Source organism: Triticum urartu, chromosome 6A (genome assembly GCF_056163025.1).
Source record: "Triticum urartu cultivar PI428250 chromosome 6A, HENAU_Tu73, whole genome shotgun sequence".
NCBI classification, from domain to species: domain Eukaryota; kingdom Viridiplantae; phylum Streptophyta; class Magnoliopsida; order Poales; family Poaceae; genus Triticum; species Triticum urartu.
The window spans coordinates 479,453,555-479,525,643 of NC_141878.1; the positions used below are offsets into that span (position 1 = coordinate 479,453,555).

General features: G+C 43.8%; 1 protein-coding gene across 2 annotated transcripts; it reads left to right on the plus strand.

Moving 5' to 3' along the window:
• The first annotated feature begins 33,182 nt into the window (after window positions 1–33,182).
• Window positions 33,183–40,210, plus strand: LOC125514251 (lysine-specific demethylase JMJ706). Of its 2 annotated transcripts, XM_087528393.1 has the most exons (12): window positions 33,183–33,507; window positions 34,787–35,144; window positions 36,052–36,208; window positions 36,285–36,504; window positions 36,806–36,859; window positions 36,933–37,012; window positions 37,114–37,391; window positions 37,500–37,904; window positions 37,984–38,327; window positions 38,411–38,659; window positions 39,009–39,095; window positions 39,345–40,210. In XM_087528393.1, the coding sequence occupies exons 2-12, from the start codon at window positions 34,889–34,891 to the stop codon at window positions 39,717–39,719; spliced, it is 2,505 nt and encodes an 834-aa protein (XP_087384519.1). In that variant the 5' UTR covers window positions 33,183–33,507; window positions 34,787–34,888; the 3' UTR covers window positions 39,720–40,210. The 2 variants fall into 2 exon arrangements, with proteins under 2 accessions (XP_087384519.1, XP_048535503.1); XM_048679546.2 differs by lacking the exon at window positions 39,009–39,095 and having other exon boundaries at window positions 33,186–33,507.
• Window positions 40,211–72,089: the final 31,879 nt, after the last annotated feature.

The window sequence follows — 72,089 nt, forward strand, 5'->3', positions numbered from 1 at the left end:
ATTAGCCGCAAGGTCAGGTGCGCTGACCGCACTAATCCGGGCTAAGGCGTGGATTCCAGATCTTGAACCGGCAGATATTGGCCAAGGCTACCCCAGCGTGAAGGAAGATGGCACAAATTTCAACAATGATGATCTCCGAAGGCTGACAAAGGAAATGCGGCCTATAGCGAGTAAATTGGCGGATGACACAGATCTATCTCATTATCAACCGGTTTATGATGTTGAGGGGAAAAGGCATCCCGCTCCGATTCATGATGTAGAAGATCTTGTTCCGTCGATTCGTAAGCATACTTATGCCCCTGGCATTGACCCTTCCGACCTTATTCATGAAGAAGCCGTTTTTCAAGCCTTAACTGGAATCGATTGGTCAACGATTGATTTCCAGTGACTAGGTAGGGATGAGGAGAATGCGATCGCTCAAGATGACCCTCAATCTTCAAGCCGTCCGGATGAAGAATCTTAATCCGGAAGCCGGTTTAATCATTTGCCAAACTTGTTGAAACAATTATCCTGTGTGGGACTAAAGTGCCTTGTAATAGGCTAGTTCAAATACTTATTTGCTTATGCCATCGAGCATATTTGTTTTGCTTGACATTGATAACTCGCCAATGCCTTTGGGATCTATTATATGCATAATCCATAGAGGCTTTGTTTTGCTTATTCCTGCAAAAAAATTGAAAGTGTCCTAGTGGTTTACCGCTGGACGGGTCATGGTGCCCGAACATATATATAACCTGGATGCCGAACCAAGGCTGTAATATGTAGATATAAAATAGATGATACCTGTGGTATATCTTGTTTGGCTTACCAACTGTTGTTATAACAAAAAGGTGATAACACCAATCTGGAGTGTTGATGACTCCTTGCATCCTTGTCGGTTCATACCGAAATCTTTCCGGGTGATGGTAAACACCGGTTTATGCATATAATTGTGGTGACCTGTAGTCAAACCAGACCGAAGCAATATTATTGCCGGATTAAAACTGACCATGTACTGACAACTTAGCGTTGAAAGCCATGTTGGGTTGTAATAAACACCGGTTGATCAGAAAATATTCATAAATCCCTTACCAAAAGATGTTTAAAACAGCAAATACAAAAGAAATGTGCAAGGCGTTTCATGGGCTGCCAGGCCCTAAATCGAGGCTTTTCATGGGTTGCCAGGCCGCTGAGTTAAACCATTTGTCAAAGCCTTTTAAGATGGACCTCAATCTTTAACCAATCATCGTTTTAACGTTGACAAGTTCAGGGTCTATGAGATTGACTTGGCAAACATTCGATGGGTCATACCAGGTTTACCTGGACGGAGTGGCTTACTTAAAAAGGCAGGATAACCCGGGGTTTTAGGTGAATACACCTGGCTTCCAAGCCTGGCTTGATAGCTTATTACAAGGGTGCAAGCTCGTTGTTCTTTGAGAAGCAAGGAGCCCCCAAGTAATATTTGAGCTATGCTCAGTGGTTACCTATGTTTGAGTTGTGCTTTATGCAACAGACTCTCTTTGGTTCCACATAATTTCCTTTTGGCTTTAAGCCTATCAAGAGGTGTAGCTATGGTGTAAATACAACCAAGCCCCCTAGTGATTTCCCTTTTTGGTCTTAAGCCGGCCAAGAGGTGTAGCTATGGTTCGAATACGACCAAGCCCCCTAGTGATTTCCTTTATATCTGTGTGGCCTTATAGGTCGGGTTAATAGAACTCCGCTTTGTAAGTAGAAGCCCCATTGGAACCACACATGATGTAAAAAAGAACAGAGACCCCGCTTTCTGAGGCTCTGGTTTATTATATAATATATACATTGTCATAAGTATGTACATAAGAAGAGCATGTGGCTCAAGTATAGTAAGGCCGAAGAAGGGCTATATTCCATGGCCGCTGGGTCTCCTCCTCCGATTTGCGTGAGTCTTTATGCTCTTGAACATCGATAAGGTAGTATGACCCGTTATGCAGGTTTTTGCTGACCACAAAAGGTCCTTCCCAAGGTGGGGATAACTTATGCATATCAGTCTGATCCTGGATGAGCCGAAGCACCATATCGCCCTCTTGAAAAGTTCTGGTCTTAACCCGGCGGCTGTGATAACATCGGAGATCTTGTTGATAAATCACTGAACGCGCCGGTGCTAGATCACGCTCCTCATCTAACAGGTCCAGTGAGTCCTGTCGTGCCTTCTCATTCTCAGCTTCAACGTAAGCCGTCACTCGTGGCGAGTCATGACGGATGTCACTAGGGAGAACCGCCTCTGCTCCGTAAACCATGAAGAAAGGCATGTAACCCGTCGATCTGTTTGATGTGGTGTTGATACTCCATAACACAGAAGGTAACTCCTCCACCCAACAACCCGGCGTCCGCTTTAAAGGAACCATAAGCCGGGGTTTGATTCCTCTCTAGATCTCTTGATTTGCCCTTTCTGCTTGACCATTAGATTGAGGGTGAGACACTGATGACACATCAAGCCGGATGTGCTCTCATTGACAAAATTCCTCCATAGCGCCCTTGGATAGATTAGTACCATTATCAGTTATAATGCTGTGTGGAAAGCCAAACCAGAATATCACCTTTTTGATGAATTGGACCACTGTGGCTGCATCACACTTACTGACTGGCTCTGCCTCTACCCATTTGGTAAACTTATCAACCACCACCAACAGGTGGGTCTTTTTGTCGTTGGACCTCTTAAAGGGTCCAACCATATCTAGCCCCCAGGTTGCAAATGGCCAAGTGATTGGAATCATTCTCGACTCTTGAGCCAGAACATGAGCGCGGCGTGCAAATTTCTGACAACCATCACACCTTTTTACTAAATCCTCAGCATCAGCATGAGCCGTCAACCAATAGAAGCCGTGACGAAAAGCCTTAGCCACCAAGGATTTTGAACCGGCGTGGTGACCACAATCTCCTTCGTGGATTTCTTACAAAATCTCACAACCCTCTTGAGGAGACACACAACACTGAATTGCTCCTGTGACGCTGTAATGATGTAGCTCCCCGTTGATAACGGTCATTGACTTGGATCGCCGGATTATCTGCTAGGCCAAGGTTTCATCATCTGGTAACTCGCCCCGGTTCATGTAAGTCAGGTACGGGACTGTCCAATCCGGTATAACATGCAAAGCCACCACCAACTAGGCCGCCGAGTCAGGAATAGCCAACTCCTCCTCTGTGGGTATCTTGACCGACGGATTATGAAGTAGGTCGAGGAAAACATTAGGTGGCACCGGTTTACATTGAGAGCCTAGACGACTTAAAGCGTCCGTCGCTTCATTCTTTCGCCAGTCTATATGGTCAACTTGACAACCCTTGAAATGACCAGCCACTATGTCCACCTCTCGTCGATATGCAGCCATGAGTGGATCCTTAGAATCCCAAGTGCCAGATACCTGCTAAGCCACTAGGTCTGAGTCACCGAAGCACTTAACCCAGCTTAAGTTCATCTCCTTAGCCATCCGCAGACCATGGAGTAAGGCCTCATACTCAGCTGCATTGTTAGTGCAAGGGAACATTAAGCGGAGAACATAACAAAACTTGTCACCTCGTGGAGAAGTTAATATGACTCCAGCCCCCGAGCCCCCCAACTGTCTCGACCCATCAAAGTGAACGGTCCAATATGTGTTATCTGGCTTTTCCTCCGGTGCTTGCAACTCTGTCCAATCATTGATGAAGTCCACCAGTGCTTGGGATTTGATTGTTGTGTGAGGCGTATATTTTATCCCATGAGGTCCAAGCTCAATAGCCCACTTGGCAATCTGGCCAGTTGCTTCTCTGTTTTGAATGATATCTCCCAGAGGGGCTGAACTAACCACTCTGATGGGATGACCCTGAAAATAATGCTTGACCTTTCGGCTTGCCATAAAAACCCCATACACCAGCTTCTGCCAACGCGGATACCTCTGCTTTGATTCGATAAGTACCTCACTGATATAATAAACCGGCCGTTGAACCGTATACTCCTTTCCAGCCTCCTTGCGCTCCACAACAATAGACACACTAACAGCCCGGGCATTAGCAGCCACATATAGCAATAAAGGCTCTTTATCGACCGGAGCTGCAAGGACAGGCGGCTCAGCTAACTGTCTCTTCAACTCCTCAAACGCTTTATCAGTCGCGTCGCTCCACACAAAGTCATCCGTTTTCTTTAGCATCTGGTATAAAGGGATAGCGTTCTCCCCAAGACTACTGATAAACCGGCTCAAAGCTGCAATCCGGCCCGCCAGACGCCGAACGTCATTGACACATCCCGGTTTAGCCAGAGAGGTGATAGCTGTGATCTTCTCCGGATTAGCCTCAATGCCCCTGTTAGACACCAGAAAACCCAAGAGCTTGCCTGCCGGAACACCAAAGACACATTTCTCTGAATTAAGCATCATCTTATAAACCCGGAGATTATTAAAGGTTTCCTTCAGGTCCTCTATCAATGTTTCATCCTTCCTAGATTTCACCACAATATCATCCACATAAGCATGAACATTGCGCCCAATCTGTTTATGAAGACAATTCTAAACACAGTGCTGATAAGTCGCCTGGGCACTCTTGAGCCCGAAAGGCATAGACACATAGCAGAAGGCTCCAAAGGGAGTTATGAAGGATGTCTTCTCCTGGTCCTTAACTGCCATTTTAATCTGATGATAACCAGAATAAGCATCCAGAAAACACAAACGGTCACAACCCGCCGTAGCATCAATAATCTGATCAATACGCGGGAGAGCAAAGGGATCAGCTGGACAGGCTTTGTTCAAATCTGTGTAATCCACACACATATGCCAAGTGCTATTTTTCTTAAGCACCAGCACCGGATTAGCTAACCACTTAGGGTGAAAGACCTCCACAATAAACCCCGCTGCCAAGAGCCGGGCTACCTCCTCACCAATAGCCTTACGCCTCTCTTCGTTGAAGCGGCGAAGAAACTGCCTGACTGGTTTAAACTTGGGATCTATATTAAGGGTGTGCTCAGCGAGTTCCCTCGGTACACCTGGCATGTCAGAAGGCTTCCATGCAAAGATGTCCCGGTTCTCACGGATGAACTCGATGAGCGCGCCTTCCTATTTCGGATCTAAGTTAGCGCTGATGTTGAACTGCTTGGATGAATCACCAGGAACAAAATCAACCAATTTAGTCTCCTTTGTTGATTTAAACTTCAGTGCCGGATCATGCTCTGTAGTTGGTTTTTTCAAAGAAGTCATGTCTGCTGGATCAACATTGTCCTTATAAAACTTCAGCTCCTCTGTGGCACAAACCGACTCAGCATAAGCCGCATCACCCTCTTCACATTCCAAAGAAATCTTCCTACTCCCATGTACTGTGATGGTCCCCTTATGACCCGACATCTTAAGCTGTAGATGAACATAACACGGCCTCGCTATGAACTTGGCATAAGCCGGTCGTCCGAACAGGGCATGATACGGACTCTTGATTTTCACCACCTCAAAAGTCAACGTTTCTGACCTTGAATCATGATCATCTCCAAAAGCCACCTCTAGGGCTATCTTGCCCACTGGATACGCCGATTTACCAGGCACCACACCATGAAAGACGGTGTTCGACGGTTTAAGATTCTTATCTGTCAATCCCATACGGTGGAAGGTATCATAGTAAAGGATATTGATACTGCTTCCCCCATCCATAAGCACTTTGGTGAACTTATACCCCCCAACTTGAGGTGCCACCACTAAGGCCAGATGACCCGGATTATCAATCCGGGGTGGGTGATCCTCTCGACTCCATAAAATTGGTCATTCAGACCAGCGCAAATACTGAGGCACTGCCGGTTCAACAGAGTTCACGTCCCTTTTGTGAAGCTTATGATCACGCTTACACAAGCTAGTAGTGAAGACATGATACTGCCCACTATTCAACTGCTTTGGATTGCTCTGATAACCCGACTGTTGCTGCTGCTGATTCCCCTGATGGTTATAACCTCCCTGATTGCCCTGATTACCTTGATTGCCATGTCCGATCTGATGGACTTGGAATCCTGAACCGGAGCTGCCGCCTCCATAACCCGGCCCATGAAAACCGCCTCCTGAACCACCGGGCGGGCCATTGTCGTATTGGAACATATTGGAATTTTTGAACTCTCGCATGGTGAAGCAATCCTTCCAAAGATGCGAGGCTGGCTTCTCCTTCGATCCATGCTTTAGACAAGGTTGATTTAACAGGCGCTCTAGATTGGGGCCTGATCCTCCGCCCCTCTAGGGCGGTTTGCCCTTACGACGCTAACCGTTATCCTGAGCATTGGTGTTAGCCACAAAGTCCAAACTATTGTCTGCCTTGCGCTTACCATTGTTCCCATGACCTGCCGGATTGTGCTGCTGCCCCTTGGCATTGACATTCTTTTTCCCCTTCCCCGTTTTGTCATCCTCAGACTCAGGGTCTTTGGTACTATCTGAATCGGCATATTTCACCAAAGCAGCCATAAGGGTTGACATGTCATTGGAGTGACGTTTGAGCCTTCCCAACTTCAGTTTTAATGGCATAAACCGGCAATTGCCTTCCAACGTCAAAACTGCTGTATCCGCATTGATGCGGTCTGACGAATGCAGAATAGCTGAGACTCATTTCACCCAATGAGTTGTAGACTCCCCATCCTCTTGAACACAAGCGGCCAGGTCGACAATCGACATAGGCTGCTTACAAGTATCCTTAAAATTCTGGATAAACCGTTTTTTTTAACTCGGCCCATGACCCGACGGAGTTAGCCGGTAAGCTCTTTAACCAAGTACGAGATGTCCCCTCCAACATCATGGTGAAGTACTTAGCACACACCGCTTCATCCACATCCAGCATCTCCATCGCCATCTCATAACTCTCAACCCATGACTCAGGGGGTAAATCGGCAATGTAATTGGGCACCTTACGAGGGCCTTTAAAATCCTTGGGCAGTCGTACATTACGCAAAGCGGGGGTGAGACACGACACCCCTAAAGAACTGAAGACCACACCTGGCTCCACTAAAGCGGTAGAATGAACCGGAGTAAGCTGACGAGCCGCATGATGTGCTGCTAACTCAGCTTCTCGATGTGCACGACCATGATCCACCACATCCTGCACATTAGCACCACCACCTGCCAGGTTATGCCCTCGCGGTGAGTTACGGTTACATGCACTGCTTGACACAGCCGGTTCATCCTCAATGTGCCTACTGTAGCTCCGACTCAGACGGGGGGTGGAATGAATCCTCTCACGACTATGCGAATAAGTCTGCTGCTGGGTTAAAGCTGTTTGAAGGAGCTCTCTGGCCCGCCGTGTCTCAATCGCCACTGGTGACTCGCCGTCAATCGGGAGGGCTGCCAATCGTGAAGCGGCGGCCACAATGTTATCCAACGGGTTGGAGTAATGCCCCGGGGGCATAAGAACGTACTGTGGCACAATGTTGTTCTAACAAGGTGGGTCCATCATGCGCGGCTGAACCAGCGCTCCTGTTACCGGTGCCTCCGTCCGGTTTATCACTGGCTGGTTACTGGTCCTCGCTCCTGGCGTGTTGAAGAGGTTTCTTGGCTCATAACCCGGCGGGAGGTGCGACCGGTATCTCCTCCTCATGACATCATCTGAGGCGCTCTGATCCAGCCTAAGCCGGTAGGCCTGAGCTTCTAACTCGGCCCGTTCTGTAGCCATCCTGGCGTTCTCTGCTGCCAGGTCCGCTTTAGCCTGAGTTATCTGATCTTTCACCTTTGCAATCTCCGCGTTGTGCTGATCTCGGTTTGTTGTATCCACTTCTTCTGCCAGCAACGTTGCTAAAGCATCGAACAAATCAGACAAAACCTAAGCCGAAGGCGGTGTAGAGCCCCCTGCCCCTGCTGGCGTTGCTGTTGCTGAACCGAAGATCATTGTTGTAGTGGTAGAAGAGGGTTGTGTCGGCTGTGTACCGGCCATGAAGACCGCGACCCGGTTTGGCAGATCAAGGAGTCCGGAATACTGTTGCCATCGGAACCTCCACTAATCCTGCCATCCTGTAACTGGTATAGCGACTCGGTCTCTCTGGATGAAGACTCTTCATCGGAGCAGACAACGGTTTCGCCACCAGATGCCGATCTATCCTCATATCCCGCTCCGTGGATGACACCTACGAAGACATGCCTTACGGCAGGCTGAACCGGGGCAGAGCTTGTACGCTGAGCCGTCTCAATGGAAAGGGCATGGGTTTATGAACCCATGGTTCTCTTTCTTTACCATGTTTCCTAGCAACAAAGTCTCTCTTATCATAACGTTGATTCTTTGATTGTGGGTTATCAAGATCAACAGCAGGTTCAATCTCCACATCATTTTCATTACTAGGTTGAGCATCAACATGAACATCATTATTAACATTATCACTAGGTTTATGTTCATTACCAGATTGTGTCTCGGCATCAGAAATAGAAATATTATTGGGATTCTCAGGTGTGTCTATAGTAGGTTCACTAGCATGCAAAGTCCTATTAGTTTTCTTTTTCTTTTTTATTAGAAGGTCTAGGTGCATCAGTATTAGTTCTCTGAGAATCTTGCTCAACTCCCTTAGGAAGACCCTTAGGATACAAAGGTTCCTGGGTCATTTTACCACCTCTAGTCATAAACCTAACAACATTATCATTGTTCTTACTATTCAACTCATTAAGAAAATCATCCTGAGCTTTAAGTACTTGTTCTACTTGAGTTGTAACCATGGAAGCATGTTTACCAACAAGCTTAAGATCATTAGCAATTCTACTCATATAATCACCCAAGTGGTCAAGCATGTAAGCATTACATTTCAATTGTCTACTAACATAAGCATTGAAGTTTTCTTGTTTAAAAATAAAATTATCAAACTCATCCAAGCATTGAATAGCAGACTTATTATGAGAAATATCACCTTCATCAAATCTAAAGAGAGAGTTTACCTTTACTACCTGTGTCAGGTTATCAATACCATGTATTTCTTCAATAGGCGGTAAAATTTTAACATCTTCAGCTTTAATACCTTTTTCTTTCATAGATTTCTTTGCCTCTTGCATATCTTCAGGACTGAGAAATAGAATACCCTTTTTCTTCAGAGTTGGCTTAGGATTTGGTTCAGGAAGTTTCCAATCATTATCATTACTCAATATATTATTCAATAGCAATTCAGCTTGCTCAACAGTTAGTCCATTATAAAAGATATCAAGTATTTCATTTTTCTTGAGAGGATGATTAGGCAAAGTATTAAGTAATTGGAGAAGCCTCCCCCAAACTTGTGGGAGACTCTCTTCTTAAATTTGCACAAATTTAAATATTTCCTTTAAAGCAGCCTATTTCTTATGAGCGGGGAAATATTTTTTAGAGAAGTAGTAAATCATATCTCGGGGACTACGCACACAACCAGGAGCAAGAGAATTAAACCATAACTTAGCACCACCCTTTAATGAGAAAGGAAACAATTTGAGAATATAGTAATAGTGAATTTTTTCCTCATGAGCAAATAGGGTGGCTATATCATTCAATTTAGTAAGATGTGCCACAACAGTTTCAGATTCATAACCATAGAAAGGATCAAATTCAACCAAAGTAATTAACTCAGGAAAACAAAGAATTCATTATCCTTATCATTAACAAAGATAGGTGAAGTAGCAAAAGTGGGATCATATTTCATTCTAGCATTCAAGGATTTTTCTTTTAGCTTAGCAAACAATTTTTTAAGATCCTCTCTATCATTGCAAGCAAAGAAGTCTCTAGCAGTTTCTTCATCCATAATGTAACCCTCAGGTACAACGGGCAATTCATATCTAGGGGGAGAATCATAATCTTCAGTTTCAATAATATCTCCAGTTTCAGTAATTTCATTCTCTCTAACCCTAGCAAGTTGTTCATCAAGAAATTCACCTAGTGGCACAGTATTATCTAGCTGAGAAGTAGTTTCATCATAAGCATCATGCATAGTAGAAGTGGCATCATCAATAACATGTGACATATCGGAATCAATAGCAGGTGTAGGTGTCGCAAGTTTACTCAAAACAGAAGGAGAATCAAGTGCAGAGCTAGATGGCAGTTCCTTACCACCCCTCATAGTTGAGGGAAAAATCTTGGTTATTTGATCTTTTAAATTCCTCATAGTGATCAATAGATATAAATCCTAGGTGACTCGGAGAATAGAGCTATGTTCCCCGGCAACGGTGCCAGAAAAAGGTCTTGATAACCCACAAAGTATAGGGGATTGCAACAGTTTTTTAGGGTAGAGTATTCAACCCAAATTTACTGATTCGACACAAGGGGAGCCAAAGAATATTCTCGAGTATTAGTAGCTGAGTTGTCAATTCAACCACACCTGAAAGACTTAATATCTGCAGCAAAGTATTTAGTAGCAAAGTAGTATGGAAGTAACGGTAACGGTGGCAAAAGTAACAATAGTAGTTTCGTAGCAATTGTAACAGTAGCAATGGAAAAGTAACGAAGCAAAGATCAATATGTGAAAAGCTCTTAGGAAATGGATCGGTGATGGATAATTATGTCGGATAGCATTCATCATGCAACAGTTATAAAATAGGGTGACACAGAACTAGCTCCAATTCATCAATATAATGTAGGCATGTATTCCGAATATAGTCATACCTGCTTATGGGAAAGAACTTGCATGACATCTTTTGTCCTACCCTCCCATGGCAGCAAGGTCCTATTGGAAACTAAGGGATATTAAGGCATCCTTTTAGTAGAGTACCAAACCAAAGCATTGGCACTTAGTGAATACATGAACTCCTCAAACTACGGTCATCACCGGGAGTGGTCCCGACTATTGTCACTCCGGGGTTGCCGGATCATAACACGTAGTAGGTGACTATAACTTGCAAGATAGGATCAAGAACACAAATATATTCATGAAAACATACTAGGTTCAGATCTGAAATCATGGCACTCGGACCCTAGTGACAAGAATTAAGCATAGCAAAGTCATAGCAACATCAATCTTGGAACATAGTGGATACTAGGGATCAAACCCTAACAAAACTAACTCGATTACATGGTAAATCTCATCCAACCCATCACGGTCCAGTAAGCCTACGATGGGATTTCTCACGCATGGTGGTGAGCATCATGAAATTGGTGATGGAGGATGGTTGATGATGACAATGGAGACAGATTCCCCTCTCCGGAGCCTCGAACGAACTCCGGATCTGCCCTCCCAAGGAAGAACAGGGCTTGGCGGCGGCTCCGTATCGTAAAACGCGATGAATCCTTCTCTCTGATTTTTCCCCTGAACGTCAATATATGGAGTTGGAGTTGAGGTCAGTGGAGGTCCACGGGGCCCACAAGGACAGGTGGCGCGCCCCAGGGGGGTGGGCCCCCCACCCTTGTGGCTAGGGTGTGGGCCCCTTCACTTGATTCTTTTGCCAATATTTTTATTAATTCCAAAACTGATCTTCGTGAATTTTCAGATCATTCCGAGAACTTTTATTTCTGCACAAAAATAACACCATGGCAATTCTGCTGAAAACAGCATCAGTCCGGGTTAGTTCCATTCAAATCATGCAAGTTAGAGTCCAAAACAAGGGCAAAAGAGTTTGGAAAAGTAGATACGATAGAGACGTATCAACTCCCCCAAGCTTAACACATTGCTTGTCCTCAAGCAATTTAGTTGACAAACTGAAACTGATAAAGAAAAACTTATACAAACTCTGTTTGATCTTGTTGTTGCAAATATGTAAAGCCAGCATTCAAGTTTTTAGCATAGATTATGAACTAACCATATTCGCAATAACATTTAGGTCTCACATTTACTCATATCAATGGCATAATCAACTAGAAAGCAATAATAATAAATCTCGGATGACAACAATTTTTCAAAACAATCATGATTTGATATAACAAGATGGTATCTCGCTAGCCCTTTCTGAGACCGCAAAACATAAATGCAGAGCACCCCTGATGATCAAGGACTGACTAGAGATTGTAATTCATGGTAAAAGAGATCTAGTCACAGTCATACTCAATATAAATTAATAACAATGCATACAAATGACAGTGGTGCTCTCTAACCGGTGCTTTTTATAAGAGGATGATTACTCAGCAATAAAAGTAAATAGACGGCCCTTCGCAGAGGGAAGCAAGAATTTGCGGAGATGCCAGAGCTCGAGTTTTAAAATAGAGATAAATAATATTTTGAGCGGCATGCTTTCATTGTCAACATAACAACCAAGAGATCTCGGTATGTTCCATGCTACATACATTATAGGCGATTCCCAAATAGAATGGTAAAGTTTATACCGCCCCACCACCAACAAGCACATTCAACGGCTGGTCCGAAACAACGGGTACCGTCCAACTAGCAACAGTCCTGGGGGAAGTTTTGTTTGCAATTATATTTTGATTTGATTTTAGCATGGGGCTGGGCATTCCGGTTACCAACCATTTTCTCACGAATGATGAGCGGAGTCCACTCATCGTGAGAATAACCCACCTAGCATGGAAGATATTGACAGTCATAGTTGGTATATGAGCGATTCGAGCATACAAAACAGATTATCATTTGAAGGTTTAGAGTTTGGCACATGCAAATTTACTTGGAAAGGCAGGTAAATACCGCATATAGGAAGTTATGGTGGACTCATATGGAACAACTTTGGGTTTATGGAAGTGGATGCACAAGCAGTATTCCCGCTTTGTACAAGTGAAGGCTAGAAAAAGACTGGGAAGCGACCAACTAGAGAGCGACAACAGTCATAAACATGCATTGAGATTAACCAACATTGAGTGCAAGCATAAGTAGGATATAAATCACCATGAACATAAATATCGTGGAGGCTATGTTGATTTTGTTTCAACTACATGCGTGAACATGTTCCAAGTCAAGCCACTCAAATCATTCAAAGGGAGGATACCATCCTATCATACTACATCACAATCATTTTAATTTTCATGTTGGCACGCAAGGTAAACCATTATAAACTCCTAGCTAATTAAGCATGGCATGAGTAACTATAATGTCTAATTGTCATTGCAAACATGTTTCATTCATAATAGGCTGAATCGGGAATGATGAAGTAATCATATTTACAAAAACAAGATAGGTCGAGTTCATACCGGCTTTTCCTCATCTCAATCATTTCATCATATATTGTCATTATGCCTTTCACTTGCACGACCGAACGGCGTGGATAATAATAAGAGTGCTCGTGCATTGGACTAAGCTGGAATCTGCAAACATTTATTTAAAGGAGAAGCCAAGGTAATATGGGCTCTTTTGTTAGATCAACAATAATGCATTTGAGAGCCACTCAACATTTTCATCGTGGTCTTCTCCTCTCGACCCCCAAAGAAAAGAAAAGAATTCAAAGAAACACACTGAAATATTTTTGGAGTTTTTGTTTTTCTGAAGGAAGTAAAACAAGAACAAGAAAAACTATTTACACGGGAAAGCTCCCAACAAGCAAAAGAAGAACAGGAAATCTTTTTGGGTTTTCTTTTAATACTACGACTAAGCATGCAAAGGGAGGAAATAAACTGCAACTATTTTTTGGTTTTTCTTAAGGTTTTTCAAACACACGAGAAGAAAGCAGAAAAAAGAAATAAACTAACATGGATAATACAATGAAAGAGTATGAACACCGACAATTGAAATGAGAGTGTGAACATGAATGTAATGTCAGTGAGAAATACGTACTCCCCCAAGCTTAGGCTTTTGGCCTAAGTTGGTCTACGCCCATGGATCAAAGTAGCCCTCTCCAATGTACTAAGGAGGATCCTGGGGGTTCCACTGGTTAGCGAGCTCTTGTGAATCCCATAGATAAATAGACTCCTGGTATGGATCAGGTGATGGCTTTGGCTCAGGAGGTGGGGATCGTGTCCCCTCCCAGTATGCATAAATGTCTGTGGGCAAAACGAAGTACTTGCCTGAATGAATATCGAACAAAATAGGTGTAGGCAAGGTAATAATCTGGCAAGGGTCTTCGCTAAATATCAAGTTGTAAATGAGTCTCTTTTCCTCATCATGGCAAATAAACTTATGTGCTACCATGATGTCATAATCTAAATATAAAGTGGGTTGCATTTTCTCTTCTTTCTCATAGTGCCTAATGGGTATCTCAAAGTGTTTAGCTAGGCGGGATGCGAAGGTTAATAAATGGATTATTAATAATAGCCTGCTAATGGCCAATTAGCCTGCTAATGGCCAATTAGCCTGCTAATTGGGTTTTTCTATTGCAAACAGTTAGTGAGAAAACACCGTGGGCGATGACCTCACGCAACGCACACAGTTTCTAGGAATAAACCGTGTTGGATCAATGAACAATCACACACGACATTCTCTTGAAAACTATTTGCGTTAGGCCACCTTGTGCAAACGTTTACCACACAAAACTGTATGTGATTGACAACCTTTGCCACACAGTTTCTTCTAGACACCGTGTGTGATGCATTCAATAACACAAACGATAAAATTGTTAATATTGTGTGCAATGGCAACACTATCACAAACGATTTAATGGGGAAAATTGTGTGTGATGTACCTGTGAACGGAAACGTTTCCCTTGGAGCGACTGTGTGGGATGTATATACGAATGAAAACGTTTAGCGGGGACTGACTATGTGGGATGTACTTACAACTGGAAATGAGTTCGCCTATATAATTGTATTTTATTAGCACTACTGATGTATAACTGTATTTGATCGCTTGCCGGTCGCACATGACCTCATTTTGCCAAGCATGTGTGCCAAGAGGGCATATCCCCGACGATTTCTAGGTCATGTGGGAAGGACCCCCCCTATCGCAGTCACTCACCAGGGGTTAAAACCGTTTGTATAGCACCTCGCTGTACTAGTGATAGGTATCACGGCCAAGATTATTAGACTAACTCCTGCCTGCATCTACTACTATTACTCCACACATCGACCGCTATTCAACATGCATCTAGCGTATTGAGTTCATGGAAAAATGGACTAATGCAATAAGAACGATGGCATGATGTAGACAAGATCTTTTCATGTAGGAATAGACCCCATATTTTTATCCTTAATGGCAATGATACGTTGATAGGTCTCCAACGTATCAATAATTTATGAAGTATTCATGCTATTATATTATCATTCTTGGATGTTTTACAATCATTTTATAGCAAATTTATATCATTTTTTGGGACTAACCTATTGACATAGTTGTTGGGGAACGTAGTAATTTCAAAAAAAATCCTACGCACACGCAAGATCATGGTGATGCATAGCAATGAGAGGGGAGAGTTTCGAACACGTACCCTCGTAGACCGTAAGCGGAAGAGTCATGCGGACGTGGTTGATGTAGTTGTACATCTTCACGATCTGACCGATCCAAGTACCGAACGTACGGCACCTCCGAGTTCAGCACACGTTCAGCTCGGTGACGTCCCACAAACTCGATCCAACAGAGCTTCGAGGGAGAGTTCCGTCAGCACGACGGCGTGATGACAGTGATGATGATGCTACCGACGCAGGGCTTCGCCTAAGCACCGCTATGATATGACCGAGGTGGATTATGGTGGAGGGGGGCACCGCACACGGCTAAAAGATCAACTGATCAACTGGTGTGTTCATGGGGTGCCCCCAGCCCCCGTATATAAAGGAGGGAGGAGGAGGAGGCCGGCTCTAGAGGGGTCGCGCCAAGTGTGGGGAGTCCTACTAGGACTCCCAAGTCCTAGTAGGATTCCCCTTTTCCTTTCCGGAGTAGGAGAGAAGAAAGAAGGAAAGAGAGAGGGAGTAGGAAAGGGCAAGGGGGGCGCCGCCCCCTTTCCCCTAGTACAATTCGGGCCCAAGGGGGGTGCCTCTTTCCCTTTGTCCCGCCTCCTCTATTCCCGTATGGCCCAATAAGGCACAATACTTCTCCCGGCGAATTCCCGTAACTCTAGGTACCCCGAAAAATACCCGAATCACTCGGAACCTTTCCGATGTCCGAATATAGCCTTCTAATATATCGATCTTTACGTCTCGACCATTTCGAGACTCCTCGTCATGTCCGCGATCTCATCCGGGACTCCGAACCAATAGTGTAACCTAGATGTTCATATTGGCTCCTACATATTCTACAAAGATCTTTATCGGTTAAACTGCATAACGACATACGTTGTTCCCTTTGTCATCGGTATGTTACTTGCCCGAGATTCGATCGTCGGTATCTCAATACCTAGTTCAATCTCGTTACCGGCAAGTCTCTTTACTCGTTCCATAATGCACTATCCCGCAACTAACTCATTAGTTGCCTTGCTTGCAAGGTTTATAGTGATGTGCATTACCGAGAGGGCCCAGAGATACATTTCCGACAGTCGGAGTGACAAATCCTAATCTCGATCTATGCCAACTCAACAAGTACCATCGGAGACACCTGTAGAGCACCTTTATAATCACCCAGTTACGTTGTGACATTTGGTAGCACACAACGTGTTCCTCCGGTATTCAGGAGTTGCATAATGTCATAGTCATAGGAACATGTATAAGTCATGAAGAAAGCAATAGCAATATACTAAACGATCGAATGCTAAGCTAACGGAATGGGTCAAGGCAATCGCATCATTCTCTAATGATGTGATCCCATTAATCAAATGACAACTCATGTCTATGGCTAGGAAACTTAACCATCTTTGATTCAACGAGCTAGTCAAGTAGAGGCATACTAGTGACACTCTGTTTGTCTATGTATTCACACATGTACTAAGTTTCCGGTTAATACAATTCTAGCATGAATAATAAACATTTATCATGTTATAAGGAAATATATAATAACTTTATTATTGCCTCTAGGGCATATTTCCTTCAATAGTGCCCAGTGTCAGTTGATGTTTTTGGTTGTTTTTTACATCACAGAAAATCAATACCAAACGGAGTCCAAACGCAGCGAAACTTTTTGGAGAATTTTTATGGACTAGAAGACATAACATGAGCCAAAGAAGTACCAGAGGTGTGCCCCGAGGGAGGCATAACCCACCTAGGCATGCCTGGGGCCCAGGCTCGCCCTGGTGGGTTGTGCCCACCTTAGTGGCCTCCCGCACCACCTCTTTGCCATATAAATTTCCAAATATTCCAAAAACCCTAGGGGACTCGGTAGATCAGAAGTTCTGCCACCGCAAGCCTCTGTAGCCATGAAATACCAATCTAGACCATGTTCCGGCATCCTGCCGGAGATGGAAATCATCACCGGTGGCCATCTTCATCATCCTGGCGGCCACCATGATGAGGAGGGAGTAGTCCACCCTGGGGGTTGAGGGTTTGTACCAGTAGCTATGTGTTTAATCTCCCTCTCTCTCTTGTGTTCTTGAGATGGCACGATCTTGATGTATCACGGGCTTTGTTAATATAGTTGGATCATATGGTGTTTTACCTTCTCTATCTTGTGATGAATTGAGTTTTCCCTTTGAGATTTCATTTTATCGAATTAAATAACTTTATGGATTTGAGAGCACTTGATGTATGTCTTGCTATGAATACCCGTGGTGACAATGGGGTATCATATTGATTCACTTGATATGTGTTTTGGCACTCAACTTGCGGATTCCTGAGGTGACATTGGGGTAATCTATGCATAGGGGTTGATGCACATTCTCGTGTTTGTTTCTCCGGTAGAAATCTTGGGGCACTCTTTGAGGTTCTTTGTGTTGGATTGAGTATTATGAATCTAAAACTATTTGATGCATATCGTATAATCAACTCATGGATACTCGCGGTGACGTTGGAGTATCTAGGTGACATTAGAGTTGGTTGACGTGTATCATATGGTGTTATTTTAGTACGAACTCTTTGTTAGATCGATCGGAAAGAATAGCTTGGTGTTATTTTAGTACGAACTCTAGGATAGATTGATCGGAAATAATAGCTTTGAGGTGGTTTCGTACCCTACAAACAATTTCTTCTTATGTTCTCCGCTAGATAGGAACTTTGGAGTGATTCTTCATCGCATGTTGAGGGATGGTTATACACTACGGCAGGATGCTGCTAACGCGACACTACGATCAGAGACCTTCCGAGAAACTGTGTGCGATGCCATAATCATAAATGGTGCTGTATGAAAACCGTCAGAAATGTGTAAAACGTTTGCAATGATGGATGCATCAAACACAGTTCAGGTTTTAGTTGCATGTGCGATGAAGGGCATACGGTTTAGTTCAATCAACTGTTTGCGATGAGGAGGAACAAAAGAAACGGGTAACCAGATGAAGGCATGTGCGATACACAACATACGATTCACTCGGATGAACTGTTTGCGATTAGGCAACACAAAATAAACGGTCAGCCAGATCAAGGTGTATGTGATTGAGGGCATACGCTTCAGAAGGATTAACTGTTTGCGATTAGGCAACAGAACAGAAACGGGTCAGACAGATCAAAGTGTCTGGGATTGATGGCATACACTTCACATGGATGAACTATTTGCAATTAGCCACAACAAACTGAAACAGTTAGATAGATCAACGTGTGTGCGCTAGACAGGCACAGACATTCTAATTAAAAGAACCATGTGTGATGGTGCTGACATTTCCTATTGCGGTGCACCCTATGGTGCAATGCCACGTACGCGGCCGAGAAGGCGTACGTGCCCACGTTACACCTTCCGGGAATAGTGCCGCACTTATAACCGTCAGTAAATTTTAAGCATGCATCCTGTCACAATTTTTTTAGAAGAACAGGGAGGCCGCGTCCCGTCACATTCCAAATTGCAAACCTATTCCCACCGATCAAAACCTAAATAGTTTCCCACTTAGGAGTGTATTACTACGTGGTTATAAATACTACTACTCCAAGATGACCGCACATTCCTCCTCAACTCCTCATCCACAAAAATTCAAAAACAAACAAGTCATTCATCATCCTTCCCTTGCGTCTGCCATGGCTAGCGTGAGTTCTGGATCGACGGATTGCCACCAGGGAGAGGCGAGCCTGGAAGAGGGAGCACGAGAGATATCCCGCCTCGCCGCGAAAGCAGCCAACATGTCCCGCCGCACGGCCGTAGCAGTAGAGAGGTCACGTCGCGCCGCTGAAGCAGCACGGAGGACCCGCCGCGCCATCGAAGCAGCAGACTGGTTCGGCCGCACCGTGGAAGCAGAAGAGATGTCCTGCCGCGCCGCGAATGCGGCAGAGATGTCCTCCCGCGCTGCGGCGGCCTGGGAAAATGCCTCACGGGTAGGCAAGGACTCTTACAAGCGCATGCGTGCCCTCATCCTTTGGAAGATGGATCAGATCTCCAGGTGGGCGAGGTTGCAGGATGACTTGCAAGCCTCGTTTGAACAGTCTACCGACGTCATCCGGCAACTAAATGAGAGCAATGCGAAGCTCCGGGCCGAGCGCGACCTGCTGAGGGCGAAGATCGTTGGAAGTGCAGAGCAGCAGGAGCAGACCACTGCCTTGTTGAAGAAGAATGACGTCATCGTCGAGAAACTTATGGACGAGAATGTCATGATGCGCATCGAGCACAGAAGGCTGGTGGAGGAATCTGTGGATGCTCTCAACCAGCATCTTGAGGACAAGAAAGAGCTCGTCGCCGCCCGCCGCGGAGACTAGTTGTCTTCCTTATTCTTTTTCCCTTGTGTATGTCGGGCGTTGCCGCATGTGGCTTTTTTTAATTATGTTTATAAATATGTAAGACAATTCTTATCCAATGTCATCGTCTTTATATTCATCATGCTTGCTATAAGTCCCAGTCGATGCTATATAGGTCCGTCGGATCTTACATCAAGACCCGTGCAAAACCTTCTTTTCAGATTTTCATTTTTCTCTATTAAATCTCAGTCCAGTGAGACATATAGCCACGCCGTAGAACAGGTGCTCGGGCGCCATTAATGGAGACGTTGGGAGGGAGGTGCGCGGCGGGTAGCGGTCAAAAGGGATCTCCTCCCGATGGGCACGCGCAGGGGTCTGATCGCACGCCTCCCGTAATCAAATAGCTACCCCGCATGGCACCTCCTAGCCAATAAAAAAGGGACGCGTGGCCGCACGTAATTGGTAAGTCAAACGCCCACGGTTTCAATAATACTTGTTTTTCCGATTTGTAACGTGACAGACTTGTTCCTAAATGACTTTTTTGATTGTTGATGTGTGCGCCTTCGTAAATCGGACAGAAAAATTACCACAGCATGTTGGTGCCATGTCATGAGACCATGCCAAGTTTCATGATTTTCAGGCGTGTTTTGGAATTACTGGAATTAAAAAAACAAATTTCTCAATATTTCCGGCCGAGCCACGACGCCCAGATGTTTGAATTTCACTCCCATCTCTTGCATGGGACCTAGAAATTCACCCAAGGACACACATGTGATTTTTCAAACAATTTTGGTGCACTGGAGCATGTGCTTATAGTTCAAATTTGAATTATGCACATTAAATGCCTAGAAACTCAATTAATGTATAAAAAAGTCCAAACAAACCCAGAATAATTCCAAAATTTAGCACGGTACTTTTATTTGGCCTAATCTGGCTGTGTAAAAAAATTAAGGCGGGAGAAGGCAGTGTACGTATGTCGTTTCGCACACGGAGGTGACACGTTCCCTCTCAGAACCACAAGCCTTCTTGAGGGAAGCTCCGGTTTGCAAAAAGCTTACACCAAAACTTGTCCCAATTCGGCCAAAAGAATTACCGCAGCATGTTGGTGCCATGTCATGACACCATGCCAAGTTTCATGATTTTCACGCGTGTTTTGGAATTACAGGAATTAAAAAAGCAAATTTCTCAATCTTTCCGGCCGAGCCACGACGCCCAGATGTTTGAATTTCACTCCAATTTCTTGCATGGGACCTAGAAATTCACCCAAGGACACACATGTGATTTTTTGAACAACTTTGGTGCACTGGAGCCTGTGCTTGTAATTCAAATTTGAATTATACACATTAAATGCCTAGAAACTCAATTAATGTATAAAAAGGCGAAATGAGCCCGGAATAATTCCAAAAATTAGCATGGTACTTCTATTTGGTCTAATCTGGCTGTGTAAAAAAATTAAGGCGGGAGAAGGCAGTGTACGTATGTCGTTTCGCAGACGGAGGTGACACGTTCCCACTCGGAACCATGAGCCTTCTTGAGGGAAGCTCCGGTTTGCAAGAAGCTTACACCAAAGCTTGTCCCAATTTGGCCAAAAAATGTACTGCAGCATGTTGGTGCCATGTCATGACACCATGCCAAGTTTCATGATTTTCAGTCATGTTTTGGATTTATAGGAATTAAAAACCAAATTTCTCAATCATTCCGGCCGAGCCACGACACCCAGATGTTTGAATTTTATTCCCATTTCTTGCATGGGACCTATAAATTCACCCAAAGACACACATGTGATTTTTCAGCAAACTTTGGTGCATTGGAGCATGTGCTTGTAGTTCAAATTTGAATTATGCACATTAAATGCCCAAAAACTCAATTAATGCATAAAAATGCCAAACGAACCCGAAATAATTCCAAATTTAAACACGACACTCATGTACTAGTTGCATGTTCACTGTACGTAAATGTTCTAGCAATTCAAACACCATCCTTTTCCTCCGTAACACCATTTTGTCTTTCAAAACATAATGAAAAAATCAGGTATACCACAAATAGTTTACTAGAAAGAATCGTGTGGGATGCGATATAAAATATCTTGGCGCACCATCTTGTCTGGCTTACGCAGGAAGCTTCGTCGTCTACAATCTACCGACCCCGCTTGAACCACACTTGCGCGCCAGTTTCTCGCGGCACCGAGCGAACTTTTTTTGCCACCGCGGAAATATCTATCTCCCCGCCCCCTCCCTCCTACCAAAAGCCACATTTCCACTGTTCCTCCTTGCTTTCCAAGTTCAAACATTCACTGCTACTTACGGGCAGCTCAGCCTCCTCGTCGGCGACCCTTCTTCTTGCAGCGCCGCCTCCTCGCCGGCTACCCTTCTTCTTGCAGCGCCGCCTCCTCGCTGGCGACCCTTCTTCTTGTAGCGTCGCCTCCTTGCCGGTGACCCTTCTTCTTGTTGCGCGTCCTCCTCGCCGCTGACCCTTCTTATTGTTGCGCGGCCTCGTCGATATGGTCAGGTAATCCACACCCCACCCACACCATCCTCCTCCTTTCCCGTCCCACATGCCCCGACTGACGGAGCGACACCTTCCACCGAAATCACTGCCCCCCCTCCAATTAAGCGCCACCCACAGCCATTTTACATGCAGTATAACATGGTGCTGAGTAGCATGCGGCCGCACGCGCGAACGAGGTTGCTATGGCTGACATGCGTGTCGACCGCCAGATCTGATGTACATACCTACGGAAATGATTGGGTTTCCATGCCTCGCCCGATCGCACACGGCCCCAACCTGGGTCCCATGAGGGCCTATCCCCGACGATTTCTGGGTCGTGTGGGAAGGACCCCCCCTATCGCCCACACTCACTTGGCAACGGTTCCAAATGCCATCGCGGAAAGGGGTTTTAAACCATTTGTTTAGGACGTTGTTGTACCAGTGATATGATCCAATTATATTAGCACTGTTGAGAGATTGCACTAGTGAAAGTACGGACTCTAGGCCTCATTTTCAAGCATTGCGATACCGTTTGTGCTCACTTTTGTTACTTGCTACCTTGCTGTTTTTTATTGTTCCTATTACAAAAATCAATATCTAATATCATTACTACACTTGTATCACCATCTCTTCGTTGAACTAGTGCACCTATACAATTTACCATTGTATTTGGTGTATCGGGGACACAGGAGACTCTTTGTTATTTGATTGCAGGGTTGTTTGAGAGAGACCATCTTCATCCTACACCTCCCATAGATTGATAAACCCTAGGTCATCCACTTGAGGGAAAATTGCTACTGTCCTACAAAACTCTGCGCTTGGAGGCCTGATACGTCTCCAACGTATTTATAATTTTTGATTGTTCCATGTTGTTGTATTATCATTCTTGGATGTTTTATAATCATTTTATAGTCATTTTGTATCATTTTTTGGTACTAACCTATTGACATAGTGCCAAGTGTCAGTTGCTATTTTTTTGCATGTTTTTTATATCACGGGAAATCAATACCAAACGGAGTCCAAACACAGCGAAACTTTTTGTGGATTTTTTTGGACCATAAGACATCCAGTGTGGCCGAAGAAGCACCTGGGGGCTGCTTCAAAGGGAGCACAACCCACCAGGGAGCGCCTGGGTTGTGCCCACCTCGGGTGCCCCTGGACCGCCTCTTTACTCTATAAATACCCAAATATTCTAGAAACCCTAGGGGGGTCGAAGAAAATCAATTCCAGCCGCCGCAAGTTCCAGAACCAACGGATCTAATCTAGACACCTGTTGGGGAACATAGCATGCAATTTCAAAAAAATTCCTGCGCTCACGCAAGATTTATCTAGGAGATGCATAGCAATGAGAGGGGAAGAGTGTGTCCACATACCCTCGTACACCGAAAGCAGAAGCGTTAGCTTAACGTGGTTGATGTAGTCGAACGTCTTCGCGATCCAACCGATCAAGCACCGAACGTACGGCACCTCCGAGTTCTGCACACGTTCAGCTTGATGACGTCCCTCGAACTCTTGATCCAGCAAAGTGTTGAGGGATAGTTTCGTCAGCACGACGGCGTGGTGACAGTGATGGTGATCTGATCCGCGCAGGGCTTCGCCTAAGCACTACGACAATATGAGAGGAGGAGTAAACTGTGGAGGGGGCACCGCACACAGCTAAGAGAACATTTGATGTGCTTGGGGGTGCCCCCTGCCCCCGTATATAAAGGAGGAGGGGAGGAGGCCGGCCCAAGGGGGGCGCGCCATGGGGGGGAACCGACTAGGACTCCTAGTCCTAGTCGCCCCCCTTCCTTTCTTTTGGAGGGGGAAAAGGGAAGGAGAGGGAGATGGGGAAGGAAAGGGGGGACATGCCCCCTTCCCCTTGTCCAATTCGGACAGCCCATGGGAGGCACGCGCCACCCCTTGTGGGCTCCCCTCTCTCTCCCCTATGGCCCATGTTGGCCCATTACTTTCCCAAGGGGTTCCGATAACCTCCCGGTACTCTGAAAAATACCCGAACCACTCCGAAACTATTCCGGTGTCTGAATACCATCATCCAATATATCAATCTCTACCTCTCGATCATTTCAAGACTCCTTGTCATGTCCGTGATCTCATTCGGGACTCCGAACAATCTTAGGTCACCAAAACACACAACTCATAATACAAATCGTCATCGAACGTTAAGCGTGCGGACCCTACGGGTTCGAGAACTATGTAGACATGACCGAGACACATCTCCGGTCAATAACCAACATCGGAACCTAGATTCTCATATTGGTTCCTACATATTCTATGAAGATCTTTATCGGTCAAACCGCAATGACAACATACGTCATTCCCTTTGTCATCGGTATGTTACTTGCCCGAGATTCGATCGTCGGTATCTTCATACCTAGTTCAATCTCGTTACCGGGAAGTCTCTTTACTCGTTCCGTAATGCATCATCCCTCAACTAACTCATTAGTCACATTGCTTGCAAGGCTTATCGTGATGTGCATTACCGAGAGGGCCCAGAGATACCTCTCCGATACTCGAAGTGACAAATCCTAATCTCTATCAATGCCAACCCAACAAATACCTTTGGAGACACCTGTAGACCATCTTTATAATCACCCAGATATGTTGTGACGTTTGATAGCACACAAGGTGTTCCACCAGTATTCGGGAGTTGCATAATCTCATAGTTAAAGGAATATGTATAAGTCATGAAGAAAGCAATAGCAATAAAACTTAATGATCATTATGCTAAGCTAACAGATGGGTCTTGTCCACCACATCATTCTCCTAATGATGTGATCCCGTTCATCAAATGACAACACATGTCTATAGTCAAGAAACTTAACCATCTTTGATTAACGAGCTAGTTAAGTAGAGGCATACTAGGGACACTTTGTTTTGTCTATGTATTCACACATGTATCAAGTTTCCTATTAATACAATTCTAGCATGAATAATAAACATTTATCATGGTATAAGTAAATATAAATAACAACTTTATTATTGCCTCTAGGGCATATTTCCTTCAACACCATCACGGAGGGGTTCATCAGGTCCATTGGTGCATCTCCGATGATGCGTGAGTAGTTCTTTGTAGACCTTCGGGTCCGTAGTTAGTAGCTAGATGGCTTCATCTCTCTCGTTTGATTCTCAATACAATGGTCTCTTGGAGATCCATATGATGTAATTCTTTTGCGGTGTGTTTGTTGTGATCCGATGAACTTTGAGTTTATGATCAGATCTATCTTTTTATCCATGAAAGTTATTTGAGTCTTCTTTGATCTCTTATATGCATGATTGCTTATAGCCTCGTATTTCTTCTCTGATATTTGGTTTTTTTGACCAACTTGATCTATTTATCTTGCAATGGGAAGAGGTGCTTTGTGATGGGTTCGATCTTACGGTACTTGATCTCAGTGACAGAAGGGGAGCCGATACGTATGTATCGTTGCTATTAAGGATAACAAGATGGGGTCTATTTCTACATAAATAGATCTTGTCTACATCATGTTATTGTTCTTATTGCATTACTCCGTTTCTCCATGAACTTAATACACTAGATGCATGTTGGATAGTGGTCGATGTGTGGAGTAATAGTAGTAGATGCAGGCAGGAGTCGGTCTACTAATCTTGGACGTGATGCCTATATAATGATCATTGCCTGGATATCGTCATGATTATTTGAAGTTCTATCAATTGCCCAACAGTAATTCGTTTGCCCATCGTTTGCTATTTTTCTTGAGAGAAGCCACTAGTGAAACCTACGGCGTCTCTTCCTTAATATATTTGCCTTTGCGATCTATTTTCCTTTGCTTTTATTTTCAGATCTATTAAACCAAAAATACAAAAATACCTTGCTGCCCTTTATTTTATTTGGCGTTCAATCTATCAATTTATTACAACTCTCTCACGTCCGTTTGCCAATTTCTGGCGCCGTGGGCCGAAAGGGATTGACAACCCCTTTAACACGTCGGGTTGCAAGTATTTGTTATTTGTGTGTAGGTGCCGTTCACGGAGTGTTTCGTGATTCTCCTACTTGTTCGATAACCTTGGTATCATCACTGAGGGAAATACCTGCCGTCGTTGTGCTGCATCATCCCTTCCTCTTTGGGGAAATACCGACGTAGTCTAGCAGACATCAAGGCCCAACACGAGTCTACAAGAATAAAGTTGCGTAGTAGACATTATGCGCGCATGTCATGTCTCCTTCTGTCACTGAGAATGAGCACCGCAAGATGGAACCCATCACAAAGCACCTCATCCCATTGCAAGAAAAATCAATCTAGTTGGCCAAACCAAACCAAAGTTTCAGAGAAGAAGTACGAGGCTATAAAGATCATGCATAAAAGAGTTCAGAGAATACTCAAATAATATTCATAGATATAACTGATCATAAACTCACAATTCATCGGATCCCAGCAAACACACCGCAAAAAGTCATTAAATCAAATAGATCTCCAAGAACATCGAGGAGAACATTGTATTGAAGATCAAAAAGAGAGAAGAAGCCATCTAGCTCCTGCCTACGGACCTATAGGTCTATGGTAAACTACTCACGCATCATTGGAGGGGCAAGGGTGATGATGAAGAACCCCTCCGTGATCGTTGACCCCTCTGGAAAAGTGTCGGAAAAGGCCCCTAGATTGGATCTCATGGTTCTGGAACTTGTGGCGGCTGGAATTGTGTTCCATCGACTCTCCTAGGGTTTCTGGAATATTAGAGTATTTATAGAGCTGAGAGGCGGTGGAGGGGGTGCCTGTGGGCCCCACTACCCACCAGGGCGCTCCCTGGTGCCTAGTGGGCCCCACAAGGCCCCTCTGGTGCACTTCTTGGGCCACCTGGGTGTCTTCTGGGCAGAAACAAATCTCCAAAAAGTTTTGCTGCATTTGGACTTCCTTTGATATGGATATTCTGGGAAGTAAAAAACAAGCAAAAAACATCAACTTGCACTAGGCAGTATGTCAATAGGTTAGTCCCAAAAAATGATATAAAGTTGCTAGTAATGAATGTAAAACATCCAAGATTGATAATATAACAACACGAAACAATCAAAAATTGTAGATACGTTGAAGACGTATCAAACCATGCAACACCCTGTTAGCAGTACCTACACACAAAATAACAAATACTTGCACCCAACACGAACAAGGGGTTGTCAATCCCTCGACGGTTAATTGCAAGGATCAAATCTTGTAGTGATAGATAGATAAATAAAACAAAAAATAAAATAAATTACAACAAGGTATTTTTGGATTTTAATATATGATAAAAGTAGACCCGGAGGCCATAGTTTTCACTAGAGGCTTCTCTCCTAAAAATACCATACGGTGGGTAAACAAACTACTGATGGGCAATTGATAGAAAAGCGAATAATCATGACGATATTCAAGACAATGATCATGTAGACCGACTCCTGCCTGCATCTACTACTATTACTCCACACATCCACCGCTATCCAGCATGCATCTAGAGTATTAAGTTCATAAAGAACGGAGTAACGCCTTAAGCAAGATGACATGATGTAGACAAAGTAAACTCATGCATGAATAAACCCCTTCTTTTTATCCTTAATGGCAACAATAAAAATATGTGTCTTCTCCCTTTCTGTCACTGGGATATAGATCAGCGCAAGATTGAACCCATTACAAAGCACCGCTCTCATTGCAAGAAAAAACAATCTAGTTGGCCAAACCAAATCAATGGATCGAAGAGAAATACAAAGCTATTATAATCATGCATAAAAGAGTTCAGAGATGACTCAAATAATAATCATGGATAATCTGATCATAAACTCACAATTCATCGGATCCCAACAAACACACCGCAAAAAGTGATTACATCGAATACAACTCCAAGAACATTGAATTGAAGATCAAAGAGAGATAGGAAGCAATCTAGATTCTAGCTATGGACCCGTAGGTCTGTGGAAAACTACTCACACATCACCGAAAAGGGCGGCAAGGTTGATGTAGAGCCCCTCCGTGGTTGATTCCTCCTCCGGCAGAGTACCGGAAAAGGCCTCCAGACGGGATCTCGCGAGAACAGAAGCTTGCGGCGGCGGAAAAAGTATTTTGGGTGGCTCTATGTTGGTTCCCAATTTTATAGAATTTATAGAGGTGGAATTAGATTAAAGGGATGCACGTGGGCCCCACAAGCCACCAAGGCGCGCCCTGGTGCCTTGTGGGCTACCCCTTCATCTTCTGGCCCTCTCCCGAAGCTTTCAGGGTCTCTTATGTCCAGAAAAAAATCTCTAAAAAGTTTCATGGCATTTGGACTTCGTTTGGTACTGATATTTTGGAAAACCAAAAATAGGCAAAAAACAACAATTGACACTTGGCACTAAGTTGATAGGTTAGTCCCAAAAAATGATATATATATATATATATAATGACATATAAATGCATATAAAACATTCAAGATTGATACTATAATAGCATGGAACGATAAAAAATTATAGATACGTTGGAGACGTATCAAGTATTATGTTGATATCAATTACTTCATTGTTTCTCAATATTCATACAATGAAAGGATTACACAATAAGACATGCAAGGTAGCATTCAACATCAAAAATTATGTTTTTATCATTTACCTACACTAGTAGAAAACGGAGCTTTAAAACCGGTTCGTATGGGCCTTTAGTGCCGGTTCTGTAACCGACACTAAAGTGTGGGCACTAAAGCCCCCCCCCCTTTAGTACCGGTTCGGCACGAACCGTCACTAAAGGCCCACCACGTGGCGTGAGCTCGCGCCGTGGCATGGGGGACCTTTAGTACCGGTTGGTGTTACCAACCGGTACTAAAGGTTTTTTTTTTGAAAATTTTAGAAATTTTTTTGATTTTTTTTCAATTTTCAATTTCCTGAATTGAATTATTTGATGATTTAGTCTCTAATCACCCCTCTTAACTGCTCAAGTGTGGATCACTCATTCCAAATCGTCTAACTTCCCGGTCGGTCACCCATCCTCTCACTCCCCCAGCCTGAGCACGCTTAACTTTGGAGTTCTATTCCCCCTACTTTCCAAGTCTGCACTTGTTGTTTTCCTGACAAATGTAAGCTGTCAATCCTATTAACCCTCAGCAGTTTAGCTTGAGCATTAGGTCACTCGTTTCACCATTTGAGTTTGAAACTATTATTCTAAAAAAACAGTAATTATTTAGTAACACTAATATTTCTTGAATAAGTTTGACCATAGTTTGACCAGATTTGACCAAAATTCAAAAAATTAAAATAATTATTTAGTAACACTAATATTCTTGAATAATTATGTAGTAACATTAATACTTCTTGAATAAGTAGTTTGACCATAGTTTGACCAAAATTAAAAAAACTGAAATTTGAGCATATCTTTTTTTCCTTTTGGAATTTGAGGATTCTAAAAAATTGCAAACAGGCCGTAGGCTGTCAAAATCGGATGCGGATTTTCGTGCTGAATTTTTTGATATATTATACGTTTTTTCCGACATCATATGCAAAAGTTATAGCCGTTTTACATTTTCGCTACACTTTTTGCAAAACATGTCCAAATTTAAGTTTTCAAATTTTCATAACTAGCAGGTGTAGTAATATAACTACCTCTCGAAGGATTTTATTTTCTAAAGTTTTTATCATTTTCTTTTGATTTTTTCAAAATTGAAATGGCGATACACGGGGGGGTAGAGTTTGAAAATTGCCCTATAGTCCCGGTTTGTGTCTCCAACCAGGACTATAGGTCAGACCCCTTTAGTCCCGGTTCATGGCACGAACCAGTATTAAAGGTTAGCCCTTTAGTACCGGTTTGTGCCACAAACCGGTAGTAAAGGTGATCATGGGGCCCCGGCCTGACGCCAGCCTGCCACCACCCCTTTAGCACCGGTTCGTGGCACGAACCGGTACTAAAGGTTCAACACGAACCGACATTAATGCATAGCCGTTCGAACCGGCACTAATGGTGCCATTAGTACCGGACCAAAATCGAACCGGGACTAATGTGTCTCACATTAGGTCCTTTTTCTACTAGTGCTACTCGAGGACAAGCATGCATTAAGCTTAGGGATATTGATAAGTCTCTAGCGTATCTATAATTTTTTATGTTTCATGCTATTATATTATCAATCTTGTATGCTATATATGCAATTTTACATCATTTTTGGGAACTAACCTAGTGCCTAGCGACAGTTTCTATTTTTGCCTATTTTATTGCTTCGTAGGAAAACAAAACCAAACGAAGTCCAGACATAATGAAACTTTATGGTGATTTTTTCTTGACCAGAAGGAACCCTGGAGGCTCCGGGAGGAGGTTAGAAGATGTACGAGTGGGCCACAAGCTCACACGGTGCACCCCAGGGGGCGCCACCTGAGCTTGTGGACCCCTTGTAACTCCGATTGACCTAATTCCAACTCCATAAATTCCCTAAATTCTGGAAACCACCAGAGCGAGACCCGAAACAATTATTCCGCTGCCGCAAGCCTCTGTTCTTCTATGATCTCATTTGGAGCCCTCCGCCGGTACTCTACCGGAGGGGGAATCGATCATGGAGGGCTTTTACATCAACCTTGTTCCACCTCCGATGATGTGTGAGTACTTTCAACAGGACCTATGGCTCCACAATGATTAGCTAGATGGTCTCTCTTTCTCTCTCTTTCGTTATGATCTTCAATACAATGTTCTCTTCGGAGATCGATATGATGTAATCATTTTATGCAGTGCATTTGTTGGGATCCGATGAATTGTGCGTTTATGATCAGATTATTCATTGAAAGTAACTGAGTTATATTCTGAACTTTATTATGTGTGACTGTTATATCTATGTAATGCTTTCCGATTTATGAGTTATGTTTGGCCAAGTTAATGATTAGGTCTTCACTGGAAGTGGTGCATAGTAGTAGGTTCAATCTTGCGGTGTCCTCACCTAGTGACAGAAGGGGTAGCAAGGCACGTATTTGTATTATTGCTACTAAGGGTAAAACAACCAGGTTCGATCATATTAGTTGATCTTATTTTGTCTACATTATGCCATCATGCTCCAAACATTACTCTGCTTGTTATGAACTTAATAACTTAAGATGCATGCTGTATAGCGGTCAAGGGGTGGAGTAATAGCAGTAGATGCATATGGACGCCGGTCTACTTGTCACAGACATAATGCCTATGTATTGATCATGCCATGAATAACATCACAACTATGTGCTATTCTATCAATTGCCCAACAATAATTTGTTCATCCATCCTATCGTTATGCTTATGAGAGATGTCTCTAGTGAAAACTATGGCCCCTAGGGTCTATTTAAATCATATTACTAAAACCCTAAATACCTTGCTGTAATTTATTTACTTTTATTTTATTTTGCAATTTATATATCTCCTACTATTAGATTTCATCCTTACAATTAACGAGTACAAGGGGATTGACAATCCTGTTACCCGTGTTGGGTGCAAGTATTTGCTCCTGTGTGTTTAGGTACTGCTAAAGGTGATTTGGATAACTCTCCTACTGTTTCGTTAAACCTTGGTTCTTTACCGAGGGAAATTTTTTTCACTACTATATTACTTCACCCTTCCTCTCCAGGGAAATCCCAACGCATTCCATAAGTAGCAATGCGCACATTCATAGTGTCATTGCTTAAAATTATTTTTTCCTATTTTTTTACCAAACAACAAGACACTTGTAATTCAAATCTGTATTACTTGTAATTAATATCTAGAAATCCATTAAATCAATAAAATATAGGGAAAAACTCTGAAATGCATGAAAAAATGGCATCGGGCCTCCAATGTTGTCTACTTTGTGTAAAAGTTGCAAAGATGCCATTTTCAGTCTTTTTTGATAGTTCTTTAAAAGAACAATTTTGGCACAAAGAAAATAAAAAAAGTGGGACCCACCAATTCAGCTTGTACTCAGATGTTGCAGCTTTGTTGAGCACCTTCTGCCAGAGTATCTACATCCGCAACCTGCAAATTAGGGCCCTTAAATGTCCTCGGACGCGACCGCGGACAGTGACCAAGCGTGACTCAAATTTTGCCATTTGCAATCACAAACCTATTATCAAAACATCTAATACATGCAAACACATGTACGTCAATCATTTTGGACATCTAGTTTGTGTTGGGCCAACGTCATTGTTACCAAATAAATTGCTCGTATTTAAGATTTTTACATCCGTATTGGGCCGACGGGTTTTAGATGCTTAGTTCCATCTCATCGCATGAGGAGCTCGTCGACCAGCTTAAATGGTTGGATCGTCCAAAAGCGATAAGCTTCGGTCATCATTGCACCCTTTATCAAGGAGATGAAATGTTACTATTAATCTTCTCTACTTATCACAAGTAGATTAATAGTCATGGTCTATCTTCTTTACAAATGAAACATTGATGTTTGCATGGCTCTTTTGGACTCACAATGTGTCAAACGAGCTATCAAGGTATATGAGCGGGATGAACTTGACACTCGATGACAATCATCAGTTTATAAAATGCAATCTAGTGTCAAGCTACCTCGTTAACACAGGAAGAATTGATCGATCTATGCAACAAGAGAGAAGCTTGCTGTCATCCGCCGTCGCGGCTATTTAAACCGGTCAGCGTCCCTAGGACTAAAAACCAGCTCAGGCGAGCCCGTCTCTGACATGCGCGGGGGAGCAGAAGCATGGGAGGCCAACTCGCAACGCCGTTGTATCTTTCACGGTGTGATGAGAGAGGAAGGAGTTCCAAGTGGCTGCAGGTGGGACTACTATGACATGGAGCGGGGTGCCCGCTCGCGTCCAGTTGCCCTCATATCGTCCCTATATTTAGTCCCAATTTGAGGGGCGCCGGACAGCCCAAGCATTTGAGGCCAATTTAAGGCGGTTGGGTGGTTTGGTTTTTTATAACCGATTACTGACCGGTCCGCTCGCCTGGACGTTTGGGACTGGTTTGAGACGTCCAGTAATGCAATTTACATTTCCATTACTCAAAAAAAAAGCTTGTGCACGCACTAGAATAAGGCAATGGGACAGACCGGTCCATCCGCCCGGATGTTTGAAACGGGTTTAAAATCCCGGTGATGCAATTTACTCCTACACGAAAAAACTCCGCGCACACAAGTGAGGCAACGGAGGGTCCGAGGCAGAAAAGCCATTGGCTGGCACCGCTGCGCTGGCGAAGACAGACGGACCCGTGACGACGGCCTGCAATCACAACGTTCGTTCGCAACCACCCCATCTATCAGAAAATTACATGACATATTTCTTTATATAATAAGTATAAGCACACACAAAATTCAACTCTAATCTATACAGATTAGCACCGTAATAAGCGCGGATTAGAGAAGCCCAAACGCAATAGAGACGCAGTACCGGCAGTTATCCCGTATTAATATCACCCGCACTTTTCCTTCCCTTCGTTTCCGCACCTCGCCTCCTGCCCCTCCTCCTACTCCTCCTACCCCTCGCCGCGTCTCGGAGGAGCGCCGCCGCGGTGCTCGGCGTCCTTAGCTCCGCCTCGGCCCGTGGCTGCCGCGCCCACGCCTCGCGCGGAACCAGCCTCGTGCCCCTCGGCGCCGCGGCGGTTCAGGGCAGTGGCGGGCTCGGATCCGAGCGCGGGGGATCCGGCAGGAGGCCCCGGAGGGGAATGTGGGTCCCGGCTTGAGGCTGTCGCGGGACGGGAGGCCACGGTGAGTGATTTCCGGGCTGTGAATTGCGAATCGGGGACCGGGGCGGGTGCGCTCCTGCGGTGCGGGTGGTTGGATTTGTTTCAGGGGCGGGCGTTCAAAAAATTCGGCTCGTCTTCGCTAGGTGAATTAGTGGGGTTCTTCGATCGTTAGCTGTCATCACCTGGGCGCGCTTGCTCTGCTCTGCTCTGGCCCTTTTGATGTTGGCGATTTCCTGCTTTGGTTTGAGGCTGCGGAGACCACTTCTATCGTGTGGAGCGATGCACGTAGCCGTTGGATCATGTTTAACTGGGAGTGTAGTTGCGACGAGAGGCTAATTCCGCGGTTCCCACGACCAATCGTCTGGATTCCTTCTCGTAGCTGGAGCTGTTTGTGATAATTTTGGTTGTTCCAACAGTTTGATTAAACAGCGCTCGACTGCTGGTGGTTGTAGGCGATAATTCCACGATTTTATGCGCGGGCGCGTGATTTTAGATGTGTTTTGACTTTTGAGTAACCAAGTTCGTGAATACCTGCTTGTCGCGTAATATTCACCATTCTCTGAACGCACTGGGTTGATTTCGTACGGAATCGTTCTGTTTTCGAGAATTCTCTTGGTATATGTTGTGGCTGAACCATAGAGCTGAGTTTAAAATGGTAGAAGATTTCGTGTCATGTTTGATGTGTTTCCAAATTCTAACTGCTCCATAGTTTTGACCAGTTTTTCTGGGTGGGAAATATATTTGACCACCTGAGCTTGCTATTTTTGCGCTTGTTCCTGTTGTGAGTTTCTGCTCCACTAGTACGTGGTGGGAACTAATGACTATACCATGTGAATTCGCGGGCGACAACTCTAGATGCTTAATTTGACATCTTTAAATGAACAGATTCAGAAGTGTTTTCCTTATGAATTTGACCTGTGTGATTTGGTCTTAACTTTTTCATGGTTGTTTTATGATTGAGATGGCACTTAACTGTTGGATTCCTGGGTTCAACAGCAGGGTTTGACTTATTTGCACCCTACTACATGTGGTGTGTGTGAACAACCCAGTGAGATCGTGCCTTAAGGCATATAGAATGATCTGGAAAAGTAGCACACAATGACACAATTGACACGCACATGTTTAAATTTCTGCATGTAGCCTCCACTTTTCGATGTAATATTCCTTTTGCATGAGTTCGCTGGAGAAGAACCTTTAAATCCCGTCCACTTTGCTTTAGTTAGGCAGCTATTATTTAGTAATGTGAAGTATACACACAGTGTTCTAGTAGGATAAGTAGTCATATCTTTTTGTGTATACAGGTCGAGTGGAGGCGCATTTTATTGAGCTGGGGTATAAAGCATGGGTGCCGTCAGCCAGTAATCTCAGCATTTGTGGGCCAAGGGGTTGATGTCTTCAGGATAATGGCAGGGAAGGAGGAAGCTGCTCTGAAACCTGTATCATGTGGGGCAAGGTTACGTAGGAGTCGTGATGCATCAATAAGAGAGGAAGTGTCCATGAGGGACCCTTTCTTGAAGCACAGAGTGAAGAAGTTTGATCTATCTAGCCTAGATTGGATTGATCAGATTCCAGAATGCCCCGTGTTTTCTCCATCGGTGGAGGAGTTCGAGGATCCATTTGTTTATCTCAGTAAAATTGCCCCTGTTGCTGCAAAATATGGTATAAGTTCTTCTCTATGTTGCTCTGCGATTATTTTCTTCTCTTAAGGCAAGGGCATGACAAATATTATACAGACAGAGAATTAATGATTGCCAAATGTCATCTCATGAAATTTAATAAAGATTAATTTGCGCGGGGGTGCTAACAGTCCCTGCTACTTCAAAGTCGTATTAAGTGGCAAATATTCAAGTTTAGGGACCCACCAATATGGTTTTAAACTTTTAGACCTAAGTGATGCCATTGCACAAGTTTCGGAGCTTATGGTTTTTCTCTAATATAAAACTAAGCAATTGAAGTGGCTCTTTTGGGGTATTCTCTTTACATTTTTTTTGGGAGTTTTGCCCCCCCCCCCCCTAGAAAAGAAAAGTTTACAGACTTCCATGCAGATTAAAGGTGGAGATTAGAAGATACCACTCCAATCAAAAAATATTAGATTGTTCTGATCTCTTGTTTGATGCATTGGGAGAATAGGGATTTTAATTAGTTTATTTGCGAGTTTTGTGTGCTTGCATGAAAGAGTTGACCATACACAAAACAAGTTTTTAGACCTAAGTGATTTCACTTCACTGCACAAGTTTAGGAGCTTCTAGTGCAATTTTCTCTAGTACAAAAACAAATCCATTGAAATGGCTCTTTTGGCGTATTCTCTTCACCTTTTTTTGTTCTTTAATATTACATCCAAATCACGCTGCACCTCCAATTTAGCTTGTGTATGTTCATGATGACTGTAAATGTGAAATATATCATGATTATTTCTTAGTTTTGTGCTCTTGCATGAAATAGTTGACCACACACAAAAACAAGCATTGCCATAGCAAACCTTTTGGAACTAGTGAATGTCTTGAACCAAATCGTCTGTCATTTGTGCTTTTTCTTCAAATCGCTGAGAATATGTGTGCTTTGCCAGGTATATGCAAGATTGTTTCACCTATATGTGCTTCTGTACCTGTTGGCACTGTACTTATGAAGGAACAAGGTGGGCTGAAGTTTACTACCAGAGTGCAGCCTCTTCGTCTTGCTGAATGGTCCACGGATGACAAGTTTGCTTTCTTCATGAGCGGAAGGTCTGTTAATCTATTGACCTGCCCCAGAGCTGTGTTTGTCATGTACACTGCATAATTTATGAGTCTGTGTCAACAGAAAGTACACATTTCGAGATTTTGAGAAGATAGCAAATAAAGGATTTGTTCGAAGATACTCTAGTGCTGCCTGTCTTCCAGCAAGGTATATGGAGGAAGAATTTTGGCATGAAATAGCATTTGGCAAGATGGAATCCGTTGAGTATGCATGCGATATTGATGGTAGTGCATTCTCTTCTTCTCCTAATGACCAACTTGGGAGAAGCAAATGGAACTTGAAGGTACTTCTTTTATCTACCATATTTAGAAATATTTATGTGCTAACCTCACTTGGTAACACTTTATTTCGCATTTCTTTATTTTGTGAAGTTACGCAACGGCAACAGTATATGATTGCTTTGCATTTCCTTTTGCTGTATGAGTTGAGTGTAGCCTGGGGTTAGATAGTTGTCACACTTGCAATTATATGTTTTCTCAAGTTTACTTATCCTGATACATTAATATTTCAATCATTAAATGATCTTATCTGTTGCATGTGCTACATTTATTTATGGTATTAAAATATCTTGTGCTTTGATCCAGAAACTTTCTCGGTTGTCCAAATCAATCCTGCGCCTTCTCAGAACAGCAATTCCAGTGAGTATGCTGAATTGATGAATTCACATCCTTTGTTGTCGAGTACTAACTGTTTATTTTCGTCGATTTCCAGGGAGTAACTGACCCAATGCTGTATATCGGAATGCTCTTTAGTATGTTTGCCTGGCACGTGGAAGACCATTACTTGTACAGGTGCATGATTAGTAGTTTTGTCATGTTTCCACTTCCTACACTTTCCAGCATGGTGCAGACTGAACCTTCTGTTTATTCTAATCTGATTTAACACTTTGCAGCATTAACTATCATCACTGTGGTGCTTCAAAAACATGGTATGGGATCCCAGGAAAAGCTGCTCCAGATTTTGAGAAAGTGGTACGTGAGCATGTATATGATCATGAAATTTTATCAGGTGAAGGGGAAACTGCAGCATTTGATATCCTTTTGGGGAAGACAACAATGTTCCCTCCAAATATTCTGCTGCATCATCACGTTCCAGTTTATAGAGCTATACAGAAACCGGGAGAGTTTGTGATCACGTTTCCTCGAGCATATCATTCAGGTTTCAGCCATGGTGAGATTTTCTTGCAACTTTGTGCTGTAAGTAATCTTCCAGCATCCTCTAACATCTATCTCATTGGATAATTTATGAACACTGGGAAATGTTTGCAACCAATGTCAGGTTTTAACTGTGGCGAGGCAGTGAATTTCGCTGTTGGTGAATGGTTTCCTCTTGGAGCAATTGCTAGTCAACGTTATGCACTTCTAAAGAGGATACCATTACTGCCTTATGAGGAACTTCTTTGTAAAGAGGCAGCACTTATTGATCATGAATTTTCTACATCTAGTTATAAAGATTTGACAACATCAACTGGAGATACGCACATTCAGCATTGTATGAAAGTCCCTTTTGTGCAGTTGATGCGGCTCCAGCATTGTGTCCGTTGGTCACTTATGAAAATGGGTGCTCGCACGCACTATAAAGCAGATATTGATGCCACAGTTCTCTGTAGCATATGTAAACGTGACTGCTATGTAGCTCATGTTATGTGTAACTGCAGAGTTGATGCAATTTGCCTTTGTCATGGTAAGAACTTTTTTACATTAAGTGCAGATATCAACCTTTCTTGAGGCATCCTTTTTACTTGTTTACCTGTTTTTTGAAGAGGAAGAGATTAGGAAGTGCCCTTGCAGCCATGATCGTGCTGTATTTGTGAGAAAAGACATTATTGAGTTGGAGACACTGTCAAAAAAGTTCGAAGAGGAAAATGGAATAGTCGATGCTGTCAGAAAGCAAATGTCTCGTGGCTCTAGCTCACATTCTTATTTCAACCGCATTAATCACAATGCTGAATACTTCCCATACTGCAAGATTCACATACATGCACCACCTGAAGTTCATAGCATTTCAGAGACACGTGTTTTTGGATATGATCTGAACAAGCCATATCCTGATGCATCAACAATAACATTTTGTTTCGGACCCCATGAGTATTCTACACAAAGTGATGTAAGGCTCAGTCCTGTATTTCTTTATGTTGCTGTACTGTATTGCGGCAACTAAAATATGTTCATATTACTTTATATTTGTAGGAGTGCACAAGTACTAACAGAAGGATCTTCTCTAGCTCTTGTCCTGAGAATGGATTTACTCCTCAAACTACGATCATTAATGCATACCCTTCGTCTGCACCTGATCAAACATGCTCTTCTGAAAAATTGGCTGCAGAAGACGCTGATGATTCTGATTGTGAGATATTTAGGGTGAAGAGAAGGTCTGGCATAACTCCTGAGAGGAGGCATACAGAAGATTCAACCATAACAACTTTCACTGGGAATCAGGTACAGATATTTTTGTGACGCCACTCATGTATATTTCTTCCCTCTGCATTTATATTTATATGTTGATTATGTCACTAGTATGTTTGCACTATAACTAAAGTAACACTAGAAACTAATGGTGACTTGGTGAGAGGTTAATCTCAGAGGATTTGTCAGTGTCTAAAATGTGTAGAGTAGTGTTATTTTGGACTTAATTTGCAGTGTACATGGAGCCCTTTTGCTGTCTATATCTTATTCAGTTGCGATAGCCTTGCTGGAATCCTCAGTTCATCACTGTTCTATATATGTTTGATTATTCTTATATAATTAACATTTTACACCAACTGTTTATTCTATTTCACCTTCACAGGATAGTAAGGTGCTGTACGAATTGGGCAATCAAAACTATGACCTTATTTCCATAAATGGGCCTAAGTACTTAGCTTCAATCCAGCATGTACTAAAATGTTTACTGAACCTCAAAGAGTAAATTATGATTTGCATTCCACAACTTATAATCATTGCATAAATCTGAAGGGACATGATAATAAGGGTATTTGTTCTTGATTTGTAACTAGATCTAGTTAGTGAACGGCAAGTTCATTTCATGGATTGATTGCACATTTTTTACCCAGAATATCCAATATTTACCTTCACATTGACTGCTTTATCTCTACTAAGGGCATCTCCCTGTTACGAACTCCAGGTATTAAAACGGTTGAAGAAAATCCATGCAGATGACAGACAACAACAGAAGTTAGTGGAAGTATCCTGTGGCACAATTGATCCTGTCCATACCCATCATTCTAGACATTGTCTTGACTTTATTTCTGGAAATGGAGATGACTCAGTACATCCAACCAAATTGAAGATGTTACATCAACTACATGCAAATATCATGGAGGATGAATTTGCTTCCAGCCAAAAACATAATGGCTGCAACTACCTATCTCCATCTGTAGAGCTTGGGCCAAAGCGCTTGAAAATTCTTGGCCCATCATTTCCCAGAGGGAATCATGAGCTGGAAATCTCTTGTAGATCCCAGGAGGACAGTGACTTGGCTAGTCACCATGCTCGATGAAGTATAACAAGGCAACTGGTGCTAACACCACATATGTTAACAAACATCAGTCTTAATTTCTGGAAGCTGACAACTCCTTCGAGCCAAGGTTTCCAGTTTGTTGGTAGGCCAGTCGGTGATGGATGGTTCAGAAGCAATTCTTTCCGCAGGCCTCCAATAGAGGCACTGTCGTGGCTGGATTCTTGATTGCATTTGCCAGGTTACCTTTGTGGTAGGGGACCTGAAAAGAGTAGGCAGGCAGTTTCTGATGTTCTTTAGTTGTACATCTTCACTTATCTCCTTTTTTCTAGGCTTTCCACTGTAAAGAGGTTAGTCTATAACTTTTACAGTTTCTTTCATTCTTTTTCCACAGACACACATGTACCTAGAATGGTTAAATAGATGCAAATATGAAACTACTGTATATCTCCTGACAAGCCATTCTACTTTCTACTTGTCTTCACACTTTGTGTAATCTCTCGTCATCAAGGCCATCAAACTTCTTATTCTTATGTCATTATTGTTCCCAATATTTTTTGTCTCCAGTGTGTTTATAACATGAAAAGCAATGAATTGATTGATGCTGACAGGAAATTAATATCAAAGAGGTGCATTTGTTTCCAGATGTGTTAATAACTTGATGCTGACTAGAAATCACTAGCATAACTACTTGTTATGTTTCATATGCAACAAAGTAGATTCTTTGTGATAATGTATATCGAAGCCCAAATGCTCGAATCAATCGTGTTTTATTGAAAGTGGGTGTAACAGAAGGAATAAAGATGAACAATTCAGTCACAAATGATAGTTGTTAGATCCCCATCTACTAAATTCTGGCATATAAGATTTACTTTCTCCTTTAACTGCGTGGAAATACAACATTTGCTTAGCCAATGATAGTTGGTTTTGAAGTAGTGGTTGGTTAGCCAAGTAGGTAATTTGACTAATTGTCTGGTGAGTGGCTTCTATTTGTGGAAGTAAAGTTATCTTTGCAAATTCCTAGCAAGACTCCAGGTAGTCCAGGACTCCAGGGAGAGTGGCGTGCTGTTTCTTGTCTTTATGCTTTGACAAAGTATGCAAATTAGGTATCATCCGGTTTACATATGGTATAGTAAATTATGCTGTGACGGTGGGACACACAAAATAGCCCAGTGCACTGGTTACATACTTTCACTCACCCTGCCGCCATCATTTCGCTCCACCTGTTGAGTTTCTGAAAACACAGTGAAAGCCTAGAAGAACCATTAGCAGGACAGTTTGGCATGGTTTTTCACGGCTATTATGGCTTTGCATTGGCAAAGAGTCCATTCCTCCATGGAAAGTTGATGATGGGTTCCAGATGAAAGATTTGCGATCTTTTTCTAACCTTTTCAATTCTCTTTTCATTCTTTTGTGTATGTTCTCAAAGAAAAAATACATGCCATCAAATCATAGCATGTCTTTAAAGACAAGTTAAAAAGAAGGATTCTCTTTGCTGCCACTCTTTGGTGTCCATGATGATTAACTAGCGAGTGCTGGGTGCTGACTGAAGCTTTGTCAATACCCAATACTGCACTTGTGCCCACCTCTTCTGTTTTCAATTCGGCTACCAAGTCAGTCATCCCAATGATGAAGATCCAGTTTCCTAACTTGCAAGTGCTCAGCCTTGAGGCGAAGGTACGCTTCATATTAAATGTTAGTGCGCATAAACTATAAAGTTCCTTTAGATTCATGTCGTCCCTTATCAGTGAGTCTTATTCAAAGATAAATATTCTGCGTCCTAATGAGGAAAAGACCATTGGTTCCAACCTCCAACTTGTTATGTCGCCTAATTCAAGAAAATAATCTTCTGGTAGGAATCCATCTATTGCCTTGATGTCTGCCCATCAGACACTCCTGAAAGACATTCTCATCTGCCCAATTAGGTTGAAAATTCGATCATATGATCCCCGCCATACAGTTGATAGTTGATACTATGGTCGTAGTCTAAGGTCCTTTAGGAAAGAGTACTGCCTGTTATCTCGTCATGCATGTTCTTATTTTTCAACATGCTAATAAGTAATGTCTCATGCTACGCATGCTGACATGGTTCTGTGTCCGGCGTTAGCTTGCATGTGGTGTCTGAAAGCCGGAGTAGAGTGAGCCTGTTGAGTCAAATCTTGGCTTCCCACAGTTTCCCCTTGCATGCACATCAAGCTCAGTTTATGTTCATGCCAGAAATTGCTGGAGTGCCTCCATGGGGACACCAGCTGCTTCGTCCCGATCTATCTAGTCCTGTGTAGTCTCGCCATAGGGTCCGTGGCCATACCATGCAATGCAGACAATGGTCACTGGTTTTTTGTACCATGGTGAGTAAATTGTTGTTGGATGGCTCTCTGCCTCTGCCTTGCCACGAATGGCTCTCAAAATCCTCAACAGGATGTGACCACACTCTGTGCGGGGACAAAGCATTAAAGGCCACAGAGTTCAAGGTCTCCATGTCTAATGCCATGACCTAACATGCTCACTGCTCTTGCATTTCAAGCAGTAGCGACATACTAGTGGAATCAGGCTATCAGCCGATAGCGTGTTAAGTATGAAATCTAGGAGACGGGACATCATTGTTTACGAGGCTGTGACTTGTGAGCAGGAAGCAGGGTAACTCTTCTTGGTCAAGTATGCTAAGCCTGAAAGTTTTGAGGATCCAGTATAGATATCGCCGAACTAATCTTTAAATAGTGCACTTCACATGGTCCGATCTAGGCTTTGCAAAGTCAAGTGAGACCAAAACCTTGTGTTATGCCCTCGGTTAGCCCGTTTTATCTATTTCAACATGCTATTCCATAGAAAATTTTCAATCAAGTCAAATGTCATAGAAACTTTCTTTCATTGGAATTCTGAAATTATGCCATATCACCCCCCCCCCCCCCCAGTAAGCCTTTTGAAATCTCGCCAACCAAAGAGGCCCCTGGTTTACCGCATGTAGCCCTGCTGTGGCTCCCAATTGGCCTGTCAGTCATACACATATATATATAAACAATGATGATATTCTTCTCCTGTGTTAGCTCATATTCTGAATGCAGTGACTGCCTAGTCATCCATATTCTCCTCAAACAAAACCTCCATCGGTCCAAGTATAAACAGGGGCTTGTTAGCATAATCATCACACAATCACATTCCTTGTCGGCATCGTGCTAGTAATTTATTCCGCCTGCTAGATCAAATCAGGTTTGTTCCGTAGTGGCTTCCATTGTCAGTTTTTATCAATTGCTGAATTCAGTGACATGTACCACCCTTTGACTCACCGGTCATTTCCCCATGTCCACATCATTAATTTAGAAATCATCCTTGTCTGTACACGGAATCTGGCGTCCCGATTATCAAATCCTCAACACTGGCGTAGATGCCCTGGGTATGCGTGCGCGCCACAGTGAGCAGGGGGTAACAACATGTACTGTACTGAAGTACTGTACTGGTAGTGGTATACTGCTGTACGTAGATGCCCTAGTCTACTGCTGTACGCCAGTACTGTACTGTACTGAAGTACTGGTAGTGGTATACTAACAGGGATGAATAGATAGGGTTTCCTTCTGAAAAGAAAAGAAAGAAAGAAGGACCGGATGGGTAATATGGTGGTCAATCCGTGGGCAAGGTGCAATTGTGGCTGTCGGTAGTTGGACCAGGCCACGGAAACGGCGGGTGGGGCCAGCCGGCCACGAGCCATGCATGCACAGTGCACAGTGCACAGTGCATGGCTAGTGGTGTGGTGGGTGTTCGCAATCTAAGCTGTACTGTTGTATGCAGGTCACCCGCTCCTTGGGCATTATGTGTGCATCCACTTAACACATTTGCAACTGCGCCCGAGGGCTGGGTTGGTCTCCGTCCTGTCCCCATCCATGCACATGGCGTGATGTTGGGGATTGTTCCCGTGGATCTCTCTTTCTCTCTTCTGCTCCGGTGTGCGACCAAGAGCGCGACTGCTCACGCCTCAGCGAGGCAATGTAGCGCAAATAATGCGTGCAGAAACGTGTCTGTCTCCATGCAATACAGACCTTTCTTTCTTTGAGCGTTTCACGCGCAAGCAGGCAGCTAGTAGCTACTAGTACTCCCTCCATCCGAAAATACTTGTCATCAAAATGAATAAAAGGGGATGTATCTAGACGTATATTAGTTCTAGATACATCTTTTTTTATCTATTTTGATGACAAGTATTTTCGGACGAAGGAAGTAGTTAGCTTGCCGGTGAGCTGCTTTCGCTGTCCGGGCAGTTTAGCGCCCGGAAACAGATGGGCATGTTGGTTCCGGGCGATATGGCCGCGAGGCCAGATCAAATGGATCCACGAAAGCAACAATTCCCCTGTAGGCTCTCAAGATCAGAGGACCCATGCGTGCATGCTTGTTCCTCTCCGTGCATGCACAACAAGCGCATGCGACGAACAGCGTCACAGCGTCCGTGACAGCGACGAATGGACGAATAAATACGCACCGCCTTATTACTTCCGGTGTCTGGCGGTTCTCATTACACTAGCAGGCGCGCAGTGTTCGCCGATTTTGCCACATGAATGACGGGGCCGAGTTATTGGCTGTAGCTGTACGACGGCTAACTATCACTGCACTGCACGCCACAGTGCCGTAAGTGCGACCGCTCGCTCGCGCGCGTGCATTCAAACGGCCTGGCCCCGGTTCGGTCGAGCTTAAGTACGTACGTACGTACGTGCATCCATCTATCGATCGATCGATCACTGTGTCGTGCCGCAGAAAGTACCTGTCACCTTGCTGCGCGAGATCCGGCGGTCGTCCACGCATCAAACCGCGCTGGAATGTTCACAATGCCTCGCTTTAACTTAATCGGCGGTGGCGGTACTTGGATGGATGGATCGAGTTCTTAATAAGTCCTGCCGGAAGCTGCGCGCAGCATGCATGCAGCTGGTAAACGATCCGTGCGATGCGTACGGCGGACCCGATTTTACGCACCGTCCTGCCTCGCGTGCGGCATGTGCGCGCGCGGGCGGGCGTGCCCCGGAGACCGACAGCGAGGTGCTTTCTCCGCGCGGCGTATTAACGTAGGTACGTCCTACACGAGAGGGGAAGGGAAAATCTCCGGACGGATCGATGAGCAGGCGCATCCGCCAGAATTGCTAAACCTCCTTCCTACGGAGAATCGCCTCGCGTACCCTCCCTGACGCCTGCGGCGTCCGCGTGTGCCTAGGAAGATTCCACGCTGAACGGAACGTTGTACTGGCTACGATCTTATAAGTTTGGAACAGGAGTAGCTTTCCTTCCAGTAGTCGTCTACTGCTTGCTTGCTGCTTTGGGAGATTGAATTCTTGGAGTAAAAACCTCTCGCTCCGAAGACTTCACTCCTCTGCGTTGGACCGCCTCATCGTTCGGCTTCAGAAGAAGCTGCCCACCTGGCGCGCCGCCCTGCTTTCTCGTGGCGAGAGGCTGGCCCTGGTTCGTCATGTCCTCTCTGCCATGTCTATACACATCCTCTCGGCGATTGCTCTGAATGCCGCCACTCTCAAGAGAGCCAACCGGGTGATCCGTGACTTTTTGTGACACAGGCGAAAGGACACAGCGGCCGGCTGCTGCCTCCTCAACTGACGCAAGATGTGTATGCCGCTCAACCCTCGTGGCCTCGCGTACCGGATCTTTACCGTGCGGGCATTGCCCTTCGGGTCCGCTGGCTTTGGCTTCAGACCACGGACCAAGACCGGCCCTGGAAGCACCTTCAGCTACAGCACGACGCGGATGTGCGCGCTATCCGTGCTTCTACTTGTTGGGTCCTCGGTGATGGCCGTACTTGTTGTTTCTGGACTGACCACTGGATTCAAGGGCAGTGCGTTGCCGAGTTCGCGTCGGTTGTTCTTGCCCTCGTGCCCAAGCGGCGGAGGAAGGCCCGTTCCGTGGCCGACGGCCTTCAGCACCGGGCATGGACGCAGAACATCCAAGGGGTCCTTGGGCACATTGCGACGATTCTGTATATTGGTCTTTGGCGGCGCGTTCGCCACGTTGCTCTCTCCGCTGACTCGGACACCATTCGTTGGCGATGGACTACCTCTGGGCAATACTCAGCCAACTCTTGCTACAATGCCCTCTTCCAGGGATCCATCTCATCGCCACACGTCGGGCTGACTTGGAAGACATGGGCCCCGCTGTGCTACAAAATCTTCATTTGGCTTGCCGTCCAAGACCGGTGTTGGGACCGCGGAGCGCCGTGCTCGCCATGGGCTTCCTCACAGCCCGACATGCGTCTTCTGCGACCAGACTCTTGAGACGATCGACCATCTCCTGGTCGGCTGCCCGTTTTCCCGTGTGATATGGCACAACGTTCTAGCCGCCTATCGGCTCACGGTGGCCATCCCGACTCTGACCGACAAGTTCATCGACTGGTGGAATTCAGCGACTATCAGCTCTCCTACATCGCTGCGGAAAGGCTTCGCCTCCCTTGGCATTCTTCTTGCCTGGAGCATCTGGAAGCACCGCAACTCTGTGGTTTTCGACTCTGCCCGCCCCTCCATGGACCTGGTGATTCAGAGTATACTTGGCGAGGCACAGCTATGGGCCCTCGCCGGGGCTAAGGATCTAGCGGCGATCGCACAATTCGAGCCACCCTAGGCGTGCACCTGCTCTGTATCTGGTCTAAGCACCCCGGTTTCTTCTGCTCACCGTAGATCCATGCTCACCCCCTGGTGTACGAGTTTTTGTATCTACTACCCTATAACTCTTCTTCTCCTACCTATCAATGAAATGATGCGCAACTTGCGTATTCGCCAAAAAAAACCCTCCCAAAGGTTGAGTTGAGTGTGTGTGTGTGTGTTATTTGGTACTCCCGTCTTCAAGTTTGGTGTGTATTTTGGCTCTTCATGAAAATTGGAAGTAAACTAGAGGCTAATGCGCACTTTGCCGCGCTATTCTTCACTCGTGAAATTATCCTTTTTATATTTATAGATTATTGTGATCAGTTGTTTTGTTTTGATTTTATCTTTATTGTCTTTGTGTTTTAATTTTTTATTGGTGGTTTTTTTTTGTTCTTATATCGTGTTGGGTTGCTGTTGGAGTTTTTTTTTCAAGAGAAGAGAGCAGTTATTTGATGCATAGTTGTGAAATCTTTGCAAATTTCGGCCTTGGTAGCCCAGTGGCGATTGTTTGAGCCTCTCAGGAGTTCTTATTTCATGCTAAACTAATGTAACTGCTATTGTGGCACTCACTTGGGTCAGCACACACGAAGCTCTTGCCCAGCTTGGCTCCCTACTCCTCTCCCTTGTTTAGTTTTTTTTTCCGCTCAACCTACTGCAAGCTGAGAAAAATCACCTATCTTTTTTATTTGAGAAGGTTAGTTAAACTAAATGATGTTTAAGGAGTTTAAAAATATATGACTTTTGAAAACCATGAATTTTAGAAGCATTCGTGAATTTACAATATATCCATGGTTTAAAAAAATGTTCGCAAATAAAATGGTTTCTAATTTGAAAAATGTTCACAAAGTTCAAATGACCGTGAATTTGAAAAATATCCAGAAATTTAACCATTATTAACGACACTCAGGATTTTTAATACATGTTTATATTTTTAAAGTACACAAATTTTAGTAAGTGCTTATGAATTAAAACATGAAAAAAAGGTGTCGGGTGGTAGGTGCGACATATGTCAACGGGTGGCTTATCATTGTGGGAGCCAGTAAGACATCGCCGGTGCCTGGAAACGGGATGAGGCGAAGACATGCACGCCGGCGAATCTTACTCAGCTTCGGGGCTCTCCGTGGAGATAACACCCCTACTACTGCTATGCGGGGTCTCCGCATGATCACTAGATGGACAAGTAGCTATACAATGCTCCTTGAGCTGTTCGGTGGGAGGAGGAAGAAGGGCACGGCTAGCTTGCTTCTTCTCCTTGTTTGGTGTCTAAGACTAGCTGGGGGTCGAACCCTTTGCATGGGTGCCCCGGGGGGTTTATATAGGCCTACCCCCCGGGGGTACAATCCGACTGGGCGCGGGGCCCAGCCGTCTGTGACTGCACTCGCCGGCTTCTGCGCCGGCTGCTGGGGCCCGCCAGCTGCCGGCCCCCTGGTCGACAGGCAGGCCCCATTGTCCAGGGCCTGGTCGGCGGCTGGTTACTGTTGCTCTATCTTGGTGACGTGGGCTTCGTCGTGGTAGGCGCGGCTACAGTGCCGCGCCCGGCGGGCGATCGCTGTAGCCTCACCGCGTCTTATCTCCTTAATGGGGCGTCTCCTTCGAGGGAGGCGGCGAGCCGGCTGCGGGGAGCCGGCTCCGTCTTGGGCCGACTAGGGGAGGCATGGCCGCCTTCGGGTGTCTCTCTGCCAAAAGGGGGCCCACCGCCCGTGGGCCGCGCTGGCAGCCCGTCGTGGATGACATCAGGGTCAACGTGGCAACAGTGCCGCGCCGGACGGGTCATGGCCACCCGTACGGTGCACTGTACTAGGCGTGCTCCGGGATTCGGGGGTGGCTGGCTTTACTGTAGCCACGCCCCGTCGCACCGCCGTTAGGTGGATGCAAACTTTGAGGGTACAGTCTCGACCGCTTTATGGGAGCCGGCTTCTTGGAGTCGGCCTCCTCGCGGCCGGCTTCTCGAAGTCGGCCCTCCCATGGCTTTCTTCATGAGGGCTAAAGTCGGGCCGCCTTCCGAAAGACAGCCTGGGTGACAGCCGGCAAGGAGAAGGCGGCTCTATGTTTTGGATTCTTGAGAGCCGGACGGGCTTGTAATTTTTCAGAAGGGCCAGGGGAAGCCGGCTAGGCTACCCATAACTATTTACTCCGACAAAAGATAAAAAGAAATAAAACTAAACAACACACTTACATGTCGGGTCCTAATGACCACCACAACTCTCAAAGCATGAGAACGCTTCAATTCGAGGAAGCTTAGTACCTCTATAGATTAAAACATGAAAAATATAAAAAAAGAAAAAGAAAAGAAGAAATAAAACTAAACAGCACACTTATGTGTGGGGCCCTAATGACCTCCACAACTCTCAAAGCATGAGAACGCTTCAATTCGAGGGAGCTTAGTACCTTTATAGATGATGTACTTAGGATACGTTGTTTCTTGTAGCTAGATTACATTCTGGAGCATAGAATATGAAGGCAGGGCTCGGTCAAACGTGGGTTGAGAACATTTGGGGTAGTATCACTTATCTGTACCTCGCTGTAGTGTGGACGTGTGGTGGACTCAGCAGGGGCTGCGGTAACTGAAGCCCCAGCCCTGCTTCCTCTGCCCGAACCAGGTTGAGGTAAGGCCAACTCCACCGAAGGACTTCAAATGGATGTCCGATTGAACCGAATTTTGTCTCTTTGAGACGGTAATGAGTTTGCGCATGTTCATCTCTATCCGTTGGGTTGTGGATGTGCTCAACGCGCGGCCGCATCCCAAATCATGTTCAGGATGAACGTGATAAAGAAAAACAAAAAGCTTAAATAAAATACTAAAAAAGTAAATAAATGCAGTTAAAAAACTTAAAACATATTTAGGGTCACGGCCACAAAACGGCCCAGTTTCACGCCGCACTTAAACGTCCCAGTTTCGTAATTAATATAAAAACAAAATAAAAAAATGCCGCCCGCGCGCTCGTGCCGCGCCCGTCCCGACGAGGAGCCAGCCTCGCGGTCGTGCTTGCCTTTGCGGCCGTAGTTCCATAGCTCCATGGTCGCGGGCGGCTGGACGACGAGCTCGAGGCTAGGGTTTGGGGTTTTTGGTGCTGTCGGGTTTCGAGGAGGCCGCAGGGTGGAGTGGGGCAGTGTGGACGACGACCGGTCCACGGGTTCCTATTTAAGAAGGATCGTGATCGTTCGCCTGGGCGGATGACAGGCGGGGTCGCCCGCGCGTGCGCATTCATGTGGGCGGGTGGGAGGTAGGTGGCCGCCTGCCACGCGACCCCGACGCAGACGAGGCGCGCGTCCGTTTGATGTCTGCCGCGACCCAAACCCGACACAAGTTTGCGCTTGAAATGCGTCGGCCCGGACACAGAACGGACCAGTTGGGTTTGGGCCGTCGCGCGCTGTGCCGTCTCGTTTGTCCCTTTTATCCCAAACGGACAGGGCCGGACAAAATGGGGTTGCGCGGTGAAGTTGGCCTAATATCATCAAGGTCGGGTGGTAAGTTTTTTTTTTTTTGAGGGAACGGGTGGTAAGTTATATGCCATGGAGCCTCCACATTTGTCACGTGCAACCAAATTTTCAATATAACTTGGTAGGCAGTACTACTGAAATGGCAATAAACCGTTAATGAATTGTGAAGCTTAACTGAATACACAAATATCACTCGAGTGACACTACGGATCCATTACTGCTCCACCCATCAATTGTTTCGTAAGTACACATTACAATCTCAACAACTACGGATATGGTCAAAGCAGTTGGCTCTGACATCCCAATGCCTCTCGGTAGGATCTGCCGATAATAACTGAAGGATCAAAGATCAAAGAGTGAATAGATGACTACAAAGTTTAAGTTAGTATTAGTTTCATAGAAATGTAACTAAGGTGAATCACCCTATACAATAGAAGCAACTAGCTAACAAACTAAACAATTCAAAAAAAAACTAAACTAAACAAGATAAGGGCATCTCTAGCAAATTCCCTATCCTAAAAGTTCAAAACATTTTCCCTATCTCATTTTCCTATTCTTTTATTTTGCCAATTTTTCTAAACCTTTTCAAACTTATTATAACATATTATTTAATAGACTTGAATATTTATGTACACACAATTCAAATACATAAGAATTTAATGTTCCCAAACATAACCATTCAAAGTGAAACACAACATACGGTCCAAATGAACTAATAATCTAAATAAACATGATGTGTTGTAAAGGCGCCTATGACGCTCAATAAAATCTTCTTGAAGTAGATTGTGAGCTTGACGCTTCTCGATCGTTCGGTGTGCTTGGGGAAGGCCTCAATCCTGTTTAGGTCTTGTTCCGACTTCATGGAGTGCCCATTGAAGAGATACCCAAAGTCATTTAGGTCCTCTCACTACTGTATGATGGTCCTAACGCAACAGTACAATCAGAGACCCTTTGACAAAACTATGTGCGATGCATTAATCGCAAACAGTGGTGCAAGAAAACCATAAAAATTATACGAACTATTTGCGATGGCGCAGACATCAACACGGTTCAGATCGGAGTTGCGTGTGTGATATGTGGCATACGGTTGGTCCATACGAACAATTTGCGATGAACATAACAACAGAAACGGTCAGCCAGATAAGGATGTGTGCGATATACAGTATACTATTCGCTCGGATGAACTGTTTGTGATTAGGCAACACAACAGAAATGGTCAGCTGGATGAAAGTGTGTGCGATATACGGCATACAGTTCACTTGGATGAACTGTTTGCGATGAGCCAAGACAACAAAAACGGTTTAACTAAACAATATGTGTGTGATACGTGACAAACAGATCCATAATCAAAAATATGTGTGAAGACCGATAATAACACAGACGATTGCTGCTAATAAGCCGTGTGTGTTGTGGGCAAACGCTTGCTGGTATACACTTGTCAGCGATTGATGAAGTTATCACCAACGGGTTCCCTAGTTTACTCCATGTGTGGTGTCATTTGCTTTGTCTACAGAAGAACAACATATATAACCAAAATAAACATTCAATTATATAAGTGACTATACAAATCATTCGCACACACCTCAATAAACAATGACATGTATTCTAAATTAGGAGAAACGAGCATCTAATCATCTACTTCTTGTGACGTTGCCGCCACTGCTCTGTGGCTCGATCTGTCGTCTGGGGCAGGACGAAGGCACTTCCTCATGTCAATGATCCGCCTGTACATCTCGTAGCTTGTTACACGTCCTTGGACGCGCACTTGACGTGTTCTTCATCTAGGCTCTGCTCCCAGGCACTGTGCTAGGCAATCTTGTCCTTCTTGCTCTCATCCTTGATCTTCATGTAGTAGGGGGATGATGGCCAAGGTGAGGTCAACCAGGGAGTCATGGTTGCTCTTCGTGCTGCCCCAGACCCTGTAGTGGTCACAGATGTTGACAAGATTTCAGCAGGCCAAGCCCGAAACCTTGAGCACTTTTAGATTGTTGGTGGTGTACACCGTAGAGAAATTGTAGTCGAGGCTGCTGATAAACCTAGTGAAACACTCGCAAAGCCTTGTGGCCAAGTGGTAGTGGTAGACGAGGACGTCATGGCGCACGCACTACTGGTCGACGACATCCTTTTGATTATGCCCGGCACGACCGTCGGTGAACTCGAGGTCGAAGCCGACCACTTGAAACTTGTCCTCAGCAAGCCGCTGCTCCATAGTTTGGATGGAGCTCTCCACCGAGACCGGCTAGTTAGTGTACACCACCGAGAGGTCCTTCCCCCTCACGTGGGTGTCCACTACATGAGGCGTGGTGAATTGCCGCCCGTTGTTGTCGCCAGCCACTGGGATCGCCATTGGAGCCACGGGGAGCGCCGTTTGAGCCGCTGGATATCTTCTCTATATGTGTCGTCGTGGGTGTGCTTATTGTGTCATGGGGCGCGATAGATTAGGTTAAATGGCCGCAGGAATAAATGGGGGTCGGGCGGCCTAGATTCTCGGCATATTCACATGGCAGTTTTTGCAGCAGGTAACTGCATCATGGTGCCATGCCCGACGCAACTGCATGCATGATGGCAGCACGAACGTACGAGATCGTGCGCCGACCCCAAACGCTGGCAGTGCGTGTGGAGGGACGCGGGAGAAGAGCATGCACGGCAGGACACGAGCAGAGCGCGCCACGGCCGTCTCAACCGCGAGCAACCACACACATAGAGCAGTTGAACATGTAGGGAATGGTCGTCTACAAGCCGGCCGACAGTTGTGAGCCAGCGGCATGATGTGAAACTACGTTGCGTTCCACATCACACACTGGCCGAACAATCATTCGCGATGATGCGTAGAGAGCGGCCGTGTGCTACTCCCTCCGCCCTGCTTTATTAGTCCCCTTTATATTCTATGCCAAATTTTGACCTTAAATTTAACTAACAAAATGTTAATGCATGTCATAAAAAACAATATAATTGGAAACTATGTTCAAATACGTATCCAACGATACAATTTTTGGTGAAATGCATTCATATTTTATTAGTTAAATCTCTAGTCAAAATTTGGCACAAAATACAAAGAGGACTTATAAAACCAGGATGGAGGCAGTAGGTAATTAAATCGCAAACATTTTTATTAACCGTATGTGTACGTGACATTTTGTACTCCTCTCGCATGTCTTGTCACCCTGTTGCCGTAGACGGCTTCGAGCGCAAGCTTGAGCACCGCACATGCATTCTTTTGGCCAAACGGTGGCTCGAATTGACGCCAATGAATCGTTGGTGAGCCCGTTCCCGCGCAACCACGCAGGTTCCCGCGCATAGCCATGCAAGCTTCCCGCCCGACTGCTACTTCTTGAGTTTGCGTTGATTTTTTCCTTGAAGAGGAAAGGATGATGCAACAAAGTAGAGATAAGTATAATTTCCCTCAGTTAAGAACCAAGATATCAATCCAGTAGAAGGCACAATCAAGTCTCCAATATATGCACCTGCCCAAACTAACAAACACTTGCACACAACGTGAAAAAGGAGTTGTCAATCCCTTCATGGTCACGAACAAGAGTGAGATCTGATAGAGATAAGTATAAAAGATAAATAAAAGAGCAAACTAAAGTAAATATAAATAAATTGCAGCGATGTATTTTTGGGTTTTTTGGTTTATAGATATGAAAATACAAGATGGAAAATAGATCCAGGGGCCATAGGTTTCACTAGAGGCTTCTCTCTTGACAAAAAATATACGGTGGGTAAACAAATTACTGTTGAGCAATTGATATAAAAGCGCATAGTTATGATGATATTTAAGGCAATGATCATGAATATAGGCATCACGTCCGTGACAAGTAGACCGAAACGATTCTGCATCTACTACTATTACTCCACACATCGACCGACTCCTGCCTGCATCTAGAGTATTAAGTTCATAAGAACAGAGCAACGCTTTAAGTAAGATGACATGATGTAGAGGGATAAACTCAAGCAATATGATATAAACCCCATATTTTTATACTTGATGGCAACAATACAATACGTGCCTCTCTACCCCTTCTATCACTGGGTGAGGACACCGTAAGATTGAACCCAAAACTAAGCACCTCTCCCATTGCAAGAAAAACTAATCTAGTTGGCCAAACCAAACCGATAGTTCGAAGAGAAATACAAAGATATCTTAATCATGCATAAAAGAGTTCAGATAATACTGAAATAATATTCATAGATAATCTGATCATAAATCCACAATTCATCGGATCTCAACAAACGCACCGCAAAAGAATATTACATCGGATAGAACTCCAAGAACATCGAGGAGAGCATTGTATTGAAGATCAAAGATAGAGAAGAAGTCATCTAGCTACTAGGTATGGACCCTTAGGTCTGTGGTAAACTACTCACGCTTCATCCGAAGGGCAACAAGGTTGATGTAGAGGCCCTCTGTGATCGAATCCCCCTCTGGCAGAGTGCCGGAAAAGGCCCCATGATGGGATGTCACGGGAACAAAGGCTTGTGGCGGCGGAAAAGTTATTTGGTGGATGCTTCTGATGTTTGAGGAATATTTGAGAATATATAGAGGTGGGACTAGAGTTAGGGTACTCCTGAGGGGCCCACAACCCAGGGGCGCCCCCTTGGGGCACGCCCTAGATGCCTGTGGCCTCCTTGGGACTCTTCTGGCCCTCTCTCCAAGTCATGTAGGTGTCTTCTGGTCCAAGAAAAATCATCGTAAAGTTTTATTCCGTTTGGACTCCGTTTGATATTCCTTTTCTGTAAAAGACAAAAACTGGCACTGGGCTTTAGGTTAATAGGTTAGTCCCAAAAATAATATAAAATAGCATATTAATGCATATAAAACATCCAAAACAGATAATATAATAGCATGGAACAATCAAAAAATTTAGATACGTTGGAGACGTATCACTGACTCGGCAAAATCCCCCAAAACCCCAATGCTTACCTGCCTGCTATATAAACCCTCACGTCCGGCGAGTCTTGCATTGCATTTTCCCCTCCCTCCCCGTAGCTTATCTCTTCTGCTTCTCTCACAATTGCCAATGGCACCAGACCGTCGTTGTCGCTCAGCCACTCCGCCGTCATTAGAGGACAACTCCAGCTGGGAGGCCACACCGCAGCGGCGGTGCAGTCCCCAACGTCATGTACTACGCGTGGCATCCTTGTTGGGTGTGCACACAACACCCACCACACGCTCTGTTGCCGCTGCCTGCCGGCAGCCGTTGCCGGCCTCCGTTGCCGCCACCCCACCATCTGCCGCCGTGGCCACCACACCACCGTTGAAAGCCAGGGCCATCGCCCGCTCTGCCACCATGGCCCGAAGGTGGGAGGTGGTCGTCATGGCCTCCACCCCATTGTCGGCCACCGTGGCCATCACCCGTTCCGCCACCATGGCCCGAAGGTGGGAGGTGGTCGTCGTGGCCGCCACCCCACCCTCTTATCACAACCTGATCAAGAGAAAACCACCTTTACTTGTTCTTTTGGAACTTATGCTTATAGACGTATGCTTTTTGGTTTCTACAGTGCACCTGGTACATTTCAAAGATGTATGAGTGCTAAATTCTCTGACTTTTGTGAAAATATTGTTGAGGTTTTCATGGATGATTTCTCTGTTTATGGAACTTGTTTTGATGATTACTTAAGCAACCTTGATCGAGTTTTGCAGAGACGTGAACAAACTAATCTTATCTTGAATTGGGAGAAGTGACAATTTATGGTGAATGAAGGAATTGTCTTGGGGCATAAAATTTCCGAGCGAGGTATTGAGGTGGATAAAGCTAAAGTTGATGCAATTGAGAAAATGCCATGTCCTAAAGACACTAAAGGTACTCGTGTTTCCTTGGTCATGCTGGTTTCTTTAGGAGGTTTATTAGAGACTTCTCTAAAATTTCTAGGCCTCTTACTAATATCTTACAAAAGGATGTCCATTTGATTTTGATGATGATTGTGTAGAAGCCTTCAAAACACTTAAGAAAGCCTTAACTTCTGCACCTATTGTTCAACCACATGATTGGAACTTGCCTTTTGAAACTATGTGTGATGCTAGTGATTTTGCTGTTGTGCTGTTCTAGGACAAAGAGTTGATAAAAAATTAAATGTTATCCATTATCCCAGTAAACTCTAGACAGTGTGCAAAGTAATTATGCTACTACTGAAAAATAATTTCAAGCAGTTGTGTTTTCGTGTGATAAATTCAGATCGTACATAGTTAATTCTAAAGTAATTGTCCACACTGATCATGCTGCTATTAAATATCTTATGAAAAAGAAAGATGCTAAACCTAGACTCATTAGGTGGGTTCTTTTGCTACAAGAATTTGACTTGCATATCACTGATAAAAACGGAGCTGAGAACCCCGTAGTTGATAACTTGTCTAGGTTAGAAAATATTCTTGATGACCCACAACCTATTAATAATAGTTTTCCTGATGAATAGTTAACTGCAATAAATGTTTCTCATAACACTCCTTGGTATGCAGACTATCCTAACTATATTGTTGCTAAATTTATACCACCTACTAATGATAGTGTTGCTATATTGATGCTCGTAAGTTTGTCTCATCTTGTGATGAATGCGAAAGAATCAGCAATATTGGTAGACGTCAAGAAATGCCTATGAATTATTCACTTGTTATTGAACCATTTGATGTTTGGGGCTTTGATTATATGGGACCTTTTCCTTCCTCTAATGGGTATACACATATTTTGGTTGCTGTTGATTATGTCACTAAGTGGGTAGAAGCTATTCCAACTAGTAGTATTGGCCATAACACCTCCATTACAATGCTTAAAGAAATTATCTTCCCAAGGTTTGGAGTCCCTAGATATTTAATGACTGATGGTGCTTCATATTTTATTCATGATGCTTTCCGTAAATTGCTTGCTAAATATGATGTCAATCATAGAATTGCATCTCCTTATCATCCTCCATCTAGTGTTCAAGTTGAACTTAGCAATGGAGAAATAAAGTTGACATTACAAAAAAATGTTAACAGATCTAGGAAAAAATGGTCTAAGAAACTTGGTGATGCACTTTGGGCTTATAGAACTGCTTATAAAAATCCTATGGGTATGTCTCCATACAAAATGGTTTATGGAAAAGCATGTCACTTGCCTCTTGAGTTAGAACATAAAGCATACTGGGAAATTAAAGAACTCAATTATGATTACAAACCGGCCGGTGAAAAGAGGTTGTTTGATATTAGCTCTTTAGATGAATGGAGAACCCAAGCTTATGAAAATGCCAAACTATTCAAATAAAAGGTCAAAAGATGGCATGACAAAAGAATCCAAAAGCGGTAATTCAAAGTTGGTGAGCATGTTCTATTATACAATTGTCGTTTTTGTTTTTTTACAGGAAAACTTCTTTCCAAATGGGAAGGACCATATATCATCGAAGAATTCTACCGCTCTGGAGCCATCAAGATCAATAATGCCGAAGGCACTAATTCAAAGGTGGTCAATGAGCAAAGAATTAAGCACTACATTTTCAGGTACACCTATGAATGTTGAAACTAATATTATTCAAACCATGACACCAGAGGAATACATAAAAGAGACCTTCTAGAACTCTCCAGAACCCTGAAAAGGAAGAGGTACGTGATACGGTAAGTAAACCGACTCCAAAAATTCCACAATAATATTTCCTGTGAGTTTTGTAATATTTGAAAAAAAAATTAAGAAACGACCAAGAAGGCAACCCAGGTGCCCACTAGGCACCAGGGTGCGCCTGCCCCACCTAGAGCACCCTGGTGGGTAGTGGGCCCCTCGAGAACCTTCCCAATTCCGTTTTCCTATCGTATACTTGTTTCCCAAGATAAATATTATTTATATATACCCCCGGCCGATTTGACCACCGCATCACGGAGAGATCATATGTTCTTGTTTCATGCTATTTTTCTTGCAGATATGAAAATATGTCGTCACAAGGTTCAGATGGAGAGAGCTATGTTTCCCATTATCTCACAAACCCAAAGATCTATGGAGATGTGGACCATTATGGTTGGACCACAGAGGAAGAAGCAGAATATGATCCGAAGGGGACGGAGGATGCCAGCTCTGAATAAGATGAAGGTCCACTACCTCAACCTAGAGATATGCACGTGGAATTCAAGAAGTCAAGCCTCCCGAACAAAGGAAACAAATCTAAGATTCAATTTATCCTGTCTTGTTTTCTGCAGGAAAGCAAGGAGGCATTATGCAAAAGGATATTGAAGCTTGAGCAAGAGAACGAGGATTTGAGGGAGGAAAATTTTAGCCTCAAACGCAAGCTGGAGAAGAAGAATGCCACTCCATCGCCACCATCATCACCAAAGAAGGAGAATTGAGTACACGGGTATGGGAAGGAGAATTGAGTACACGGGTATGGGCACTTCCCTTGGCTTTCGCCAAGCTTGGGGGAGATGCCCGGTATCGTATCACCATCAATTTTATTATCTTCACCAGTTTTTAGTTCGATCCTTAGTTATTTCTTGATTTAGTTAAATAAAAGTTTAGTATGATCTATTTTCGAGTGCTAGTTTTGTGATCTATCCATCTATGTAATCGAGTTGAGAGTTATATAATAAAGATTGGTTTGAGTTTTTGCTTCTTCTACTTTCTTGTTTTAATCAAAATAAAGAAAATAATGAAAAAGATCATATGCTAATCTTATGGAAAGTAATGACATCACATAAAGAAAAGTATGAGTGGTAAAATTTATTGAAAGTTGACAAACATAGCATTGGTCAATGATGCAATTCATGAAAGAATTAATAAGGGAAGATAAAATTCACATGCAAATATATCATCTTGGACATCTTTTATGATTGTGAGCCCCCATTAAATATCTTTTTTTGAGGGAATGGCAGCATTGCCGCCTATATATTAAGAAGGAGTAAAACAAATACAAAAGTGCACAAGGAAGTACAGGGGGGCAAAGGGGGAGTACAACGTTTTGACACTACAAAAAAACCAAACCATATAGATTAATCCGGCTCAGGTTCTGGGGAATTTTTAGTGTCACCAAGCCAGTGCATGGAGAGTGTCGGCTGAAGAATATCAGATTTTATGAGCTCGAGCACATCGTGTTCTCTCAAAAATTTGTTTGAAAATCCTCATGTTTCTCTCCTTCCATAAGTTCCATCCAGAGTAGATGGCCGTGGAGCAGGCCTTAGTTCCAAGAGGACAGATGATTTCATTCCACCAAGCTGAGACTGAAATATCCGCCAACGATCACTACAAAAAAGACATACCCGTGACATTTTGGCCCAAACGAATTTTTTTCTATCATGCTTATGACACTTCTATGATGATAATTGTGACAAAAGCACGTATCATCATAGATGTGGTGGGCTCCTACTTCTATGACAAAAAATCATGACAGAAAATAGGCTTTTCATCCTAGGCAAGTCGGGGACGCACCTGCATGACATTCTTTGGGCCGTCCATGATCGAAAAAATCATGGTGGAAGTGAGGGCGAGGAAAATTTCGGGGAGTTCCCGGTTACGGTGGATGGTCTGGGCCGAGTGATGCACAGAGGGATTGCGTGTTTATCTCGTACACGTACGCGCGTGTGTGCGAGGCGTTGGCCTCTAACTGAACCCGAGCGATTGCACTAGCTACGCGCATTAGTGAACCCGAGCGATCGATCCCTTGGCTGTTAATCGAACCCGATCGAGCGATTCCTTCGGTACTGCTGCTAACTGAAGCCGATCAAACATGCTGCCTCTTGATAAACAGTGACTGTCGTGGACTTGACTCGGCATATGCCCTAGCGAAAGGACTTAGTCATGGGGCCATCACAACTAGATTAGCTTGAAGGGATTAAATGGGACAAAGGACACAGAGAGTTTACCCAGGTTCGACCCCTCTCAACGAGGTAAAAGCCTACTCCTACTTTGTGTTGTATTGCTAGGGTTTCAATTACCAGGGAGCGAATACGCTTGACCTAGCTCTCGATTGTTTATTATCTGTCAACCCGCCGCTGGGTCACCCCTTTATATACACAGGTTGATGACCGGCGGCTTACAGAGTCCCGAATGGCTCATACACAACGTGTCCGGCTCGGTGACTAACTAAGCTTGCCTTACAATACAAGTTATACATGTGGCGGTTCATCCCCTTGGGCCTCAAGTCGCCTCTGGATCTTGGGCCGTCAATAGGCTTGCCATGACCCGCCATCTTTATTGATAAGTCGCCAGTGGTATGACCCAGCCCCTCTTGGGCGGTTCATACCCAGTAGTTATATCCCCAACATTAGGCCCTAGGTTGATTTGAACTTGTTCACATCAATCTTCAGTACCTACACTAGTACAACGAGCTCCTAAACAAATGGTTTAAAACCCCTTTCTGCGACGGCATCTGGAACCGTCGCCAAGTGAGTGTGGCCGATAGGGGGGTCCTTCCCACACGACCCAGAAACCATCGGAGATATGGCCTCCTCGCACACACGTTCGGCAAAATGAGGTCGTGTGCGACCGGAGAATGCTCAAATACGGAAATACGTACAATAGAGCTAAAAAATACAATTATACAGCGAAATTGTTTCTGGTCGCAAGTACATCCCACACAGTCAGTCCCCACTAAACGTTTCCGTTCGTATGTACATCCCACACGGTCGCTCGAAGGAAAAACGTTTCCGTTCATAGGTACATCACACACAATTTTTCCCGTTAAATCGCTTGCGTTATTGAATATATCACACACAGTCCGTGGAAGAAACTGTGTGGCAAAGACTGTCCATCACACACAGTTTTGATGTGGTAAATGTTTGCGCAAGGTGGCCTAACGCAAACAATTTTCAAAAGAGTTGTGTGTGATTGTTCATTGATCCAACACGGTTTATTCCTAGAGACTGTGTGCGTTGCCTGAGGTCATCACCCACAGTATTTTTTAACAACCGTTTGCAATAGCAAAACCCAATTAGCAGGCTAATTCGCCACTAGCAGGTTAATTATCTGATTATTCATAATCCATTTATTAATCTAATTAACAGTTCATATTAAACACACAATATATTTCATTTTCATAATTGAAATACATCAGAGTACAACATCATATAGCTTCAGCACTCAACTACCCCATTACATAAATACACCAGGACCAAGTTTCACATGCAACATCTATAACCTTTCGAAATTAGCATCATAGACGGTACATAGACATATGTATCTCATCTGCAAAACTGCTGAAGTAGAAGGCGAATATTGAGCCTTCATTCATGTTGAAGGTCTTTGTAACTTTAGGCCAGTGCATGTGGATGATTGACCGTCCATCCTTCGTCCTCTTCAGGAAAACTTCAATATTGAACCGTGGGTGTTGTATGAATACCTTCCTCGCCTCCTGACCATACAGGTGGTTTGAGAGGTAATCATCAGTGAACTGCTTTGGAAAGGCCTGAAAACAAGGATGTGCATAAATATCTTCTCTATATTGGAAATGGGGCAAAGGAATAAAAAAAGGCAAGGTATAATAGTTAGTACCATCCTGTAGTGAACTGATGTCTTCTTCATTGTACAGACATAGATCTTTTTGTTTTTGTCGCAAATTTCTTTATCCTAACAATCTTTCTGAGTTTCTTGACATGACTGATATTGTAACGCCCATGATGCGGCTATATCTCCCACGTGTCGAGGCACAAGTTAGAGGCATAACATCATGGTGGTTTAGTCGCAAGTGCGGTAATCTTCACACAATCCCATGTACTGAATAAGAAAGGGATAAAGAGTTGACTTACAATCGCCACTTCACATAAATAACAAGTTAAACATACATCATCCAGAGTACAATCAAGGTCCGAGTACGGAACCAAAACAAAAGAAGACAACCCCAAATGCTAGATCCCCGATCGTCCCAACTGGGCTCCACTACTGATCACCCGGAAAAGACACATAGTAACGACGAAGGTCCTTGTCGAACTCCCACTTGAGTTCGGTAGCATCACCTGCACTGGTATCATCGGGACCTGCAACTGTTTGGAAGTATCCGTGAGTCGCGAGGACTCAGAAATCTCACACCCGCGAGATCAAGACTATTTAAGCTTATGGGCAGGATAAGGTAATGAGGTGGAGCTGCAGCAAGCGCTAAGCAAATATGGTGGCTAACGTACGCAAATAAGAGCGAGAAGAGAAGCAACGCAATGGACGAGAAGCTAGAAGTGATCAAGAAGTTATCCTGAAACTACTTACGTTCAAGCATAACACAAGACCGTGTTCACTTCCCGGACTCCGCCGAAAAGAGACCATCACAGCTACACACACGGTTGATTCATTTTAATGAAGTCAAGTGTTAAGTTCTCTACAACCGAACATTAATTCCCATCTGCCACATAACCGCGAGCATGGCTCTCGAAAGTTTATACCCTGCAGGGGTGTCCCAACTTAGCCCATCACAAGCTCTCACGGTCAACAAAGAATATTCCTTCTCCCAGAAAGACCCGACCAGTCTCGGAATCCCAGTTACAAGACTTTTCGAAAATGGTAAAACAAGACCAGCAAAGCCGCCCAATATGCCGGCAAATCCCGATAGGAGTCACACGTATCTCGTTCTCAGGGCACACTGGATGGGACAAGCTACGAGTAAAACCAGCCCTCATGTTTCCCTGAGGTGGCCTCGTAGGCTGCCCATTTCGTACCAACACTCAGAGGAGCACTGGCCGGGGGGGGGGGGGGGGTAAAATAAAGATGACCCTTGAGTCTGCAGAACTCAAGGGAAAGGTATATGGTGGTAGGTATGCAAATGGTAAAACCAAGGTTGGGCCTTGCTGGAGGAGTTTTATTCAAAGTGAACTGTCAAGGGGGTCCCACAAATCCCCAGCCGTGTAAGGAACGCAAAAATCAAGGAACATAACACCGGTATGACGGAAACTAGGGCGGCAAGAGTGAAACAAAACACCAGGCAAAAGGCCGAGCCTTTCACTCTTTACCAAGTATATAGATGCATTAAAGTAAATAAGAGATAAAATGATATCCCAACAATATCCATGTTCCAACATGGAACAATCTTCAACTTCACCCGCAACTAGCAACGCTATAAGAGGGGCTGAGCAAAAGAGGTAACATAGCCAAATAACGGTTTGCTAGGAAGGTGGGTTAGAGGCTTGACATGGCAATATCGGATGTTTGATATAACAAGTGGTAGGTAGCATGACATAGCGATAGAACGAACAACTAGCAAGTAAAGATATAAGTGATTTCGAGGGTATGGTCATCTTTCCTGAGATCCCGCAAGGAACAAGAATGAGTCCATGAAGAAGACAAAGTCGAACGGATCCTCACAAACGCGACGTTACCGGAACTATCAAGAAGAAGCAACACCGAAAAGAAGCAAACAAGATGGTAAATACACAAACATAAACATGGCATGATGCACAACCAAGGATGATGCATGTCTGGTTTTAAATATGGCATGGGAAAGTGCAACAAACAATACTACAAGTTAAATGGAGCTCAATATGCAACGAGTTGCATATTGACGAAACACCAAATTCGATTATTTAGTTCACTCCCGGTTAGGTACTCAACAATATTAAATGTTGTTAACATGGCAAGAGGTGAAACATGAGTAAAATACATAGTTAGGCATTTTAAATGAGGCCGGAAACATCAAACAACAATTCCGGTAAATCCTCATGTGCATTAGCAATCTAATGCAAAAACAATTTTAAGATTATCATGATGCGAATGACATGTGCAAGTTTTATGCAATTTTTTTTAAAAGTTAACATGAGCATATTTTGAAGCATTTGTCACCGTGGTGGAAAGAAAGGGTGCCACGGCGACGATAACGAAATCGGTGCCACGGCAACGTTCCTGTTCCGGTAACTCGATTGAGATGCCGGTGAAAAAGAACAAGTGTGCGAAACATGCAAGAGTGACGGGGAGTGATCCCGGCAACCGGATTCCCACGGGTCGACGGCATGGCAAACGAGGAGGAACATGCAAGGACATCTCGGACACGGTGCAAACACGAGCATCTCATACAACACACATGCATATGGTCCACGGTGTCGTCTCGGGGTTATACCTTTGAAGCGTGCGTTTTTGGAGCGGATCGGGTTCGATGCGGTGTAGGGGAAGTAGTGGTATACGGGTCGTCGATGACGGAAGTCGTACACGTTCAAGATGGAACTTGATATACCCATGTGCTTCACGGGTCATCGTTGAACTTGGTGATCCGATGCGGTAGTCGAACTTGGGGGTTTCGTGGGACTTGACAAATCCAAATCCTTCGAGGCCATCATCGAAGTTGGTTAACAACGCGGTGTTGGTAGTGATACTTGGTGGGTCGCGGTACTTAGGCATTTCGGTAAGCACTCGTTCAGGCGTCCTTGGTCTTGCCGGCGGAGTACTTGGCGAATCCAGAGACGGTCATCGGTAGTCGAACTTAGACGCTTGGGTTACACGGGGCTTTGGCGACGGAACTGGTACATCTCGTAGTGGAACTTGGTTGCCTTGAAGAACTGAAATGGTACGAGGCGACGATACACGCTCGCGAGAGGTAGACGTTCTCCCGATGTAAGTTGAACTTGACGCATCTCCGGGTGTAGCCGTATGGGTACTGTGGTCAGAGTCTTGGTGGTCTTGCAGGCCTTGGCGATTCCGGAGGCACTCGGTGGACAAGCCATCGGGCTGCTCATTGGAAACGAGCCGAAGCAGTGAAGGTCAAAGCAGCGGCGACAGCAGCATAGTTGGCCGGAGGAGACGGCTCGGGCAGAAGCTCCAAGGCCATCGCGGAGCTCCTGCAGCTACTGACTCCATCCCAAGCAACAACTCGTTGCAGGGGGCTGAGGATGCATGCGCTAGAACGCGAGCAGCAGGGGCCGGTGCGGATGGACTTGTGGCGGAGCGGACGGGAAGAACCGGTCAAGGGAAACGGATCCGGCCGACATCAAGGTCCAACAGCGGTCCGGTGGTGGCGCGAGGTCGAAGCAGCAGGAGGGAGCAGGCCAGCGAAGCGGCGCGAGGCGGTCGGAGCAGAGGACGCAATCGGTGGCGTCATCAGCAGCTAGGGGAGGCCGACGGACGACAGGTAGTAGCGGAGGTTGTAAGCTGGCGAAGGGCTCACCGGAGCATCCAGTGCTTGCGGAGGCCGAGGCATGGTACAGGGGAGCGACGGAGGCGGCACCTCGGACGACGGCGATGCATAGGAGGTGGCCGACGTTCGCCATACAAACTCGGGGAGGGAGGAGGGGCCGGGCAGCGTGCGGACTCGGAGGAGAGGGAAGACGCGGCGGTGGCAGGAGAAAGAACGGGCGAGGGGGAGCTCGTACGCGTCCTTGGGCGACGGCGCATAGGAGGAAGACGAGGGAAGAGATAGGGATCGGGAGAGAGGCTAGGGTTAGCTAGGGTTTGGAGGGGTGTGGGCTGGGCTGGAGATGGCCTAGGTGGGCCGGCGCGGGAGGTTGGGAGGCCCAGCTGGGCTGGCTGTGGACTAAAACACATAGAAAGAAAAAAAACAAAAGAAGAGATGGACAGCCTTGGTTAAGAGAAAAAAGGTCTGTTCTACTAATTATAGAAAAAAACAGAGAGGCAAAATATTTATTTGGAAGAGCCAAATAAATAGGAATTGAACTAACATTTGGCATGTGGCTACTTTGATATATCAAAGCTCCACAACTAGAGGATGAGTATTTGGAGAAGATGAAGGATTTAAAAGATTTAAGAACGAGAGGGAATGAAGATGCAGGTTTGTTATGGTTAATTCCAAAACGATGGAATATTATATTATAGCTCCCTAAAAAATATTGAGAGTCTTTTAAATGTTTTAAAGAGAATTTCACCATGTGAATTTCCCTCGATTTAAATGAATCAAAAGATCTATACAATTTATTTAGTTGATTTTTTTAAAAAAGACATGCTAGCATGATGACATGATGCAATGCAAAAATAAAATAGAGCAACCACAAATGAAACACATGGAGGTCACGAAAATATGTGCTACCTCTTGAGCACTGCGTTGGTTTTCCCTTGAAGAGAAAAGGGTGATGCAGCAAAGTAGCATAAGTATTTCCCTCAGTTTTTGAGAACCAAGGTATCAATCCAGTAGGAGGCCACACATGAGTCCCTTGCACCTACACAAACAAATAAAATCCTCACAACCAACGCAATAAAGGGGTTGTCAATCCCTTCACGGTCACTTACGAAAGTGAGATATGATAGATATGATAAGATAATATTTTTGGTATTTTTATTATAAAGATGCAAAGTAAAAAAGCAAAATAAACGGAAAAGAAAATAGCTTCTTGACGGAAGATTAATATGATGGAAAATAGACCCGGGGGCCATAGGTTTCACTAGTGGCTTCTCTCGAAAGCATAAGTATTATGGAGGGTAAACAAATTACTGTTGAGCAATTGACAGAATTGAGCATAGTTATGAGAATACCTAGGTATGATCATGTATATAGGCATCACGTCCAAGATAAGTAGACTGACTCCTGCCTGCATCTACTACTATTACTCCACACATCGACCGCTATCCAGCATGCATCTAGAGTATTAAGTTCAAAAGAACAGAGTAACGCTTTAAGCAAGATGACATGATGTAGAGGGATAAACTCATGCAATATGAAATAAAACCCATCTTGTTATCCTCGATGGCAACAATACAATACGTGCCTTGCTGCCCCTAGTGTCACTGGGAAAGGACACCGCAAGAATTAACCCAAAGCTAAGCACTTCTCCCATTGCAAGAAATATCAATCTAGTAGGCCAAACCAAACTGATAATTCGAAGAGACTTGCAAAGATAACCAATCATACATAAAACAATTCAGAGAAGATTCAAATATTGTTCATAGATAAACTTGATCATAAACCCACAATTCACTGGTCTCAACAAACACACCATAAAAGAAGATTACATCGAATAGATCTCCCCAAGAGAGGGGGAGAACTTTGTATTGAGATCCAAAAAGAGAGAAGAAGCCATCTAGCTAATAACTATGGACCCGAAGGTCTGAAGTAAACTACTCACACTTCATTGGAGAGGCTATGGTGTTGATGTAGAAGCCCTCCGTGAACGATGCCCCCTCCGGCGGAGCTCTGGAAAAGGCCCCAAGATGGGATCTCACGGATACAGAAAGTTACGGCGGTGGAATTAGGGTTTTGGCTCCGTATCTAGTAGTTTGGGGGTATGTAGGTATATCTAGGAGGAAGGAGTACGTCGGTGGAGCAACGTGGGCCCCACGAGGGTGGAGGGCGTGCCTGGGGGGGTAGGCGCGCCCCCTACCTCGTGCCCTCCTGGTTGCTTTCTTGACGTAGGGTCCAAGTCCTGTGGATCATGTTCGTTCCAAAAATCACGTTCCCGAAGGTTTCATTCCGTTTGGACTCCATTTGATATTCTTTTTCTGCAAAACTCTGAAATAGGCAAAAAAAACAGCAATTCTGGGCTGGGCCTCCGGTTAATAGGTTAGTCCCAAAAATAATATAAAAGTGTATAATAAAGCCCAATAATGTCCAAAACAGGATATAATATAGCATGGAACAATCAGAAATTATAGATACGTTGGAGACGTATCAAGCATCCTCAAGCTTAATTCCTGCTCATCCTCGAGTAGGTAAATGATAAAAACAGAATTTTTGATGTGGAATGCTACTTGGCATAATTTCAATGTAATTCTCTTAATTGTGGTATGAATATTCAAATCCGAAAGATTCAAGGCAAAAGTTCAATATTGACATAGAAATAATAATACTTCAAGCATACTAACTAAGCAGTCATGTCTCTTCAAAATAACATGGCCAAAGAAAGTTATCCCTATAAAATCATATAGTCTGGCTATGCTCCATTTTCACCACACAAAGTATTTAAATCATGCACAACCCCGATGACAAGCCAAGCAATTGTTTCATACTTTTGGTGTTCTCAAACTTTTTCAATCTTCACGCAATACATGAGCGTGAGCCATGGACATAGCACTATATGTGGAATAGAATGGTGGTTGTGGAGAAGACAAAAAGGGAGAAGATAGTCTCACATCAACTAGGCATATCAACGGGCTATGGAGATGCCCATTAATAGATATCAATGTGAGTGAGTAGGGATTGCCATGCAACGAATGCACTAGAGCTATAAGTATATGAAAGCTCAACAAAAGAACTAAGTGGGTGTGCATCCAACTTGCTTGCTCATGAAGACCTAGGGCATTTTGAGGAAGCCCATCATTGGAATATACAAGCCAAGTTCTATAATGAAAAATTCCCACTAGTATATGAAGGTGATAACATAGGAGACTCTCTATCATGAAGATCATGGTGCTACTTTGAAGCAAAAGTGTGGAAAAAGGATAGTAGTATTGTCCCTCTATATATATATATATTGGGCCTTCCCTTTTTTATTTGGCCTTTTTTGGGGACAATACTCTATGAATGATGATCATCACACTTCTATTTATTTACAACTCAATGATTACAACTCGATACTAGAACAAAGTATGACTCTATATGAATGCCTCCGGCGGTATACCGGGATAGCAATGATGCATGAGTGACTTGTACGAAAGAATTATGAACGGTGGCTTTGCCACAACTAAAATGTCAACTACATGATCATGCAAAGCAATATGACAATGATGGAGCGTGTCATAGTAAACGAAACGATGGAAAGTTGCATGGCAATAAATCTCGGAATGGCTATGGAAATGCCATGATAGGTAGGTATGGTGACTGTTTTGAGGAAGGTATATGGTGGGTGTATGATACCGGCGAAAGGTGCGCGGTATTAGAGAGGCTAGCAATGGTGGAAGGGTGAGAGTGCGTATAATCCATGGACTCAACATTAGTCATAAAGAACTCACATACTTATTGCAAAAATCTATTAGTTATCGAAGCAAAGTACTACGTGCATGCTCCTAGGGGGATAGATTGGTAGGAAAAGACCATCGGTCGTCCCCGACCGCCACTCATAAGGAAGACAATCAATAAATAAATCAGGCTCCAACTTCTTCACATAACATTTCACCATACGTGCATGCTACGGAATCACAAACTTCAACACAAGCATTTATCAAATTCACAACTACTCAACTAGCACGACTCTAATATCACCATCTCCATATCTCAAAACAATTATCAAGTATCAAACTTCTCATAGTATTCAACACACCCATAAGATTTTTTTAAATCTTGAATGCCTAACATAATTAAAGCAAATTACCACGCTGTTTTGTAGGAATATCAAAATAATCTAAGTGAAGCATGAGAGAACAATAGTTTCTATAAAACAAATCCACCACCGTGCCCTAAAAGATATAAGTGAAGCACTAGAGCAAAAACTATATTACTCAAAAGATATAAGTGAAGCACATAGAGTATTCTAACAATTTCCGAATCATGTGTGTCTATCTAAAAAGGTGTGTACAGCAAGGATGATTGTGGAAAACTAACAAGTAAAGACTCAAATAATACAAGACGCTCCAAGCAAAACACATATCATGCGGTAAATAAAAATATAGCTTCAAGTAAAGTTACCGATGGAAGTAGACGAAAGAGGGGATGCCTTCTGGGGCATCCCCAAGCTTGGGATTTTAGGTGTCCTTAGATTATCTTGGGGTGCCATGGGAATCCCCAAGCTTAGGCTCTTGCCACTCCTTGTTCCATAATCCATCAAATCTTTCACCTAAAACTTGAAAACTTCACAACACAAAACTTAAAGTAGAAAATCTCGTGAGCTCCGTTAGCAAAAGAAAACAAAACACCACTTCAAGGTGCTGTAATGAACTCATTATTTATTTATATTGGTGTTAAGCCTACTGTATTCCAACTTCTCTATGGTTTATAAACTATTTTACTAGCCATAGATTCATCAAAATAAGCAAACAACACACGAGAAACAAAATCTGTCAAAAACAGAACCGTGTAGTAATCTGTAGCTAACGCAAGTTCTGGAACCTCAAAAATTCTAAAATAAATTGCTGGATGTGAGGAATTTATCTATTAATCATATTCAAAAATAATTAACTAAATATCACTTTCCAAATAAAAATGGCAGCAATTCTCGTGAGCGCTAAAGTTTCTGTTTTTTACAGCAAGATTAAAAAGACTTTCCCCAAGTCTTCCCAATGGTTCTACTTGGCACAAACACTAATTAAACACAAAAAACACAACCAAAACAGAGTCTATATAAATTATTTATTACTAAACAGGAGCAAAAATCAAGGAATAAAATTGGGTTGCCTCCCAACAAGCGCTATCGTTTAACACCCCTAGCTAGGCATAAAAGCAAGGATAGATCTAGGTATTGCCGTCTTTGGTAGGCAATCCATAAGTGGCTCTCATAATAGATTCATATGGTAATTTAATTTTCTTTCTAGGGAAGTGTTCCATGCCTTATCTTAATAGAAATTGGAATCTAATATTCCCTTCCTTCATATCAATAATTGCACCAATCGTTCTAAGGAAAGGTCTACCAAGAATAATAGGACATGAAGGATTGCAATCTATGTCAAGAACAATAAAATCTACGGGCACATAATTCCTATTTGCAACAATAAGAACATCATTAGTTCTTCCCATAGGTTTCTTAATAGTTGAATCCGCAAGGTGCAAGTTTAAAGTTCAATCATCAAAATCACGGAAACCTAGCAAATCACACAAAGTCTTTGGAATCGTGGAAACACTAGCACCCAAATCACACAAAGCATAGCATTCATGATCTTTAATTTTAATTTTAGTAGTAGGTTCCCACTCATCATAAAGTTTTCTAGGGATAGAAACTTCCAACTCAAGTTTTTCTTCATAAGATTGCATCAAAGCATCAACGATATGTTTGGTAAAGGCTTTATTTTGACTATAAGCATGAGGAGAATTTAGCACGGATTGCAACAAGGAAATACAATCTATCAAAGAGCAATTATCATAATTAAATTCCTTGAAATCCAAAATAGTGGGTTCATTGATATTTAAAGTTTTGTCCTCTTCAATCCCACTTTTAACAATTTTAGCATCAAGATCTAAAGACTCCGAATTTTTGGAACGCCTTCTAGGTAAAGGTGGATCGTATTCAGTCCCATCATTATCAAGATTCATATTTCAAAACAAAGATTTAATAGGGGACACATCAATAACATTTAGATCTTCATCTTTATTATCATGGAAACTAGAAGAACACGCTTTTATAAAGCAATCTTTTTAGCACGCATCCTAGCGGTTCTTTCTTTGCACTCATCAATAGAAATTCTCATGGCTTTGAGAGACTCATTGATATCATGCCTATGTGGAATAGATCTAAGTTTCAAAGAATCAATATCAAGAGAAATTCTATCAACGTTCCTAGCCAACTCATCAATCTTAAGCAATTTTTCTTGAATCAAAGCATTGAAATTATTTTGCGAAGTAATAAATTCTTTAATATTAGATTCAAAATCAGAGGGTATATTATTAAAATTTCCATAAGAATTGTTATAGGAATTACCATAATTATTAGAGGAATTACTAGGATACGTCCTAGGATTAAAGTTTCCTCTATACGCGTTGTTACCAAAATTATTCCTACCAACAAAATTCACATCCATAGATTCATTATTATTCTCAATTAAAGTAGACAAAGGCATATCATTAGGATCAGAAGAAACACTTTTATTAGCAAATAATTTCATAAGTTCATCCATCTTTCCACTCAAAACATTAATTTCTTCTATCGCATGCACTTTCTTATTAGTAGATCTTTCACTGTGCCATTGAGAATAATTAGCCATAATATTATCTAGGAGTTTAGTATCTTCTCTTAAAGTGATTTCCATAAAAGTGTCTCCCGCGGCCAAATCTAAAAGATTTCTAGAAGCAAAATCCAATCCGGCATAAAATTTTTGTATAATCATCCATAAATTCAAACCATGTGTAGGGCAATTGCGTATCATTAATTTCATCCTCTCCCAAGCTTGCGCAACATGTTCATGATCAAGTTCCTTAAAATTCATGATAGCATTTCTAAGAGAGATGATCTTAGTGGGAGGAAAATACTTAGAGATAAAAGCATCTTTGCACTTATTCCACGAATCAATACTATTTTTAGGCAAAGACGAAACCAAGCATTAGCACGATCTCTAAGTGAAAAAGGAAATATTTTCAATTTAACAATATCATTGTCCACATATTTCTTATTTTGCATATCACACAAATCAACAAAGTTGTTTAGATGGGTAGCGGCATCTTCACTAGGAAGGCCGGAAAACAGATCTTTCATGACAAGATTCAACAAAGCAGCATTAATTTCAGAAGATTCAGCATCGGTAAGAGGAGCAATCGGAGTGCTAATAAAATCATTGTTGTTGGTATTAGTAAAGTCACACAATTTGGTATTATCTTGAGCCATTGTGACAAGCAAGCAATCCAACACACAAGCAAACAAGAGACGGGCAAAAGGAGGAAAATAGAGAAAGAGAAGGAGGACGGA

Bases quoted from the DNA above. Each gene is read 5' to 3' on its own strand.
- LOC125514251 (XM_087528393.1), top strand. From the start codon at position 34,889: ATGGCAGGGAAGGAGGAAGCTGCTCTGAAACCTGTATCATGTGGGGCA. The intron at 38,328-38,410 runs GTAAGGCTCAGT...TTATATTTGTAG, and splicing joins AGTATTCTACACAAAGTGAT to GAGTGCACAAGTACTAACAG. The intron at 38,660-39,008 runs GTACAGATATTT...TCACCTTCACAG, and splicing joins CAACTTTCACTGGGAATCAG to GATAGTAAGGTGCTGTACGA.